The 60,948-nt window shown below is 42.2% G+C and overlaps 1 protein-coding gene across 2 annotated transcripts; it reads left to right on the forward strand.

Moving 5' to 3' along the window:
- Window positions 1-34,145: 34,145 nt before the first annotated feature.
- On the forward strand, window positions 34,146-60,674 carry OPRM1 (opioid receptor mu 1; the record flags this gene model as incomplete). 2 transcript variants are annotated; one of them, XM_082305565.1, is made up of 4 exons in its annotated part: window positions 34,146-34,483; window positions 52,099-52,451; window positions 53,345-53,865; window positions 60,642-60,674. In XM_082305565.1, the coding sequence occupies 4 exons, from the start codon at window positions 34,146-34,148 to the stop codon at window positions 60,672-60,674; spliced, it is 1,245 nt and encodes a 414-aa protein (XP_082161691.1). The 2 variants fall into 2 exon arrangements, with proteins under 2 accessions (XP_082161691.1, XP_082161690.1); XM_082305564.1 differs by lacking the exon at window positions 60,642-60,674 and adding an exon at window positions 60,128-60,166.
- Window positions 60,675-60,948: the final 274 nt, after the last annotated feature.

Consider the following 60,948-nt stretch of genomic DNA (forward strand, 5'->3'; position numbering starts at 1 on the left):
GAGGCACATTTATTCTGTTTTTGTTAATGACAGGGAAATACAATTTCAGAGCCCAGTTTATAAGCTCTTTATACCCCATCCCTTCTGCCTCACAATACTTGTGTGGCAACTTGTGCTAGACTCAAATACACTCAGCATTATTCTTTTTTCCTTAGGAATAATGCATAAATATTTCTGGCACTAAGTACTTCGCGTGTTTGTTTGCCAAGTGATTTTGACAGCTCTCCTTGATTATGAGACAATATTTTTCTTTAAACTACTCCATTTTCTAGACAGCCACCTTCAGCATAGACAGTTTCCTACAACAAAAAGCATATTTATGAAACTACATTGTTAAAAAATTAATGGTCTGTTACTGCTTTTCATCATTTAGCTGGTCCCCTGTTTTCCACAGTCAGCTCCATTGCTCAGCTGAGACATTCCAGTCACAGTCCCACCAGAGCCACAGTCTGAGGTCTAGTCAGGATCTTCAGTACCAATGAATTTATCTCCTGACAACCATTGCCTTCCCTCACTTTGATAAAGCTGCCTTTACACTGAAGATATTTTCCTGTGCCACACTGCAAGTTGAAGTGTTTTTCAGTGCTTCCTCCTGAGAAGCCAATGAATCAACAGTAGATCTGCTCTGACCCATATACCTATTTGAAGCATTTATAACCCTAAAAATATTGTTGCTCAAGTGGCAAAATTGGCATAGGGCCTGTGATCTGTTACTAGCAATTGGAATACTGATCTTACTGGGCCACTTGGCAAAAACATTAATTGATTTCTCATAGATACTACCTTGAGAGTTGGCATAAGGCTGTCTTTTGCAATAAATGTCACCTGAGGATGCTGATTTATGGCAGCTGGGGAACTAACACTACATACTTCGTAGCTCACAATGAACCAAGTGTTCGTGGGGTAAGTTATATGATGGTAAGGTAGCACATATTGGGCATAATCAGGTTGCTTAAAAGCTGGAAGAGGGCACTGTTACTAGCACAAACTCATGAGGATACAAGATAAAAGCAGAACACTCTCAGAGTTGCTTCTAGCTGTGCTAAATTCATTGTCAAATGCATTATGATCCTTTAAACTACTTAGCAAAATTTTGTCATTTATCCACTTTGAGAAAATTTGATTTGAATAAAAAGTGGGTCAACTTGAGACATGGCATAACTTAACACTTGAGCATTTGTAGTGCAGATTAAGATAAACTACATGCTAGAATCTGGTCCAAAATCCACACAGGACAGTGGGAATCCTGCAGTGGACTTCAGTGGGCTTTGGGATTCCCTTTACAAGGGAATAAGAAGTATTGAAGGTAGGAAGAAGCACTAACAAAAGATAACACTTTTTGAAAGGAATCAAGCAAAGGCTTACATTAAGTTCCTAAGCAGCAGTTTCACATGCAACTCAAAAGTAAAAACACCACCATGTCTCTCAGCTCTCTTTTCTTTCTGCTGGTGTAAATGATTTTCAGGGGGTAAGAGGCGTCTCTCCACTGCAACCCAACGATGTGAAAGCCCTTCTGGGTTCTGAGCCAACATCACACCCTGGCACGGGAATGCGGCTGGGAAGATCATTAGGAGAACCCAAGGCTGTCCTCCCAGGCCAGAGAGAACAAGGGAATAGCACAGTGGTTGCCCCGCACTGCTCACACGGCTGCAGTGCTCCCATACCCAAGCAAGCTAGTTTAAAGCAAACGCAACGAGTCCTCTCAGCTGGCACCCCACCACAGGGTATAAACACACTTTGGCTTTCCATTGCAGCTTAAAGTTCTCATATTTCCTGCCTTGAACACAGTGCTAAAACCTCTCTTTGCAAACTGGCAGAACGTATCCACAAAATAAGCTGGGGGTACAAACCCAATCTTCTCCCATCATCTCCCCCATATCCCTACCAACATTTCTTGCCTTAATATTCTCTTACAGCAAGGCCACCAAGGAGCAAGGAGATAAAACAGTATGAGATTTAAAAATTAGTATAGTGTAAATGAATTTAGATCAATAAACATTAAAATTACCCAAATGCAATCTTGTAGGCTTTGCACAATGTCACTACAAGGAAAGTCAAGATTTCTTCCAAAGGAATTCCTTTTAGTGATGAATGAAGAATAAGTGGAGGGAACATCTGAACTATTTAGTGAGCAGGATTGCAGCCTTTAAACCAGGTGAGAATCCTAGCTCACTCAAACACATGTTCTTAGGCCTTATAATGTTTAGATTCACCTATCTAATAATACATTCTCTTAATGTGTTACTTTTGGTTTAAGACTAATTAATTGCAACAGCCTGCAAATATATTTAAACATATTTCAGCTTAAACTGTTGAGATATGTTTTCAATCTGGACTCTACTTAAATGAAGTTTTTGCTTGTGGATGAATCAAAAGATCTTGAACTTATTCACAGTACTCTTATTTGGTGATGGAATTTGATGCAAACTGAGATGGGCCTTTGTAAAAAAAATTGAATAATACAAAGTAAATCTACACAAAATATCTTACCGTCCTACATTATTTTCAGCATTAACCAGCCTTTCTTGAATATTTTACTTTCTTCAATCATGCTGGTTTACGCAAGATAAAATTCATGCCTTACTACCAAGTAACCTGATGTGCATTTATTTGTTTTCTGTATGTTTATGACTTACCTGTTTCAGTTTCTTGATCTAGGGCTGTCATTGCATAAAAACTGTCCTTTTATCTAAATTCATGGAGTTTTATGTCTTGCATACACTCAAGACAGCTTGCTTTTCATTTTTGTTACTGCTAATAAACCTTACTTTCTTTGACAGTTTTATTCTGAAAACATCTTTATTTCGCCCCTGAGAAATGTAAGACAATATCTAATTTGGAGATGTGGCATATCAGGAAATCTGGATTGCAGTTTAAGTTGAACAAGAACCAGCATCTACCATGATTAGACATCTGCTAAAAGAAACAGATTTCAGCCCTATCAGAGCCACACAGCTCTTAGTCATATTTGAAAGCCACATTATGAGGGATGAAGGGCCACAAAGCAGAGGGGTAATTTCTAGGAGATTCAACCTAATATTATTTTGGCAGCACTTGAGAGGTGGTCATGTGCCATCAGGACTTGGTATGGCCCACGGAGAAGAGAAAAAGGCATGGGAAGCTTAGGCATCAAGACATCACGACAAGTTTTCTCTGGGCCAGCTAGGCAGCCATGGTCATCCGACTCTGACAGCAATTGCTTACAAGTGGGAAGGGGTGGCTCAGCAGAGCGGATATAAGGAGATCCCCAAAGCAACAGGGCAGCAACCAATAGTCCTAGCTTGAATACCTCCCTTGCCCATGCCAGGACCTTGGAAAGCCAGGCTGGCTGCTGGTGAGGGAGAGGGACAGAGCTGATGGGGAAGGAGGGAGTTGGCATCACACTCAAGCTTTTTTTCAACCCCCACTACAAGAAGCTCTGCTGTCCCAGACTTTGCATCCCTCTCCTCCCGGTCTCTCTTCTCCTCTGTGTCTGTTTTCCTCTCTATATCCCTGTCTAAGGGCAGGAGCAGCTAAGGCTGAGTCCAGGTGTGCTCCCTGCTGCTTTGCACTGCAACATCTTGCTTGCATCTAGTCTGCAAACAAATTTGCAGTTAGCTAGAGTTTTGGTCTGGATTCTCCAGAATCAAATGAAATATTATTCCTGGCAGAATACTTAGGTCCTCCTAAGAATATAGAGCAGATACAGACTTTTTCCAGGCATCAGTTCCAGTCTCCTATTAGCACCAGCTGTTATACCACACATCCCTTTCACAAACTGGTGGAGATCCAATCCTGACACTAGTTAGCGTTTCAATCCCTTTACCGCTCTTGGAAAATGTTTCCAGAGCCTTGTTCTTTGGAGCAGAAACCTCCTCCTGGTATTGAGCCAATTAATGGTTAATTCATGCCCACTAGTTTTGCTAGCTATTCACTTTAACCTAGTTATTTCCCCTTCAGCAGTTTGCCCCTTCATGCATTTTCAGACTGTATTCATACCCTCTCACAGCTTGCATTTTGCCAGTTTCAATGAGCCAACCTCTTTTAATGTCCTCTCATAAAGCGTCTTCTCTTCCCCTCCTCCTCACCCTAGCAGTCCCTCTCAGCAGGGACTTGTGAGGTCTTCTTTCCTGAACAGGGGACAGCTGATTTGAACATGGTATTCCAGAGCAATTCAACAGTGCCTTTTAAAAGGACTGAACATTTCCCATCTGTACTGCTAATACTTAATCTGAGACATTACAGAACAGCAGTTGGGGTTTGTTAATGCAGGACATTTTCAATTCATAGTCACCCCATGACCAAGCAGTATAGTTGGGTCTTTCTCTTCCTCTGTAATTTCCAACTGATGAATTCCAAGCTTGTTATAGAAACCTGCTTTATTAGTCCCTAAATTCATTACACTGTATTTTGTGTAATTAAATTGTATCTTATTTCTAGTGCTAGAACCTTCAGTGTCAACCAAAATCCTCTGTATGATATTCTGCTTCTGCTTTTTCTGTGCTAGGCCCAGCTCTGTATCTTCAGTAAATTTCAGTAGCCTTCCACTTCTCATGCGCCATTTCCCCTTACCTGAAATGTAGTTCCATAAGATATATCAATGGTAGTGATTCAGTTTGTTTTATCTGAAACTAGAGAAAGTTGGAATTAATTTTACTCTATACCTAGGTCTTCTCTTCTCTTTTAATTATTTATAGCTGCTAGAACAAAATGGTTGATTACGGAGAATTTCACCCATTCTCTCATTCTGCAGAGCTATTTAAAATACAACATTCTTCTTTTGGAGAAATAAGACAGTGGATCTGTTTGAAGACTGGAATATTAGAAATACCTATGTCTACCCTCTGCTCTATTGTAGACCTTCCACATGACCTCAGGCAAGGCATCTCATCACTGGACATTTTAGAAAAGGATAGACAAACATTTGTCAGAAGCGTACTTTGCATACTTAGTTGTGTCTTAGGGTTGGGGATGAACTAAGTACGTTCCCAAGGTTCCTTCCAGCCTCATGATTCTGTGGAGTAAATCTACTTCTCTGTGTATCCATTTCTCACTCCACACAGATCTTAGTCTATTTACCTATGGGTTTTAATGGTCAGCAACTATTGCTCACATTGTGTTGGTACAGTATCTTAAATATAGTCTTTTGTGAGGTTTTTAGACCAAAAGTTAAGAGAAAGCATTTCATCAGTTCCAACAGCATTAACGTACTTTCTAAAGTTAACATACAAACATAGCAAACATTTTTTTCATGGACTATAGTACAATACTGTATATAATACTGTATTATTTCAGAGAATCTGAAGTTCTGATTCACTTTAATCTATCACAGGTATCAGCTTATCTACAGTTACTTGGGAAGTAATTATGTTCCTCTCATAGCACCTCAATAAAAAACCTCATTGTATGGTGTAAGTTCTCGCTTTGAAAGCGATTTTATCTAGATAGTATTGGCAAGTCTGGGTCTTTTTTATTGTATGTTCTGTTATTATTGTGGAAGGTAGCTCTTGCCTTTTTATCTGATTTGCTACTGTTTGTAAATTGCTTAGTGAATATAACCTCTAGGAAAAGAATATTAATGATTAATTGGGAGCCAAGATAGAATATTAGCAAGAATGTGGCTTGGTAGCTTAGTAGTTTGAGCATTCACATTAAAGTGAGGAGTCCTGTGTTCCCACCCCTGGTTTACAGATCATTTATGTACTCTAGGCAATGGCTTCTTGACATAAATACTGAAGAGACCGTTGAAACAGGAGCCTCAAGCTATCTATCTCCCAGGTGAACATGCTAAACCTATAGCTAAAGATCAGACCTCTTTTTTACCTTCTTTCACAACTACCCTCAACTCCTTTATGAACAACACCACAACTGTAGCAGAGGAGCCTGACAATATTTTCCTAAGACAAAAGCACAGCCCTTGGAGAAGGAAAATATGAATTCCTTTTTTCAGGGGGAAACGGAAAGTGATGGCACATGATGCAGAACTCTGCATATGTGTTCTAACCAGGGAGCTTTTGCTTAGCAAGGGGACACCTGCTTGGAAAGAAAGCGATGGTCACTGCAATATCACCTGCAACCTGGGCAGCGTGCTCTGAAATTGCCCACAAGATCAAACCCCCCAACCTAGACAGGTGGAGGAACACCTTCAATGGTATCCCATATGGACTTTCTTTACTTTGCAGTAAGATGGAAATGTCACATTGTCTGATACAGTGCTTCAGCTGAGAGAAAAGCTGCTAGCAGCTCACAGGTGGCAACTGGATGCTAGTTGTTTTATTTAATATTCTCAGGTAGCTGTCAGTGGGGATAGCTGAAATGAACTTTAAGTCAGTGCCAAAGTCCAATGTTAAGTCTTAATTCAGATGTCTACATTCCTTTCACAGATCTTGCCATAACCTAACATTTCTGTAATGCATATACCTCCATAAAATATTATCTCTGAATCATGCACAGCAGCTAGCTATAGTGGTTTGGAAGTCTCTTTCTCCCATTTTCAGTATGTCACAATCACCACAGAAAACTGAATGTACAGACGTTTTATAGAAATTATACACACAATAACCTCCTTTCATTCTTTAATTTCTCCTACATTAAAGAAACCATAAATGTTGAACACTTACTTTCTGCTTGTCACAAACATCACCTTTCTCTGCACCTACCCAAGATTCAGCATCTCACTCTCTCCTTACAATTATTTTACCAAAACATTATGAAAAATGAAGCCAATGGAAAGCTGATTGATTATATTCCTAACTAGCCCTCAAAGGATCTATTAGTGGTCAATACCTACATACAGTTCAGTTAGTCAGCAGAGAGCAATTTGAACTCCAAGGGAATTACTTGCACAGAAGAAATGCAAAACTAGGCCTACTTCTTGATTCTTTTCTTCTGTTTGTTTAAACGCTGTCAGACATATGACATATACTGTTAGTTCCTTGTTTAAAATTTCATAAAGCATGGGCCATGCTATCAGTGCTTATCTTTCATGTACCAGTGAGCAGATTGCAGGTGTCACAATGTTCAGTTTAACTCTTTTCAAATTTTTGCCCATGTGGCAACTCCTTCCCTTGACACCAGAAGCAGGTCCATGCTGTTCTGAAACAAACCTTGGACTGAAATCTTTGGAAGGACTGAGCTGTCTACCTATTGAGTCTTCTTTTTCTTTTCCTTCCCATTCTTCTCTTAACTGTGTACTTTTGACTTCACAGAACAAAACCTTTAGGCATCCCATGTGATAATTAAGAATTTGAGACAAAAGCTGTCAAGATACCCTTCTTTCACCTCTGGTTTTGAACAAATTTAAACTAGAAATTATGGAAAACACTCCTCAGAATGACTGAATAGAGCAAAAAGTTATTAAACTAAAAATTATCTTAAAAATGGAAGATCATCTAATCTATGCCACTCTCCAGCTTTTTTAAAAGTCTCCAGTGCTGAAGATCCCATGATCCCCCTACGCGAGGGTTAGCTGTCCCCAAGGAAGACAGTACACCGCAGGGCCAGAGAATTGTCCCAGGCAGTGTGCGGTCCTGTCTTGCCTGTGACACAACAGTCCCCAAAGTATCAGGCAAGGCAATGGCCCATTCCATTGCCTCAGCTCCAGAGTATGCCTCAAAGACTAGGTTTACACTTTGACTACTAAACTACTCATAGGTTAGAGGTGAATTCCAAAAATGTTCCTTTCCTCTAAAAGCTGGAAGCCTACCAGGGTAAACTTCAGGCACTGAGTAATACCACAGTGTGTAGCTATCGTATTTGAGAGAAAGAAGGGCTAATGTAATTACAGCCTTCAAAGGAATCTCTTCACTACAGTCGTTTCTAGCTACTTGACAATGCATTGAACGGCATTTGAAACGTATATCCTTGGTGGTTATGTGGCTACCAAGTGAAAGCAAAAATAAATGTGAGAGGAAAAAAAATACTATTAAAAGTCAGAAGTCAGAGCCATATTTAAAGCTAACTTGTTAAGGCAGAAAATTTTGCCTATGATCAGAGGAAAGTTTCAAGGAGGTTTCTGGAGCACATGGGAAACTCAGCATGTATATGAATTCAGTGCCAGAGGAGCACCACCTTGGCAAACGACTATTCTTTTATTATCTTAATCACTAATATAAAATCATGTTAATGTATATAAAATTACTGGATACCATTCTAGCAAAATAAAATAAAATATATGTCCACTGCATCCTTTACAGTCAAGGTAGTTCTACTGACTTTCTTGCTGATGGAAATCCTTAACTCACTTCTTTTTCTTATGTCAGTTTTCCAGTCATCTAATTTTCAACTTAACTAAAGCTATGGTGACATAAACCACTTGAAACAATTACTCATATATGCTACACTGCTACTTATATCTTATTCTGTCCCTAGTGGTTGTCATGTATTATTTCCTATATTATCTGACAGCAACTGCTACAGTTAGGACTGTTGGAACGATTGGTTTAAATGCATAAATAATACAACTACCTGAAGAAACTGTGAATTTTGCTTATATTTTTAGATCCAGTCCTGACTTTAATTAACCTAAAGCACATAATTTAAATAGGAGGTGAATGCATGGATACCTCTCCGGCTGAATTGCAAATCAGGAATTCATATACTAAGGTCACAGCTTTCTTAACATTATTCATAAAGCATGTCTACAGATTCGATTTTTTCCTCCAAACATGGGAGCAATTAAAATAACACCAAAAATTAATCCATCACTGGGTTTTTGCTCATGCAGTAAACAGCACTCTTCCTGAGGAGAAATCAAATGAGGTAAGACTAACAGTCCTAAGCCAGTTTTCCTCGAGCTGTGAGGCAGGGGCAAGGAAAAAAGGAAAAGATAAAAAGGAAGTGTTCATTTTTTTCCTAAAAAAAAGAAGAGCTTGCTTTTCTGTTTTTGCACATTGTTTTCTTTGCCAAAAATATTCTTCTATAACCCCAAGGCTCTCTGGCTTTGCATGCCTTGTCCCATTAGTTTTCTGAATGGAAAAGCAGATGAGGACATGCCTAGCAAATTCATTCAGCTTTGACATGGTAAAGGACAATGCTGAGCAAAGATTAGGTGCAGCTTTAGCAAATGAACATAACTACTTCTCTGACTGCATAAATTATGAACAGGAGAAATATATTTCCACTTCAGTAACTATTTACAAAGATAGTACTACATATATGTGTAAAGCATGCTGAGGCAAACTGGATGGTTGGGGTGCTTGTTTGCATGCCAGCACTTGGGAAACTCCTCTATCCTGCAGACCTCGCTTGGTGGCAGTCCAGCCTGAGACCTAGGAATCAGCCTGAAAGGTGTGACCTTCTTCCTGCCTCTACAGACTAGTCTGAGCACTTCTAAAGCCAAAACTATGGAAGCAAATATATAATCTTTGCATCTGCAGTGCTGCCCAGTTATACACAAAGGTTTGTAATGTCATAACTGGCATTGAATCAGTGAATAGGGAAGGATTCTTCCCTGTTTCATTAATTACAAGAATGCCCTGCAGTGCTGCCCTGTGGTACTGGAAAAAACTTTTTCCAGCTGCTACAGACTTGACAAAAGATGCTGTTAGTCTCGTGCAAACCAGAGCCAAAATACAAAAGTCAAATGTTGGCATCATTCCAATGACAACTATTTAAGTTCCGATTTGACAATGGCATGACACCAGATTAATCAGAAAACCAATTAGAGGTCAGAAAGTCACTGTTAAGAATGCAGATGTAGTGGCTGGCAAACAATGGCCAAAAAAATTCAGAATATCATACAAGAAGAAATATAAATTGTTGTAGAAAATGTCTGCATACCTAATATTATAGTATTATATCTTTGAAAATCATTGAACTCCATCCTTAATCATATTGCCTCCAGCAGTCATGATGCATTAGTGGTAGAAGAGACACTGATGTTTGGAAATAATACATTAAATACAGGTGGGTGTTAATGTATTTCAGACAAGAAATGGCTAAATACAAAATGCCTACAATTCAATTCTGTTGTTATTGACAGCTGACAGTGGATTTCTGATGAATATGTAAGGATAAAGATAGGTGTAGGCTGTTCTCAAGCAGTAGAAAATAGCATTACCACATACCATACCTAGCTGTCTATGAAAAAAAAACAAGGTTACAAATGGGAGCCAGGGAAGGCTCACTGACAGTTCTTCCTGGATTATGATAGCTCATTAGTACCATATTTATAATAAAACCCCTTCCGCCTAGGGGAAAAAAAAATGAAAAAAAAGGTGGTTGAGGAATAAGAAATCTAAGCATTCATAACTGGCATTGCAACAGTGACTGGAGAGTGATTCCTTACAATTTCTTTTTGGAACATCTCAGTAGAAACTAGCAGGTACCAGCTTCAAAATTAACAAAAAGACATATTTCTCACATAATGGATTGTTAAATCACGTACTACTGAATGCCTTGGATGGTAAGAGGTTACGTAGGTTCAAAGGGGATGGGATGAATTCCAAGAAAAAAAAGTCGTGTCTTAGCAAATGCAAAGATATCCTCCCTGTCTCAGGAAGTCCCCAAGTGAAAACGTGTGGAAATCAGAAGAAAATCTGAGGAAACACTGCTACATGCTTGTCCTGCTGCTATCCTGTTCCCAACAACACCTTCTATTGATCACTATCAGAGTCAGGATTCAGGCTAACATCTTTATATTCTTACCCTGTGTGTGGTTTTGTGAACCATAAGTGGTATTCTGGCTTTCCTAAGTAAACACAGACTTGATCCTTCAAAGGTATGAGTTCTGCTGAAACATGTCAGTAGGTTAACTTCAGCATCTGCTTAACACTGAATTCAGTGGAACTACTGATACGGTTCACTTTAAATAAACCATAAGGACAGGATTCTTGTACTATGTAAGGACACCGTGTGGCAGCAATGACACAGGACTTCCTGAAGACACAACAGGAGGCCAGGGGAACGCTATATAGGATATCTTCAATGGCAATAGATGTCTGTGTTCAAGCAACTGAACTTCACTGTGTCTGGCCTGGCCACTGAGAAAGGCTACAACAGTTCAGGACTGACCCCTCTAATTCAAGTTCAGCAGGCCACATTTCACAAAGTTTTTAGGCAGATAACTGTTAATGAACACTTAAATATTCTGCTGCCCTGGGACACAGAGAAGATACTAATGGTCTAACAGACAGAGGAGAAGGAATGCTCTGGGGCCTGCTCTGGAGAAGGTCAGAAACTTGAAAACACTGTTTATTTCATTGATTAATGTAATTCCAATCCTTTGAACATAATGCGAGAAACAACAGGGACTCCAACACTGAGTGATACAATGGTGTGGAGTGAGAAGACTATGCCATGCACAGAAGCAACACAGTGAACCTTATAGAGATGGAGTGACAGAAAGAGACAAAAGATCTTAGTATCTGAACTGGAGGTTCTGGGAATGCTAAAACATTACACAGAGTGCCATGACTGCAATGCAAATTGATTTTGATTGCAACTTTTCACTTTAAAATTACAATTAGAGCAGATGAGACTAATAAATCATAGACAGCAAAAAGAAAAAAAAAAAAGAAAATGCTAGGGAAGTAAAATTTTGCTCTGTGTGAAATTATTTTTTCTGGAAATTCTTTCTTGGCAAATTTTAAAATGTCAGGTTTCATATATAATTGGAATGGAAGTAAATTCTAAAAACTGTAAACTCTGAGAGAATGAATTTCTACTTTGTGTGTCTCAGAAAGGGATTCTGGATGGGCTTGAGAAATTTATACAGGAACAGGTAATTTTAGAAGGAGACAGAAAGAGATGCAAGTAAAAGTAAATCATTGAAATTTGCACTATCAGGCAATTTAAAACTGAATTGCCTTTTAGCTGCTGGACTTGTAAATTGCATCCAAACCTTGCTTGGATATAAGGAGAAGGTATTCTAAATGAAAGTAGCATTATGGCCAGACAGAGAAGGCAGCTTGCGCTCTGCATTTGTGGAGTAGATTGGGACATACATTAGTTATATCAGAATGGGTCATTTATTTTTTGGTGCCCCCAGTTTCAGTCTGGAATATAGACGCCTGACTTCTTTTACAGTGTCCTTCCAGAGAGATATTTCAGAGGGAGGCAAAGGAGCTGATCTTTTCATCTATCTGAAGGACCACACAAAGGAAGTCGCATGCTGTATACATAATATGTCTCTGCACAGGTAGGTGTTCTTCTCTTTTCTTCTCCCTTCTTTCCCCATCCTTCTAGTCTTAATGCTAGAAATAAACCTCAAAAGTTTGGTGGGCTTTGTAGGAGTGGGCCAAAATAGAAATATAGATCCATATTTATATTAAAGAACATCACATAAAGTGAACGTTGATAATACCCATGTCTATACATCCTTAAACACTGTTCTGGGATTACAAGTGAACTCTTTTTTTAAAAGTGAATGGCTTCCAGCCTGCAGGGCACAAATCTATTTCCTAAAATGACTGGGAATGTCTGGTAATGATGCCTCATCCCCTCTGCCACACAAATACCTATTAGATGGAATGAGCAAATCCTTTAAAAAGCAGATATCAGGTTGTTCTAATAGCACATTGGGACAAAATCAGCCCTTCACTCGTATAAAAGAGCACATAAAGATAGTCTACTCATATTTTTCTATACCAACACCAAAAGCTCAAATGAACAGTTAAAAATAGTAAGATATCTATGGTGAGAAGACACATCATCTACTAATATCTGATGACAGATATGGTGATTAATATACTTCGGTTTATTTGCTAGTTTTGCTTATAGAAAACCACAAAAAAAAAACAATGAGGAAAATGCAGACCAATATGTACCAAGCGAGGAATCAGCCCTGGCACATCCCACGTGTACCTGCCAGAAGAGGCAGGTGGCACAGTGGGCACCCAACGCAGTGAGGGCACGGCTTGGGATCTGAATGCATGTTGACAGATCCAGCAGCAAGGAGCCGTCTGGTAAGGAACCAGACAGGGAATGTGCCCAGCCCCAGTTCAGGGTTCAATTCCTTTGTGCATGCACTGGTGTCTGGAAGCAGAAGCGAGGAGTAGCAAACAACTCCTTTTATCAGCAAGTTACATCAGGTCAATTGATCTTTCCCCCCCACTCCTTTCTCAGATGCACACAGACAATAAGACTCAAACCACTCCCACTCAGCTGCTGCAGCTCACCTGCATCCCCTTCCCTCTCTCCAGGGCTGTGACAACAAGCATCAGAGTCTATCCCAAAGGAAGCAGCTGATACTCTACTATACCACAAACTTAGAAGGAAAACTAAGCAGAATGAATTCAAGAGAATATAGTACCAGCTGTTTTGAAAAGGCACAAGTCCACTGGCTCCTGCAAACCTACCTAATTTACACCCAACAGAGCAAAAAAGCTGTTCCTTCCTGTCTTACAATGCCATGGAAGAAAAGAAATAGATAAACTTAAGTCAAACTTCTGCTGCCTCAGCCTGAAAAACTCATGGGTTTAGACAACCAAAATGATTTCAACTTATCCCAGGGTAATATAGGACATAACATGTTCTCATGGGTAAGTTATTTCATGGGAATTAATGAAATTGAAGTTTACATTCATTTTAATTACATTTGGGCACTTAACAGAGGCACCTGTGTTAGGGGTTCGGAGGTCCAGCATAGTCCAACATGGACACAGTCAACTGAGAGACAGAAGCTTCCTCAGAAGGGAGAAATCCCTCTCACACACAATTCAAGGTACTTCCCACTGTAGCCCTGTCCTCTCTCTCATACATCCTGCAGAGCTGAGACTCTTTCTTCAGTTCCTGGCAGGAAGAAAAGCGCATTATGGCTGGGCTGGAATAACAGCAGGTGCCATAAGAAAAGTGATATGGGAAGTTGCTGCAGTCTTATGATACTCAAGCACAAGGGAAAACTTTCCTAGCAGGACCTGGAAGGGAAGCAATAAGTTCAGTGGTTTGCTGAGCTATTTATTAGAGCCAGATCTTCAGCCGCAATTAACTCTTCTGTATTACAGCTGAAGGACTGTATGCATTTGCTTACATTTTATTTTGCACTTATGCTCTAACCCCAAATAGTATTCAATGGTACAATGCTCTCCTGGGTGCTTGTGTTTCGAGAGCTCCATCAGAAGGGCCACGTGACTGATCAAGTGGTCTATTGGAAAGCATGAATCACTGGGTGCTCTGAAACCAGCTTCACCATACTTGTATATAAAAAGCCTTTATTCATTCAAAGAGGGCAGACTGACTTCAGCCTTTCTTCTGTGCAAATGATTCATTCCAGGACTAATGAAACTTCAAGGTTTTGGCAATCCATCCTCCCACAATCTGCCATATCAAAGGGCAAACTTACAATGATGATCTGAACTCTAAATTCATGTTCTAATTACTATGTTTATTCTACTTGACCTTAGAAGTGGTGCGGGGACTGCAAAGACAGTCATGCATTGCAGGTGAAATCTTCACAGGGGCAGGATCATGGTTCCCGCCTTGTAGACTTCCTTTCCTTTGTGTTTATTTACACACTGACTTCATAGGCTCTTACGAGTTGCAGGACTGAGAATTGTTACGATTTTCATATAAATAAAGTCTTGAACAATGATTTGTCACTCTCCCTTCAATCGTGAGTGATTTCAATGAGCAAAAAGATCTCACACCTTCTAATGCTATATTTGGCCAGTACCACTGCACCAGTTCAAGTGGCCTTCTAACCAAGAAAAGAACACTTCTACCCGAGAGTAACTTGATGAAAGACATATACGCATCAAAAATTATGCATTCAATGGGTAATAACCGTTTTGTGTGCTTCCACTGTACATGTCATCTGAGGATTGCAGAATACTTCTCAAATGTTAATTGAACTTCGTAATACTCTTCTGAGATACATAAAAGATGTAATGGATGCTTCAGCTCCGCAGTAAAATGTACTAGCTTTCAAGAGAGAACCAAGAAATTATCTATCTGACAGTATATAAACATTTCAACAGGAAGTGAGAAATGACAGCATATTACTTTGAAATAAAACAAAGGGAATTCAGTAGCAGTTTATTCTAGAAGGCTAAGGCTTCCTTTTGCATTGGATCTACTGAATCGTTAATGAACATGTAAGTCAGGAATTAATTTTGCTCTCCTATTAGGACAGCAGATACTTTGGTAATACAAGTGCCCCCAAGCTCCTTCTGAAGTACTGGTACAGTAACAATTCTGCCAAAAAGTGCCGTCTGTTGCTTCTCTGCTCCACTTCCTGCAGCATTTGCTATCACTGTGTAGTAGCTATACCATCAAATATGGCTATCGTACAACCTCCCAGACTTGTGGGCCCTGACATGGCTGCAGCATGAGATGGTGTGGCCCCAGGGACCACCGGATAGGTGAGGGGCTTACTGTTGCTGTTTCTTTTCTCCTTGGCAGCCCCAGTCCATGGGACCAAGGCTCTAGTGACCTCATTTGCCATGACTCTTTGCCCTGATGCTCCACATAGTTAGTTATAGCAAAAGGAAGACCTCTTCGCCCCAGAACTTGCAGTCTAAGCAAATCAATAAACCAGACAGAATCTGTTCGTCCAGGTAATGATAACTGACAAGTCTTTCCTTAAGTTCCCGTTGCCCTGTGCAGCTCCACTGATTTCAGTAGAATTATACCTTACTTACTCCAGTAATATGAAAGCCAAATTAGTCTCATAGCTTTCCTTCTGATTAAATGATTTATGGGACATAAAGATAGTGGCAACCATAAAAGGAACAGTTTTGCTATTTGAATGTGATGCTAAGGGTAGCTGTCCTGGTTTCAGCTGGGATAGAGTTAATTTTCTTCTTAGTAGCTGGTAGAGTGCTGTGTTTTGGATTTAGGATGAGAATAATGTTGATAAGACACTGATGTTTTGGTTCTTGCTGAGTAGAGTTTACACTAGTCAAGGACTTTTTAGCTTCTTGTGCTCTGCCAGGTGCATAAGAAGCTGGGAGGGAGCATAGCTAGGACAGCTGACCCAGACTGGCCAAAGGGCTATTCCATACCATATGACATCATGCTCAGTATATAAGCTGGGGGAAGAAGAAGGAAGGGGGGGACATTGGGTGTGATGGCGTTTGTCTTCCCAAGTAACCGTTACGCGTGATGGAGCCCTGCTTTCCTGGAGATGGCTGAACACCTGCCTGCCGATGGGAAGTAGTGAATGAATTCCTTGCTTTGCTTTGCTTGTGCGTGTGGCTTTTGCTTTACCTATTAAACTGTCTTTATCTCAACCCATGAGTTTTCTCACTTTTACTCTTCCGATTCTCTCCCCCATCCCACCGGGGGGGAGTGAGCGAGCGGCTGCGTGGTGCTTAGTTGCTGGCTGGGGTTAAACCACGACAGTCCTTTTTTGGCGCCCAACGTGGGGCTCGAAGGGTTCGAGATAATGACAGATTTAATTGGAATGTGCTAGATTGAATTTATAGCTGTTACTGCTGTTTAGGTATTAATCAGCAGGCTTCTGTACTTGCCATGGGGCTTGCTTGCCTTACTGTATATTAGAGTATAGTGCTCGTTAGTGGCTGCTTTTTGCTTTTGCTACTTGCTGAACTGCTTATCATCTTACTGTGCTGTGCCTGGGAACATTTTGATAACAACAACGGCCATGCCCTGGGCTGGCAGATGGCCAGGGCATCGCTGCTGTTTCTGCACTGCTGTACTGGACAGGCTGGAACTCCAGTGTGAACTCGAGTCAAAGGGACTGTGACCTGTGGATGAGTCCATGTGGGAGCAGGATACCCCAAAGCGCCTGTGGACGTGGATAAGCCCATACCAGAGCAGGTATGTCTCGAAGAGTCTGTGGCCATGGTTATGTCTGTGCCACAGCAGGTATACTTCTTGAAGGGATTGTGGCCCAAGGATAAGTCCACGCTGGAGAGGGTACACCTCGAAGCATCTGTGGCTGTGGATAAGTCCGTGCTGCAGCAGGTACACCTTGAAGCATCAGTGGCTGTGCATGAGGTCATGCTGGAGCACCTCAAAGCGTGTGGCCATGGGTAAGGCCATGGTGAAGCAAGTTTACTTCTGAAGAGAATGTGGCTGCGGGTAAGGCCATGGTGGAGCAAGTTTACTTCTGAAGAGACTGTGGCTGCGGGCAAGGCCACGCTGGAGCAGGTATATCTCTGAAAGCATTGTGGCCCATGGAGAAGGTCATGTGGGAACAGGTGCACCTCTAAGTGACTGTGGCTGTGGATAAATCCATGCCACAGCAGGTATACCCCTGGAGAGACTGTGGCTCATAGACAAGGCTCCACTTGGAGCAGGTAAACCCCTAAGGGACTACAGTCTGTGGATAAGTCCAAGCCGAAGCAGGGGCAAGGGGAGGAGTCCATTGCAGTGTTAAACCCAATGGTCTGGTCCAAAGGGGCCAGGGGTGGAGATTGTAATGGAAATACCTTTAAATTGTTGTAACCCAGGATTTGAGTTGCATGTTATGAGAATTACTATAACAGGAACCCCTTGTTGCTAGCCAGGCTAGGAGCAAGGGGAGGAGTTCATTGCAATGTTAATCCTGGCCCAAAGTGGCCAGGGGTAGAGATTGTAATGGAAATACCTTTAAATTGTTGTAACCCATGATCTGAGTTGCATGTTATAGGAATTACCATAGCAGGAACCACCTGAACAAATGGAGGAGAAGCCTTACAAGAAGCAGTGCAAGTGCAGCAGTAACCCGACCTGAGCTGGCTTTGGTGCCCAATAACTCCACGCAACACACCACCTCTCCTGTCCTGAGTGATCACCATCACCGATGGAGCCCAGTCACGGACTAAATGAACCCAATGGACATTATGTGGACATTTGTGGATGTTTATGGACATTTTACAGACATTTTACAGGAGTGGTCCATAGAATAAGTGGGGTGGTGGTTAATGAGGATGTATTGGATAATGTGGGACCTGGGCATGATGTAAATGGTATGGAATAAGGGGTGGATACTGTCCTGGTTTCAGCTGGGATAGAGTTAATTTTCTTCTTAGTAGCTGATAGAGTGCTGTGTTTTGGATTTAGGATGAGAATAATGTTGATAAGACACTGATGTTTTGGTTCTTGCTGAGTAGAGTTTACACTAGTCAAGGACTTTTTAGCTTCTTGTGCTCTGCCAGGTGCATAAGAAGCTGGGAGGGAGCATAGCTAGGACAGCTGACCCAGACTGGCCAAAGGGCTATTCCATACCATATGACATCATGCTCAGTATATAAGCTGGGGGAAGAAGAAGGAAGGGGGGGACATTGGGTGTGATGGCGTTTGTCTTCCCAAGTAACCGTTACGCGTGATGGAGCCCTGCTTTCCTGGAGATGGCTGAACACCTGCCTGCCGATGGGAAGTAGTGAATGAATTCCTTGCTTTGCTTTGCTTGTGCGTGTGGCTTTTGCTTTACCTATTAAACTGTCTTTATCTCAACCCATGAGTTTTCTCACTTTTACTCTTCCGATTCTCTCCCCCATCCCACCGGGGGGGAGTGAGCGAGCGGCTGCGTGGTGCTTAGTTGCTGGCTGGGGTTAAACCACGACAGTAGCATACCCAAAACAGGCAAGAATACAGCTAACACAGATACTACTGTTCTATCACTTCAAGCACCTCAAATACATAAAAACATTTAAAAACAAAAAAAATTATGCAACTATGACATCCATGTTTTTAGTCATCCATCACACAACTTTCCATTGCATTCCCCATATGTGCTCCCATTTACCTCAGGCAAAAATGCACATGCTTCTTCAGTCTACTAATTCTTCCAGGCAAAGACAACATCAAAGTCACACTTCAGAGGTTACAAGAGATCTCAACTTAATAGACGACAGATATTTCATAGGAGAGAGAAATCAAAAAGAGAAAAGATTTTCTAACATAGTTGAAATTATGGAACGTTCCATAAACAATCGTTTCTACAATCCAAAGGGGGGAGAAGAAGACTTTCTTTCTTTCACTTCAAATGTCAGTGTACCCCAACAGGACACCTTCCTACCGCCAGTGGCTGTTAGCATCCAGAATCTTAGTGACAAATTAAAGGTCATCTTCTTTTATGTCATCTCCTACTTTGAATTAGCTTTTGCATTCACTAATTCATGAGAAATTACAAGTGCTTATTACAGAGACAAGTGTGAAAGCTTCACTTGAAGTTGTTTTCTTTCTACTATTGTGTTTTTTTGGAAATGAATCATCTCCTATGCTCTCTTTTTAGTAACTGCAGGCTACTTATAAATAAACAGAAAACAGAAAAGGAAGGAAGACAGAACAAAACCCAGAGAAATCAGAAACAAATGTTTCTTTCAAATCTTAGTTTTTATATTGCTTAAAAATATGTAAATAAATACAGGACATACTTACAACCTTTCATCCGGTTATAAGTAGTACTATTATCCCTCCTATACAAATATGAAAACTATGACTCAGACAAGTTGTGTAGTTTGCTGACTCTTTTATGCATTTGATAAAGAGGCTTAACAATTCACTGAGCAGAGTCTATGCACGCTTGCACGCATTCACAACACAACTACCTTATGGCATTCTGAGTGCAATAATACATCTTCATGTTCCACTGAAATCCCATGCCATGTAGCACCAAGAAAGATTACTACCTGTTCATTAAGTTGTGTCTTGTACTTTCTTCAAAGAAATAAGCTGAGCAGGTATACCTCTCCTGCAAAAATTAGTCAGGAAAACTCTGTCCTCCTGCAATGTCTCCTTTCACCAGGTTCATCATTCAAAATGGATTAGTGTGGGAACAAGGCTACAACAGTTCACCTCTTTCCTCAGCCCATGAACTGGCAAGCCACAGGTGAAAGAAGGATCATCCCAAGACAGTTCTGCTTTCTCAGGCAAGAAAAGTGGAGAAGTCTAAGTGCCTTTCTTTGGTGCATTATGTAGAGACACAATACTTGTAAGATGCTATCTTGAAAATTTGACAAAGGTATGACAAGGACGAATGCAAGTAAGCAAGCTCAGAAAGAGAAGTGTTTTCTGTCGTAAATCTACACTGAAGCTCAGGAGACTACATCAGCATTCTGCTTAAGGTAGTCTCTTTAGACAGTGTTATTATCTGGTAACAGGCATCTATAGAGGATTGAGTGGGTTGAGTTCAAATCCAAAGGTTTCTTTACAGCAAGCATTTGCAAATGTTAAAGGGAATTTGACCTCCAAAATCATCCGTTCTGCTTGGGACTTAAGTTCCCTTACCCTATATTTCAGGGAGATACCTCCCTCCAGTTTGCAATCACAGCCACGACTTCTTCTTCCACTGTTGGGTGGCTATCTCCATGTCACTTCATAAATCACTGCTGCTGCTGTGATGCTTTTTCCCTCATAGATCCTAACCAGCACCTCAAGGACAAGAACACCTGCCCAGGAGCTGGAAGGCCTGAGCTGATGTCCCTCATGAGATCAAAAGGACTTAAGCACAATTTTCAGCAGAGTGCCTAAACAGTAGATGATAGTTCAGGGGAGACAAGGAGAAAAGAGGAAGTGAAAGCTCTTTCTTTTTCAAAGCTGCTCCACTTTGCTTTGGATAACTAAGAATTTACTTAGCTGGAGCAAAGGGACAATGATAATTCCCAATTCAGCAACTACGGAGCTTTCCCTCCTGAGGTGAACCTTAGTACCACTTTCTATTGCAAAGAACACTGTAAGGATAAAATATTTAGCATCTAGTGATAAACAGCAGCCAAACAGAAGTGTGGAACTTTACATTTTGGAAAGGATTTGTGATTCAGTGGTAGCGTATCTAAACCTTTTGGTCAAACTGACCCTTTGTGGCTAAACTGATGACTTGAACTTTCATGACTTGACCATTGAGCTGCGTTGCATCTTGAGGCAATTGTTCCCACCATCAAGTGACCCAAAATGAGGTTCAGCCTCCCTCACTATTCACAGGGCTTTCTATGGCTGCATCTGACGTGTATGAGAAGCCAGAGTTTGACATTAGACTCTTTATGGAATTCAAGATTTTCCAGCATCTCTTCCTTTTTTGTTGTTTATATCTTTTCTTAGTCTTTAGCCCTGCTTCTGCCTTCTGGTCTACATCTGTTAAGTGCAAGCTTTAAAGTGTAGTGCTCAGTTACAGAAAACAGGCAGTCTTCCAGACCAGTTCTGAAAGAAGCAAGGCACGCTGCCCGCAGCAAGAGTGGACACAAATGTTTCAAGGAGTATTTTGAGTATTCATTGCCATAGCAGACAAATCAAGCAGGAAAAAACAATTACTGTCATGAGCTGGCAAGCAGAGCGTCTTCTTTTGCACTAATTGATACTTACTGGGAAGACAAAAGAGAGATTAATTCACCTTACAATATCAGTTACTGTGGAAAGGTTTGAAAAGAAAAGCCCATGGCATGCCTGTAGGTAATTGCTCCCAGTTGGGTCTGTTACTGGTGCCTTTTGCAAGAACTGTTGTGAGGACACTGCTTTCATGATTTATATGAGCTTCTAAAATTATCTCCTATGAATTACTGTAGATATCGTGGTGAAGTATGTGTCCTCTGCATGTGGAAGAATAAAGAGATAAAGGCTGTGAGGAAGTGCACTGAATTTTTATTTTGGCTCATTCGAGTGGTGTCTCAGCTCTGTCGTATACTTTCATGAGGGAGCAAGCAGGGTATTTGAAGGGCATATCAACGGCTTTCTCTTTTTATCCCCATTTAATATATTTTATTCAACTTGGTCTGAAAAAAAAAAAAGAAAATAATGGCAAAAAAAATCCCAAAATATAACATATATAATATATTTCTTTATTAAGAAACTTCACATTTCTTAGAAAATATTTTTCTAGGATTTAAGGTCCATAAGCTGAGCCAAAAAAATCATCTCTTCTCTGCTTCTCTTCATAGTAATTTACAATCTATCTAATATTTTTTATTAGCCCCTTGAAATCTTCCACCAGCTTCATACAGTATACACAATTCCTCAGTGGAGGACTCACTATTATTCTTTTAGATTTTCTGAATAGCAGAAGCTTCTTCTAGGAAGTTTATTTTTATGTTTTACATTAACAGCAAGCATATTTCTGTTGATAACAAAATAAAAAGCTGATGTGTGTGGACAAATATATAAAGATAATTTGGTATTACCACTGGTTTCTTATGTTAGAAGCTATCTGAGTGCAAAGTATCACTGTAGAGTTTAAAAATCAGTAATTATCTGAAAAACACAAGTAATATCTCCCCACAAAACACTGGAAAACATGTTCTTAACTTTTCCAGTGATGCTAAGAAAAAGAGATCATAACTCATTGATTAAGATTTCAATTTAAAATACTGTCTTTAGGACTTATTCAAAAAGACTGCTTTAGAGGTAAGATTCACACATACATAAAACTCTAAAACACCAACTTAACTCTCACAGCATTGACCACTGTGTCCTTGGCTGACCAGCTGGTCTAGCTGTCGAATCGAGAGCACAGAGTCCAGGGTTCTCAGTTCCCTGTGCACCAAACAAGCAGATTTAGGCACTTCTGAATGAAATCCACCAAGCTCTGCCTGCCAGGGGTGTGACCCCCTATGTTAGCCAGCATGATACGGCGCGGACAAAGGTGAGTCTGACATCCTGCCATTCTCAGTGCCTCAGAAATAACAAAAGGGATCACCCTCCACTTACTTGATCCTTCTCCCAACCCCTGCCAAGAAAAGGACAGTTTTGTCTTTGAATATAAAGCTGAAAGGGATTGATTTTGGACAACAGTTAGTAACTCAGAACGATGACAAACATGGGTTCAAATCCTTCCTTTACCTGTGAAAACCTCTGGAAAGCAGTCTGTTATTCCTGTAGAAATTGTCTGATCAATAGGAGAAAATTCAAGATTCAGTGGACGAAGAAGAAGAAAGCAAGCACATAAATCTATAATCTAATAATTAGATCATAGAGAAAGACCTTTTCTTCCCCCTAAAAAGAAATTTAGCTATTATCACTTAATACAAAATATATAAACAATCTTTGCAGCAGGACCAGAAACCTTCCAAAAGCCCAGAAATCTCCCAAAAGCCCATTCCCTTACCAAAATAATTTTTGCTCTCCTTTTGTGTTCATCTAAGCATAAGCAAGAAGTTTCTGAGCAACTTTAAAGGTGTCTATGGATCTCAGATTTCTCCAGGATTAAGGAACAACTGACAAGCTCATAATTTTGAACCTCAGAGCCTAAACTATGCTGACAACCCGCTGACCAAGATCCTCTTGATATTTGGTATTTTTCTCCATGACAGGATGTTATTTGAGTTCATTTAAGGCAAATTACAATTCCTAAGTAAACTGTATTGAAACTAAGGGAGCATCTAAAGGGACTGAAAACAAAAAAGAGTAACTCGCTAACCTAAACGAAGCTCACTAAAGACATTTGGAGGTCCTTCCGGAAGAACACAGACAATTAAACTCCCATTGAATGCTCATAAAAACCAACATACCCCTTTACGGGAAACATTACCAGGATGATCCATTAGGATGCTGAAAACCTAATATTTAAATCTAACTAACTCTTAAAGTATATGTCAGCTGCAAATTAACTCCCCAGAAGAAAAAGCGTACAACTCTGATTCAGGCAAGCCGCTGACACTGCACCATCATCCATCAGCTTCAGCTGCACACTGTTTTCAGCACTTTCATCTTGTCTCAGTGTATTTACCCCTTGTGAGCAAACAGCAGCAAAAAGGCAATAAAGTACGAACATCATAACATAAAGAAGCTGCAATCCTTTTTCGTCCAGCATGACTTGTGCAAACATATAACACCAGGATGTCACTATCAAAAAGAGAAAGAAAATTTGCCAAAGCCTTGCCAGTCATTAGATTTTAAGTTGTCTTCTTGAAATTTAACAAAATATTGCTATTACAAATTAAGGAGGCAACAGTTACTACCACTGGAAAAAAAAAAAAAAACCTTTGATAACCAGCAGGAACTTGCAGATTTAATTTTAACATGATGCTTTCAGCTCTTGTGGTTAAGCTGTTTTCAGTAGGGGGCTTTTTAAAGTAACTCAGCTTATATTTTTTTTTTAAGTTGCATAAACATAAGATTGGAATAACAGATACTCTAATCTTGGCCAGCACAGGGAGGAGTAATTCCCCAAGTCAGGCCCATTCTGAGAAGAGAGGCATTGAAAATTCTCTATGAAAAGATGTATGAATAACTGTGACTGAAGTCACTGCTGCTTACTGGCTGTGCTTTTTAGACTTCCCCCCCATTTTGATAAAAAGAACAACTTCACTGTTGCATGCCAAAAGACAAGGCTGAGAATCTGACTAAATCTGACTAAAACAGGTGTCAACAAAGACAAATATGCTTAGTGATACAGGGGACCTGCCCCAGGGGTAAGTTAATCAGCTGTTTAAATCAAATCCTGTCTCCTCCTCTCTCTCCATCTTTCCAGTAGCCAGGATCCAAACATTTTCAATTTTCCAAACTTAGAAGCTTACAGCTGGCTTTCCTGAGGGCTGAAGATCATGATTTGCCTTGAGAGCAAGCTGCCATATGTGCTCTACCTAAACTTCAAAAAATTGAGATTCATATCCCAATATTGAGATTATCATTAGGGAAGGCAATTATTCAGACTTGGCATCCTATTTTTCTTTCTCTAAGCTGTGAAATTTTAGAAAGGCAGGAAGGTGCAGCTCCTCTTATATTTTTATTAGCTCTCTACAGTTATGTTCCCTGCACAGCAGCAGCCAGGGGAGACCTGGAGCATACCAGACATGAGTGACTGCATGGCTCTAGGGACAATACAACCATGGGACCCCCTTTGAGGATGAAGAACTGCTAGGAAGAGATGGGATCCACCTGCAGTGGGGCAAAGGCCCACAGGCTGGCCAGCCTGTGAGGAGAGCTTTGAACTAGGAATGATGGGAAGGGAGTGGATGACCAACAATTGAGTGAGGAAGCAGTGGACTGGGGTGAAAAGCAAAGTGAGCAGGATGATGTGAACAGGAGATAATTAACAAAATAGGGCAGAAGGGGGCCCACCCCAAGGGTATGCACACAAACAAGCAAGTGCCTACATGACAGCATGGTGAGAGAAGGTCTAAAAGGTCTGGAAAACCCAGATGACTGGATGCCTCTCTGAGGCATCTAACACACATGGCATGGAGAGGACACAGGAGGAATTAGAGGTCTGTGTGCTGTTGCAAGGTTATAATCTAATTGGGATCACAGGGAAAAGGTGGTATAGCTCACATGACTGGAGAGCTGCAGTGGATGGCTGCAGGCTCTTTAGGAAGGACAGGCTGGGACAGCAAGGAGGGGAGAGAGCAGCGGGAATGCAGAGCTCTGCCTAGGGATGGATGAGGAGCCAGCTGAGAGCTTATGGGTCAGAAGTAGTGGAAAACTAATGTCTTAATTGGCCAGACGACCTGGTGACAAAGGACAAAGAAAAGACCAAGATATTCAATGCCTTCTTCCCTCAGTTTTTACAGATAAAATTGCCCTTCAGCAATCCTAGGCCTGAGCCCCTTGAGAAAGTCTGAAACAAGGAAGACTTACCCTCAGTGGAGGAGGATCAAGGTAGGGAACATTTAAACAAACTGGACATACACAAGTCCGGGCGCCCTGATGGGATGCAACAACGAGTTCTGAGGGAGCTGGCTGGTGTCACTGTGAGGTCATTCTCGATCATCTTTGGAAGATCGTGGTGATCAAGGGAGATTCTGGAGGACTGGAAGAATGCAAACATCACTCCTGTCTTCAGGAAGGGCAAGAAGGAGGATCTGTATAATGACAGGCTGATCAGCCTCAGCTCAGTCCCTGGGAAGGTCATGAAGCAAATCTTTCTGGAAACCATTGCCAGACACCTCAAGGACAAAAAGGTGATCAGGAGTAGTCAGCATAGATTGTTACAAAGGGAAAGTCATGCCTGACCAACCTGATAGCCTTCTGCAGTGAACTGACTAGCCTGGTAGATGAGAGGATAGTAGTGGATTTTGTTTATCTTCTCTCTAGCAAGGTTTTCAACACTGTCTCCTGTAACACCCTCACAAACTAATGAAGTATGGACTAGATAAGCAGACAGTGAGGTGGACTGAAAACTGGCTGAGTGGCTGTTCTCAAAGGGTTGTGACTAGCAACACAAAGTCCAGCTGGACACCAGTCAGTCATCAGTAGTGCACCCCGGGGGTCAATACTGGGGCCAGTGCCGGTTAACCTCTTCATTAATGGCCTGGACAATGGGGCAGAGTGCACTCTCAAGAAGTTTGCAGATGACATAAAACTGGGAGGTGTGACTGATACACCAGAGGGTTGTGTTGCCATTTGGAGGGAGCTCAACAGGCCGGAGAAATGAGCCAACTAGAATCTCATGAAGTTTATCAAAGGGAAATGCCAAGTCCTGCCCGTGGGGAGGAATAACCCCTTGCACCAGTACAGGCTGGGGGCTAAGGGGCTGGAAAGCACCTTGGCAGAGCAGGCTCTGGAGGTCCTGGCAAACAGCAAGTTGACCATGAGCCTGGAGCATGTCCTCACAGCAAAGAAGGCCAACAGCCTTCTGGACTGCATTAGGAAAAGCACTGCCAGCAGGTTAAGGGAGGTGATCCTTGCCCTTTGCTCAGCATGGGTGAGGCACATCTGGGTCCAGTTCTGTGCTCCTCAGTACCAGAGAGACATGGACATGGACATGCTGGAGATAGTCAAGCAAAGGGCCACAAAGATGATTAAGGGACTGGAGCATCTGACATATGCAGAACGGCTGAGAGAGGTGGGACTGTTCAGACTGGAGAAGAGAAGGCTCAGGAGGATCTTATGAATGTGTACAAGTACCTGATGGGGCAGTGTAAACAGGATGAAGCCAGCAATGGGCACAAACTGAAATACAGGAAATTCCATTTAAACATAAGAAAAAACTTCATTGCTCTGTGGGTGGTTGAACATTGGAAGAGGTTGCCCAGAGAGGCTGTGGAGTCTTCAACCTTGGAGTTATTCAAAACCTGATAGGACAGCCCTGAGCAACCTGCTGTAGATGACCCTGCCTCCTCACGTCAGCCATTCTGTGATACCTGTCATCTAGGACACTGGCACCATCCTGAGCATTTGCACAAGTACTGAAAGACAAGTTAGCTTTTTTCTTTGCAATAGACCCCCATCTTCTCCCTTGTAAGGCAGCTGAAGAACAGAATTGATGAAGACACGGAGAACCAGGTGAACATGCACACTATGACTGGTGATACATTCAGGTCTGAACCACTGGTGCAACAAGGTTCATGATGTGTGAGAATGGCCCTATAAACACACAATGTGGAGATGAAACTGTGCCTGGACAGCTGCTGTTGAGCAAGACATGCATTATCTTTGACATCTTTAATTTTTATATGTAAGAATAATTAGGAATAAAACTATCAATATATTTAAAACTTATTTCAAATTAAGAGTATTCATATGGGAACATGAATGATGGCAATCATATCAGTAGAGGTACAGTGGACAGATTTCCCCATGGTAGATCAAATCACTTATCACTTCTTGCTTATCACTTCTTGTAAGTGCTCCAGAGGAAATGAGAAACAAGGAAAGATTTGAAAGGGAACAGGACATGAGTTTGAAGGATGGAATAAATAATTCAGTCCTAAAAAAGATCCATAAAGAATGCCCAGGAAAAGGTTTCAGAAATGTAAGCAGGTAGAGGCAATGAAACGTTACGTTTGATAAACATGTCAGGCAACAAGATCCCAGAGTTGGGTTTATGGAAAGAATCATAAACTCACACTTCGCACAGGAGCAAATTGAGACTATTGCATCATTTGAAAATGAGTACATCTTGTCAGATTTTAAATTCTATAGCTTTTAACTATTTCTAAAATTAACCAAAACAAAGGTTGGAAAATTCTCAAAAACATAATCAACCTTTTCTTCTCCTTTTAATTCTGAAATTAATTTATTTCTCAAAATAAAACCACATGGAGAAATCAAAAAGCTAGGCATCACCATGCCCACTCTGTAGTGACTTCACTAGTGTTCTTCCACTCCAATAAATCAAATTCATCTCTTTATTCTGCAACATTGTATTATTTAATTTCATTAAACAAATAATGGGTGTGAATTGCTTAGTGTCACATAATGCTCTATTTTCAGTGCTACCAAAATGGCATTAAACTGTGATTTAGAAGTGATATTTGTTACAGGACAATTTATGATTGCTCCTCAGAGTCTTCTGTTTATTTCAAAATGCCTTGTGGAACCTATGAGGCCCATAATAAGTACTTTACTAGTGCAGTCTGAGGATTTCCTAAAAGTATATATATTTTTTTTAAAATTGCCTATTTGAATCTCCTCCCTTCAGCAAAAGCCAATTGTATTGCCACAGAAACATTTTTCCCTACACTACCATCTGCAGCTGGGCAGAGGAGTCAGTCTCTCTGCAGACAGTATTTCTCCAGCAGGTGCATCCTTTGCATATGTCTAATGCTGTCTTTCTGGCATATCAGAGGAATCGGTATGTAGTAGTGAGATTGCCAAAGATGATTCTTAAGTCATGTGAGATGTGCCTGCACACATGCAAGGAGCACAGAGAGAAAGCAGTAGGTGAGGAAACCTAAATAATGCTCTGCCCTGGCTACTCCAGGGGCCACCACAGGAGCCATTAACCCATCAAGGACCCATCTTCCCACACAGGAAGGAGCACCAGGGCACAAGGGCAGGTGCGGGAACCCCAATAATGCCATCAGAGAAACGAGATCCACCCCTAGACTGTCCCCGAGCTGTCACAGGGGAGCCTCAGCCCCAAGGGCTGGGCATGACACCCAGCACCATGGGTCAGCCAGAGAGGGGAAAAGGATGAGGCCATTGATGCCATTTGTGCTTCTGTGAGTGCTGAGTATGTGTTTGTGCTGGTTTGTGTGGCCAGTCGTGTGTATATGGCTATGTATGGGTTCTATACAGGTGTTTGCGTGAATGACTATTGGGAATATAAGCCCAGCCTCGCGACTGGTTGGACCTGAGGGCACAGAGCTGCAGCAGCCTCCTCTCTGTTGAGCTACTGGATTTGGAAAGCCTAACCAATGACCATGAATTAAACTTGCAGAGTCAAAATATTCAAGAGACAGAAAATGTAAGATTGTATGAACTTAAGTGTTCCTCTTACTATAGTGTTTAATTATATCACATACTAACTTCCTCTAGACCTTTATGTCATTCAGTACGGTGGTAGTTTTTCAGAACACCTTTCATTCTTCTTATTCAATATGTAGCTCCAACTCAGCAAATGCAAAATTATTAGTTTCTTCAAGGATAGTTCTGTTAATACAGTCCTTAACAAACACTAATGAATCTGCCTAGTAGCCTTGCCAGATTAGGGAGTCCGAGTCTATATCTCCAAACCATGATGTCCTTCAGACTTGTTATACAAGCACAAAAGCTATTGCTCATAACTACATTTATTAAACTTTGACAATACACTTTATTTTTCACAAGTGCAGAAGAACTCAGAGATCCTGGAACCTAAGGTACTTATTTTCAACTAATGGATTTAGTATTTGCCACCCTACAGATTACCCTTACCTGCAGAGTCACTGTCACAACTTAGCAAGGAGACACAGGTGACCTGGGTCACTAATACAGAAGTAATGCAAATGACTGAGACTGCTTCTTCAATGTGAAAAAAGAAAAAGCGGAACACAGAAACTTCTACTTTCCACAAAGATAATTGACTGGAGACCAGCCTCGTACATGAGTTATTAATACATCATTATTACCCATATGTTAGAAAACGAGGCAAAAAAGTTAGCATCAGGTTTGTTAAAGCATTCAATTAATTTTAGGGACCCAAGTTGTAGCAAGCACATCACATATTCCTAGTACCCCAGAATTCACAGCAGCCCTCCAGGCCATTCGGGCTGTTGGCACTGGTGTCCCTCACTTCCAAAAATCAGTCCTCACATGGCTACTTTAGAGCACAAACTAGTCAACTCTAAACATACCTTTTTAAAAGATGTGCACACAGATTTTATGCTAGAAGTCAGGACAATTCTCATTTCCCCAATTCAGCACCTGGGTCCCTCACAGCTAAACACCTGTAAGAGTGAAGGAAAAGCCCTGCTATGTCAGACCAGTGATCTACCTCACATCTAACCTCTCTGACATTGGCTTGTACTAGACACCTAAACTGAGTTGGTTTTGTCTTTGACTCCATTAGTGCCCGTCCATCTCCCTTTTAGTAAGGCACACCACAGTCCTACCCAAGCCTCTCAGGTCCTGGATCTTTCCTTCACTACTACCTCCCTCCTACCAACTGCTCCATACCCTGGCCTCTGCATTTCTTCTCATTAGCTACCACCGTTGACACTAACCTCTTCTTCGGCTGGCTAGCTCTTGGGGTCCTGCTGCCAAAATCCACACAACTATTTTCATTGTCTATGAAGATTAGGAGCAGAATTTTCAAAAGAGCATAGGCCAATGCTAAACATTTTCACAAATCCTGAAGTTAAATCAAAAAAGTGTTAAAATCCACGACTCTAGATTATGTGTATTTGTCACCATCTGAATTCTGTAGCCTAAGTCTAAGTTCCAGGGTTATGTAGCATCATTATATAAAAATCATACTTAAAATCCCTAGACATTGAACAATGGAGGTTTTATTTACTTCAGGGAAGAAAGACAAGTTTTGGATAAAACATTGCACTGAAACTAAAAAGACAGAGACATGCTGATCTCAATTAGTGTGATTCGGCGTAAATGACTTGAAGAAACAAGACAGAAATTATTTGAGCTACATTAGATAAAATATCAGCCAATGGGACCACAGTCGGACCTTCTGGCCAGTGAAGTATTAATATTAATTAACAGACTTGCCTGTAAATTCTTAAATAGCATTTTCCATGCCACACATTCCTTACATTGCATGGTGAGTTAGGCTCTGCCCAAACCACAGCCAAACCTGAGACCAGGTCATACAGCCTGCTAGTATCATATACATGATTTAAAATAGCCTTCACAATGCTGCTACCAAAACATTATTGCTATATCACCTTGAGGATGTCCTTGAGGAGAGAAAGGAGGATGTGTCTTTGGAGGACTTCAGAACCAGTCGAAGGCTATGATGCAAATGGCTCTGGGATTACTCAGATAGTGCCCTCCTTCCCCTCTCTTCCATAACTTCTCCTGCTCCTCACTCTGATTGAGATACATGGATGTAGCACAGGCTCTTAGGTAACACACTGTGAGGAGAGGGAATACTTCCACCAGCAAGGCTGAAGGAGAGCACAGCCTGCTTCCAGACCCCTTCTTGCCCTGCTCCTAGAAGAAACAGGTCACACCACCATGCTACTAGTATACAGGCCATCTTTACAAAGTGCCAAGCCACAACAACCCATCTCTCAGTTCTGTTTCTTAACTAGACTGTAAGCAAGGCACATGGTTTCCATTTAGTTTAGGACTCATGGAGAGACTGTGGAAGTGAATGTGCTACATGAAACTCTGGGTTTGCTAGAGAGAGCGAGAGATAAAACTGCATCAGCGTGACCTCACCAACCAGTACTCCTAGGACAGTCTTTGACAAATTATTTTCGTCCTAAGCTTCTCTGCAAGTCTTGAGTCTTTCTCAAGTCTTCAGTCCATCCATTTCTAGTTACAGCCCTGGAAACTTTCTTATTGCTAGTGCTTTGGCAGAAAAGAGACAAGCAAAAACCTGATTTGAGATGGAGGTTGTGATTCTGACCCCAACCTGATGTTGAGGCATCCATTTAAAATGTACATGTCTCAAAGCTATGTATTTCCCTTTTCCACATGCACTACACTACTACCCACAACAAGGAATTACTGGTCTGCAACTTCACAAACACCTTTTCAGCAGAATATTGACTACACAGTCCTTCATTATCAGAAATTATTTAAAGAAAGGGTCTCTTGCATTATTACACTTAAAATGTCCTTCACCATCTGAAAGCATTATTGTAAAGATTTATTTCATATTGCCTATGTCCTTGAGAAATAACATTTGTAACAATTTTGCAAAGAGGTGCATTTAACTATCATTCTGCTACCTTGAAATTTTGCTTAATGAGGCTTATCTTAAACAGGCTCAACTCCCAAGGCTTTTTGCCAGTCCTCTCTGCAGCCAGAGATTTCATCTGCACCTGCCAAAAGGTTGATTTAATCGGACATAATAATTCTTCTGCCTTCAATAATAAAGACTGGTATATAATACTAGATTTACCTGGGCATCAATTTTTAAGGCTTTTTTAAGACAGTCATCTTTAATACACCAAAGGCCCTTCTGACAGTGAGCATGATACAAATCTGGCTATGACACAAGACACCAGAGCGGATCTCCTAGCAGCCTTGATTTTTGTTCCCCATCTTCCCCATCCCTTCCACAGCCAGGCACAGGTGTATTCAAAAGGCTAAACACTAATTGTGTCCAGGCTTACACTAAACTCTTCTGATGGCTTTGGTGGAACACAGGGTGAGCACAGAGAGAGGCTCCCACACGCTATGCACCTACCCAGAGATAAAAGTCTTTGAGAATGGCCCACTTTTAAAGCCTTGTTCCTCCTGCTCTGTGAATGACTAAACATGCTATATTTCAGAAGGGGATAAAGAGGCAGTGACTTTGACCATGTGAAATCTCTGAGTTCTTGCTTTCATTTTCCCTTGTACACAATTTTTTCCAGCGACAATGTAACTCCTATTCTAAAGCTCTTTTCCTGAATATGATGCTAAATGGCTCTCTCCTGTCAATAAAGGATGCTGAAAATACTCTCTCTGGCCATGAAGTAATACATGCTATCCACAAAAAGTGCCCATTAACAGCTTACTTGATCTTCTTCCTCCATTCCACTATATGCCCAATGAGACTTGCCAGTACATAACTTGAAAACACGAATACCAATTACCCAGATCTATGTCCCTCACAAAGTCCAGTGACACCCCTTTCCCTCTTCTTCCTCCCCACTGCTAATGATCAGAGATACTTTGGAAGAGTGTGTGGTCTACCTCTGCTACTGTTCCCTGCCATAATCGGCACTGGCTCCCATTGCTGTTGGCACAGAAACACAGCAGCTCCTCAAATGAAATTGTCTGGGGTTTTGCATCTTTCCATCAGGGAAACTTGCTGCTTCTTCTCTACTTCTGCCGGTAGCACTCTTGAAGTAGCGGGAGGTGCTCTGCACATAGTGAGCAGATACACTAAGCGTGTGTCCATGATGAGGCAGCAGGAGCAATCACTGCCACTCTGTCTCCTTCCTGCTCACTAGGAGGTAATTTTTCTGCCTTACCAAGGATCTCCTCTGATTTCATTGATGAGACAGTAAGAGAGCTAGGTCCTAGTAATTAATGACCAGCCATCCAGCAGGCAGTCCTGGAGATGCTTCTCTGAGCTCATCTGGAACAAACTGATCATGGAAATGTACTGATGCAAATAAGCGGTGTGCAAGTCAAGCACCTGGTGCAATGCATGTATGTACAGTGCAGAGAACGGTTTTGACATCTTCCTTATCTGTGCTATTGCATCCCATAACAATCACACCAATGTCTAGGGGAGAGCATCCCTGGAGCTCTGGAACAGAAAGTCCTCTGAAAATCCTGAGGATCCGTGACATCCGAGTCATTTCCAAAGCACAATTCTGTTCACAGTCACCCCTCCCAGCGTGGTGCCGTACAGTTCACCACATTTTATTACTAGGCTCAGCTGTCTCTTCCCCCAGTTCTCTAATCATAGAAGGCATCGTTTTGTCAAGATCCCTGACTCATTACGTTAATCAGCCGCGCACTGATCTGCTCCCTGCCCCGCTCCTTAGCCCGGGAAGTCAGCCTCTCCCGGTGCTTGCTCTCTGGTGTTTGCCATCGATGCCCGCGGCGCTCGGGAAGGGAACACTGAGCGCTGTGCTTTCAAGTGCCACCAGCAGGGAAGGGGAAACCTGCCGGCGCGCCCCCCGCTCCCCCCAGCCTTCCAGCGGCGCGACGGGGCGGGCGGGCCCCGCGCTGCTCCAGGTGCGCCCCGGCGGGGGCTCCGCTCGCGGCGGGAGGCAGCCGCGCCGGGCGGCCTGCGCTGCCCCGCCGGCCCGGGCGGGAGCGGAGGGGGAAGCCCCGCCTCGCCACCGCCCCCTGCCGCTCCTGCCGCCGCAGGCCCCTCCTCCCCCGCCCGCCCCGCCCGCCGCACACATGTGCCCGCAGCCGGCGGCGGGGCGCGCCGTCGGGGCGGGCGGGCGCCGCCGCCTCCCCGGCACCGCGCATCGCGCCAGGAGCGCACCGCAGCAGCACCGCGCCGTGCCCCGCCGCGCCGGGCGTCCCTCGGGCGCGGGGAGCCGCTGGCCGCGCTGACGCCGCCGCGCGCCATGGCCGTCGCCTACCTGCTGGGCAACGGCTCCGCGCCGCTCCTCGCCGGCGCCCTGGAGGTCCCCTTCGCCGCCAACGCCTCCGCCGCCTGCCGCCCCGCCGCGCCGCCCTGCGCGGCCGCGCCGCCGGGGGCCTGGGGCAACGCCTCGGCGGCGGCGGGCTGGAACCGCTCCGAGCCCTGCGGCGGCGCCAACGGCAGCGCGGGCGGCGGCGGGCCCTGCGCGCCCGCGGGCGGCGGCCCCTCCGTGGTGACGGCCATCGCCATCATGGCCCTCTACTCCGTGGTCTGCGTCGTGGGGCTCTTCGGCAACTTCTTGGTCATGTATGTCATCGTCAGGTGAGTGCCGCCACGCCCTGCCCCGCCCGGCCCGGCCCGGCCCGGCCCGGCCCTGCCCCGCAGCCCCCGGCCGCTGCCCTCGGGGCGGACGCCCCGCCGCGGGGAGCCGGGCTGCGGGCCGGCGTCCCGACGGGGGGTGCTGCGGCCCCTCTCCGGCAGGCAGCGCGCAAAGGGCCGCACTGGGGGTGCGGAGGGGCTCCTGCCCCCGCGGGGAAGGGAAGGAGGCTTTTGAGAAAGCGCCGGAGCGGGTGATTGGGGGAGAGAAACTTGCGGTGGGGCCGTGAGGACCGGCCGGGCTGGGCGGTCCGTCAGAAACCGCTGCGGGTCCCGGGATGCTCTACGGACCCTCCGTGCTGCAGCACCTCTGCCAGCTGCTCTGGCCAACGAGGCCTGAATCCCGCACCTGGCCGCTGAGGAGGGAGGATTTAAAGGGACTTTAGCCGCTGCCGGTGAGCGGGTGCGGGCACGGGGTCGCACACGGACAGCCGGCACACATCCACGCGTCTTTCCCCCTCCTCTTCCAAACGCACAAGCCAAATGTAAATGGCATCGCGGCTAAACGCTTCTCTCTGCCCGGGCTTACAGATCCTTCGCCTCAAGTCTTGATATATATGTTTATATTCATATACGTTTATATCTGTATATATACATACATGCGTATACACGTGTATAAATACGCCAGGATCGCGGCTGCTGTCCGTAATCCCGGCTGTGCTGCAGCACTTCGCAACTTTCTCGCCCGCAAGCCCAGCCGGGCTTTTGCAGGTCACTCACAAGTGTCTCTTTCACGCACGAGAAATCCCATGCCCGTAAATCGGCGGAAAGTGTGTGAGAGCGAGATTAAAGGGGCTCCGTTCCCCGCCTGGGAGCGGGGCGGGCGCCTTCCGTGGGGGAACACTGCCACCTCCCGGGAGCGGCGGGGCGGGACGGGAGCGCGGCGGCGGGACGCGACAGGACGGGGCTGACCGAGCTCCTCTTCCTTCGTGGGTGCTCGTCGTTTCCAAATGGAGCATCCGCGGAGCCCTGGGGAGCCCAACGGGCGGTGCTGCGGGGGTGCCCCTGGGGCGCGCTGCCTCCCTCCCGGGGCAGCCCCAGCGCTTCCAGTGTCCCCAGGTCTAGAAAGCGTCCCTTCTCCCTTTGAACGCTCTGCTTCCCAAGGAGTCGGGCTAGCAGCCGTCGGGCATGGGTGCCGTGGCCGCAGGAGGCTGGCAGGCAGGAGCGGAGGTTGGCGCCCAGTATCGCTTGCAGGCCAGCGGCACCGGGGTGGCTTCATGGTGGGTGCAGCGCTGACAGTGCTAGTGGTAAAAAAATGAGGGTGAGGATAGTGGTCAAAGTAGGGTGCTGTGGCATGGAGGGGGATGATTCCTTCGGGATGTGTTGGGGATGTCACTGCAAAGCCTGTGCAGCTCATAGACCTAATGGGAACGCAAGTAATACACATCAATGGTTCAAACTATAGTAGTTCAGAAACCTAGTGGTTTTAACTATACTTTAGAGTCTGCATTTTAAATGCACAAAGCTGGGGAGATTCTCTTCTGCCCTGTGGTTTTGGTCAGTCTGAGACTCAAGCTATCTATGTGAAGATACAGCTGCAGAAAGGCTTCTGAACAGGAGTGTGACTGCAGGCGGCTGAGCAGTGTTGAATGCATTCCTCTGGGAGAAAAAGCAGATGCACAATGTAACAGAGCCAGGATAGCTGTCGGCAGAGAAATATGCCACAGGTTGTCCCTGGAATTATATATTTATACTGGGCATAACCCATACTAGGTTCATATTTCTTACATTCATTAATTGAATTACACTTGCACCACAAAGCCAAATTGAATGAGGCGCTTGCATTTAGATTTCTATCTAAAGAGAGCATCTTTCCCTGAGATTACAGCTTAAAAACAAAAGCCAGAAGCAATAGGAGAAAACAAAAATATATTTTCATTTTACAGACGAAAACACAAATAAATTAAATGGCTTCTCCAAAACCATCCGGGAATTCCATGGCAAAGGCAGGACTGAACCCAGGTCTCCTGTGCAAGAACAGCTTTTGTTATGACAGAGTTCCTTCCCAGTTAATATCATGCAGCTGTTTACCAGTTTGGGATGAAAACGAGTTGACGTGTTCATTGTTGAATAGGATCTGTGGTTTAAGAAACGTAAAAATGCATTTCCTTTCTGTGCTTTTCTATAGGTTTAGTATATCTGGACAGCAATAGGGAACTTTCTGATTTTTTTTTTTTTTGTTGGAAGCTTTACTAACATGACAGTATTCCCAATCATGTAATATGCATACGTGAAATGGTGAGCATATGTGCCCACATTCATGTATCCTTAGATCCAGCTACAGAGAGGAGGCAAACCTTTCACTGGATTGAATTTGGCATCATATAAAGCTCCCCTTCTTTATCTACCTTTCACACCACACCTGCTCAGGAAGAACAAATCCTTGATGTTCATATTAATTTTGAGAAGAATTGAGACTACTAGAAATAAGGTTTTAAAGTGATATTGGTACCTAGTTTGCCTTGAAAATACCAGGAGTTAGGAGATAGGTGCTTAGATATTTGAAACTCTGTCCTTACTGACCTTTCAGAGTCCAGCCCCAGTGAAAGCAACAGTGACTTCATGTTCAGTGTGCTGCATGCTAATATCTCATGCTCAGCTTCTTTAGAAATACTTTTTTAATAATTATTATGTTATTCTTATAAACATTGTTTTCCTTGCAACTTTTCCGCATGAAGCAGATCCATGGGTTTGGAGCCAGAGCTGTGCGAGTGCTTGCCTTATGCGGAACTGTCACTACCAGTCTGCAATGCCACCCTGTTATCCCACCTGGGACAAACAGGGGGCAGAAAGCGGACATGTCCAACAAAGAGTTAGGAATGTATTGTCATTATCGATACAAAAATCAGGCTCTTCATGCAAAGCAGGTCCATGGATTTCCAATTTGTATACATGTTGCGTTATAATCAATGCATTCCCATCCACCCTCCTCATTCTCCCAAATGGTTCCTGTTCAGCTGAATACTTTCACCCTTGAATTAATATTTACATGTTATATCCATAGTGTGTGAGGCTGAACCCCATGTTACTGACACTGAGCTGTTTCCTTTGTCAAGTACAAAAAAACACCTTCTGAGTGACAGCAGTAATAGTCAGGTTTTACTGCCAGCCATGAATTTCCTGTGATCTGAAAAAAATCTGTAGATAAATTTTATTATCTGTTTTCCTCATGTGCTTTGTATAAGTGTAAATTACTAATATGAACACAGTGTTGTTATGGCTATGTCAACAGCAAGTGCTGCAGAGTACAACAAGACAGTGTACAATTAGTACCATGTGGTATTGAATTAATTCGCACGGTAATCTATAGGCTTTTCCAGCTTTCTCATCAAGTCAGTGGGATATTAGTCATGCATTAGAGTGGGAAGAAGAATATGCCCTGTGATTAAGGCAATATGCTAGAGAGCTGTAATAGATCATAGATGAAAATCTTTAGCATTGCTGGTCTGAAAGAGAGGAATAGCTCTCGGAGGCCCCAGGCCTCCACAGTGCCAAGTGCCCTGAGAGGACTGTCATTCCACCAACAGCCGCTAAAGTCACTCAAGGCAAGAGTCATTCTTTAATGGCTTTGCTATTAATTTTGTCACGTATCATAAACAAAGGGGCCTCAGGTTCTCCGTGATGCTTCGCAGGAGGGAGGAAATGTCTTGTTTCATTAGAGTAAATGATTACTCCGCTTAAAAAAAAAAAAAAAATTAAACCAGGAAAGAACTCCTCTCTGAAATGAAGACATTTCTTCCTACGTTTCTCAAAACAGCCTCTTAATAGTGTTTTGAAAAAAAGAGCTATGACTGAAACATCATCTAATCTGGAAAGACTGCAGTACTGAAAGCTCTGGTTACTTCAGCTCAGCTCACTCACACTTCAGGAAAACTGTTTTACTGAGTAGAACGGAATTTGGGGTGAAATTTGAATTGTAGAAAGAATTGATATCACCAGAAGAATAAATATTCTCACACATGTGCCCAGAAAGGGAAAAGTGAGGGGTTTGGAAAGAGGTCATAACATATGAAGCGGAGAGAGTCTGTTTAGAGAAATAAACTGAAAGTGATTGCAAGCTTGAAAGTGGCTGAAGTGAAGCAAGTTCTTCTAAAAAACAAGGGTTCTTCTTTGCAAGGTGACATGGAGTTACGGATGCAGTGTGAAAGAAGGCCTACAGCATCTCTTATAGCAGCATAGATCAGTGAACTTAGAAACGAAGAAATGCGTAAAATTCATTCTTTTCTTTCCCGTCCACAGCCGCATGAACTTCTCTGCATTTGAATGGCATTGCATGTGTGAATGTGTGTCCTGCCTGCTGCACTGTCTGCAAAGAAAAGGTTCCACCCCGGTGCTAAGAGCTGTTAACTAAAGCCACAGCAGCCTTAACCAGTCATGTCAATTCTGAATTGATACCGTGCACCAGCACAAGTCAGAGAAGATCTGGGGACAGAACTGAGGGAGTCAGGTTGGGCAGGAACAGCGCAGAAGCTGAATTAAATGAGAAGCCTAGTGAGGAGGTGACCCTCAGCATCCTGCATTACAGAAAGGCAGGTGTCCCTGTTTTTATACACTGTTTGTGATAGAAGTTTACCAACCTCTGCTAGTGGGTAAATGTTTGACTAGCAAGAGGCTCCCCTCCTTTCCCCAAGATCAAGGGAAGCAGATAGATAAAATGGCATGTATACCTTTGTATTCTCTTTTTTTTTTAAATTGCATTGATACAGACACGGTCAAAATCTTGCCAAAAATACATTAGCCTGCAACCTGGGGATAACCCCCATCTCCCTGAGGGAGCAGAGGCGACTGCGGAATGAGTGATGGCTCTGCAGCCCCACACTCGTCTGCAGACCCTGTGCCACCCTGTGCCCCGGTCTCGCCCGCCCGCCGGACAGCACACCTGCCCCAGGAGGGCAGACCCCCCTGCTCTGCTAGCGGCTACCACTGGGCACTTCTGGGCAGAAAACATCCCCCCTCACTCGATTTCTCTTGAAAAAGCTGTTTTGACCCCACTGTATTTTTCCTGGAGTATCATTTTGGTAATAGCTCCCATGAAAAATAATGTTAAACACTTCCTGATTATTTTTTTTAGTTTCCTGATAAAAATAAGTCAAAATGTAGCAACTTTTCACGGCTTCAGTAAAATTAGAAAATACTGTAAGCACATATTGTTTGTATTATGTAATTATTAGCAAGCTAATGACTAATGAGCTAATTAGCTAACATAATCCTGAAGTACTGCTTTATTTCATTTTAATTTGCAGTATTTTTTCAAATCATCAGGCATAGCTTTTGCTGAACGCTGTTGATAAGCTTTTATAGTTTTTCTAGATCAAAAGGCAACGTATTTATAAAAATCTCAAACATAACATGATGTTAGCCCAAATGTCTCAAAATCATAGTCTAGTTTACTAACCTCTTTTCCAACCATAGCCAGTAGCTGGTGTTTAGTCAAAAAGTGGAAGAAATAGGGGCATCACTGTGTGAGAATCTTTTTAACAGTCTGTCAGACTGCAGAGAGACTTCCCGAGCTGCAGTTTCCATGAGCATGTATTCAGTAGCTTTTTGTGGACATTTCTAACATGCAGCAGTCCCAAAAAAATCAGAATCAAAAATAAGGTTGGAAGTAAAAAGTCACAAATATTACCACTTCTAAACAAAGCTGCTTTGAAATAATATTCTCTAAAGTAAAATTCCAGAATTCCGAAACATTTTTAAAGATTCTAAGTTGGTTATTTTTAAGCTTAGGTGTTCTAAGATGGATGTTGTAGAGATCCTGATTAATGGGCATTTTTAAAAAATTATTTATTTTCATTGTGATTCAAAGTGAAAACAAGTTTTCAGTCCTTGATGATTCTCTGCAAAATACAAATCCACTCATTATAACTATATTTTTTAAAAACCTGAAAGCAACTGTTTTCCGAATTACTGTGGTTAGGCTGATCTCAAAGAAAGTTCTTTTTGTAACCATCTGTGCCTTCTTTGGTTTATAACATGAAGTTTGGGATTATGGTATTGTAAGGGGGGATGCTATCATTATCTTTCAAAGCCCCTGCTCCCTTTTGGAAGTTCGCTTTTATGGTGTTCGCTAGCAAGGAGTTCCACAGCTTAGCTCAGCTGTGTTAAGAAGCATTCTCATTCACCCGTTTAATGTTAAACACTTGTAAATTTTATTTATTTTTCCCTTTGAATTTACATGATGAAAAAAGGTAGGGATGACAGACCATAGCTAATCAAATAACTGTGAAAGACATGAAATAGCATATTTTTTCCACCTTCTTACTGAGAAGTGTTCAATTATCAGCTATAAGATCTTGTATCTCAGATCAGGAATAAAACTTCAAAACAAAAATGTTTGTGTAAAACGGAGCATCTCCTCCTCGTTGTGCTGTATGGGGCAATCCCAGCTGAGAGAAGTCTCTTTCTTAAGGGGGAACAGGGAGCAGCAGTGAGGGTATCTTTTCCTGTTTTCCCCTTGCACAGTGCTAACCTCCAGCCCTGGGATGTGCTGCCTCTATAGAAAAATCATCCAAGAAGCCAGTTACCCAAATCCTTCTCATAAGGTGATGGTCTCAGTACCTCCCTCAGAGCCCCAGTTTCAGACGCCATCTCATCCTTGTCACATGGAGACTAAATCCATGATTCCCCGTACTTTTGATCCAGTCTTCTCAATCGTGCTCCTTCTTTCTGTCACGCCTTCCTCTGCCATCGCCTGCTTTCCCCTTTCCCCCCGTCACAGGCAAGTCTTCCTTCGCATTTATTCTCTCTCTACTCCCTGTGTCTCACCTCTGTTGCTCCTTACCAGATCACACTCGACAGCTTCACTAGAAGATCCCAGTCTCTTCTATGCGAGAGACCATTTGTTGTATACTTAGCATTACTTTGATCTGTAACGGTCTATGCCATTGCCTTGAACCCCGTGCTCGAGGGACTGGGGGGATTACCACTGCTGTTTCCCATCACACCTTTGAGGATCTCACATCTACTAGCAGTAAAACTGTCTTCAAAGGCTTCCCTGCCAGCTTCCCTGGTGAACAGGGTATGTTTGATGTACAGTCCTCACCTGAGGTGGTCAGTTTACAAATCAGGAGGAGGGAACAAGCACCTGGAAACTAGAGAAAATAGCTGTTAACTTGTCCCCCCTAGAAAAATGTCACCACAGTTATCATAGATGTAGTCAGTGGTTTTACTCTCAATCACGCTTCCCTGAAGGCAGAGGGGAGAAAGTTAAGTTGAAGAAACTGACAGTTTTCCTTTCCACATCTTCCTAGCAAAGAAAAAGCTTCAGCAGTAAGCACCCACTGCTGGATAATGGCAATATGTTGGAGTTAGCCTTTTTAGCTGATCTGATCTGAATCTGAATTCTCTCAGTGCCAGAGGGCACACAAGGCGCGAACATCGTTCTTCCACTTCGATCGGTCTGCGGCTGTGTGCCGTGCCGTCAACCTCCACCATCCGACGCCAGGTTGTTTTTGGATGACCCCACTTTCTTCTTCCCTCTGGAGTCCACCCAAGGGCCACAGCACAGTCTTCTGTCAGTTTTTCCTCAGGACATGACCAATCCAGTTCCATCTCCTCCTCCTCACTTCGTTATTGATTTTCTCCATCCCTGCCATTTCTGATGCTCGTCGTTTCTGCAACTTTTTATTTTTTTTCCGGGAGGAGGTAGTTGGCCTCCTGCCCAACCCCCATGACTTGGAGGGCCAGTGGTTTTTCTGTCAGGGTGGCCTTCCCTTAGGCTGCGTTGGTTCGCGGCACCTTCTTCAATTTTATCCGGTGCACCCTCCAGAGAGGGATCCCCTATCCACCACCCAGGGGCCGCGCCTTCTAGCCGTGCAGCCCCAGCCAAAGGAGCCTTTTTAGCACCATTGATTTATTTCAGACACATGTATTACACAATAACTGTGAAAGCAGCAACCTTTACTGGGGACCCATATATGCCTCAGCACCAGGCAAACAAAGACTCAGCTAAAGGTGGTTTAACAAACAGGCCAGATTAAGTCCCAGAACAATTGGCAGATAATTTTTCCCCCATTTAACTAGGCTGGAAGAGAAGGAAGTGTACCAGCAGATGACTGTTTGGGCATTGGACCATACATATTACTGTCGTTTGTTTTTTATCATTAAGTAGCTTTTTATGGTGTCTGGGAAAAGAAAAATAAATGAGGGTAATAGGAGTTATAAGACATTGCAGCATCTTAAATGTTGTGTGTGTCGTGGTTTAACCCCAGTCAGCAGATGAGGACCACACAGCTGCTCGCTCACCCTGCCCCCCGCCCAGGAGTGTTCCGCGCGGTGGCATGGGGCATGGGATATGTTCCCAGCCATCCAGTGGTTGCTTCCACCACTGTAAGCACATGGCGCTTGCCTTGGCGGGTTTGTGGGAGTGTGATATAATCAATCTGCCAGGCCTCTCCATATTTATATTTCAGCCATCGTCCTCCAACCAGAGAGGCTTTAACCGCTTGGCTTGCTTGATTGCAGTGCATGTTTCACATTCATGGATAACCTGTGCAATCGTGTCCATGGTCAAGTCCACCCCTCAGTCACGAGCCCATCTATATGTTGCATCTCTTCCTTGATGGCCTGAGGTGTCATGGGCACACTGAGCTAGAAATAATCCACCCTTATGTTGCCAGTCCAGATCCACCTGAGACACTTCAATCTTAGCAGCCTGATCCACCTGCCGGTTGTTTTCATGTTCTTCAGTGGCCTGACTCTTGGGTATAGGAGCATCTATGTGACGTACTTTTACAACCAGGTTCTCTACCCAGACAGCGATATCTTGCCATAATGCGGCAGCGCAGAGGGGTTTAACTCTGCGCTGCCAGTTGCTTTCTGTCCATTGCTGCAAACACCCCCACAAGGCATTTGCCACCATCCATGAGTCAGTATAGAGACAGAGCACTGGCCACTTTTCTCATTCAGCAATATCTAAAGCCAGCTGGATGGCCTTCATGTCTGCAAACTGACTCTATTCACCTCCTTCAGCAGTTTCTGCGACTTGTCACATAGGACTCCATACAACAGTCTTCCACTTCCGATGCTTTCCCACAATACAACAGGACCCATCAGTGAACAGGGCATATTGCTTCTCCTTTTCTGGCAGTTTATTATACAGTGTGGTCTCTTCAGCACGTGTCACTTCCTCCTCTTGCAATATTCTGAAATCTTTGCCTTCTGGGCAGTCCATGATCACTTCCAAGATTCCTGGGAGACTGGAGTTTCCTATTCGAGCCTGTTGTGTGATCAGTGCGTCCCACTTACTCACATAGCATCAGTTGCATGATGAGTAGAGGGGACCCTCCCTTTGAACATCTAGCCCAGCACTGGGAGTAGAGGTGCCAGGAGGAGCTGTGCTTCGGTACCAACCACTTCCAAAGCGGCTCAAACCCTTTCATATGCTGCCAATATCTCTTTTTCAGTTGGAGTATAGCGGGCCTCAGATCCTCTATATCCCGGACTCCAAAACCCTAAGGGTCAAACTCAAGTTTCCCCTGGTGCTTTCTGCCAGGGGCTACAGGTAGGGCCATTCTCCCGAGCTGCAGTGTAGAGCACATTTCTTATATCTTGTCCTGCCCAGACTGGCCCAAGGGCTAGTGCGTGAACTACCTCCTGTTTAATTTGTTCAAAGGCTTGTCATTGCTCAGGGCCCGATTTGAAATTGTTCTTCTTCCAGATCACTTGATAAAGATGGCTTACAATCAAACTGTAATTTGGACTATGCATTCTCCAGAAACCCACAACGCCAAAGAAGGCTTGTTTCTTTTTTCTAAGTGGTGGAGACATGGCAGTTATTTTGTTGATCACATCCATTGGGATCTGACAACATCCATCTTGCCGTTTTATTCCTAAAATCTGGATCTCCTGTGCAGGTCCCTTGACCTTACTTTGTTTTATGGCAAAACCGGCTTTCAGCAGGATTTGGACTATTTTCTTCCCTTTCTCAGAAACCTCTTCTGCTGTGTTGCCCCACACAATGATGCCATCAAAGTATTGCAGGTGTTCTAGAGCCTCACTCTGTTCCAGTGCAGGAAGAAGAGGAACCCTCCCGCTGAGTTCTTCCTCACAGGCCAGCAGGGAATTTTTCCTCTTCCTCCTCCTGTTCTTGTGGTGGCCCTGCTTCAGAGTAGTCTGCCTCCTTGCTGGCGGGGCAGTATGCTTCTTCCTCCTGCTCCCTCTTACGACATGCTTCTTCATCCCTTACTAAACGAGCTGACTTTCACTTCCAAGATTTCTTCTTCTGTACAGGGGCAACTGGTACCGGCACAGGTTGGTTCTCTGGTTCAGCTGCAGTGCCTGTCACCAGGGTTTGAGTAGCCACAGTGCCCGTTTTGGGGGTTGGAGTAACCACAGTGCCTGTCACGGGGGTTAGAGAAGCCACAGTATTCTTAGATAGTTGTTTAACCCTAAGCAAGACCTGACACACATTCAGGAGACACAGCAATAGGAACATGTTGGTTTGAACATCCCAAGGATATTCAAAATTGTCAAGAGCTATTGTAATTAGCCTGGAGGAGAAGGGGAAGATGGAGGAAGGTGTCTCCCCCATACGTTGGCTCTCTGAGGAGAAAAAGTAAAAAGTGTAATTATTAATAGTTGGTATGAATATATCTATAAAAACCTGTTCTTGGCTGGTTCTCCTCTCCTTTTTGGGAAAAAAAAAAAAAAGAATGCATCACATCAGCTTTATTTTGTACAGATTTCTGCCAAGATATTTTGCATAGACATGTAATTAAAAAAGGCATGAAAATAATAAGAGAGAAATAATAAAATAGTTACCTGCTATGACTACTGTGGAGTTTCTGTGTTCTGCCCAAAGTAATCTCCTTGCTCGTTAATCCTCAGTCAGACATCAAGGGAAAGGACCAGCCTTCCTCCCCAAAATAGCTATTTTTCCCAAAGAAAGAATCTTGTTCTGTTTTCTCTGGGGATTGACTAAACTCACTGATTCAAACTAAATAGCAGAAAGAGGACCTCTATATGATGCCTTTCAGTAGCAAAAAAGCAGGAAGAGCCATAAAGAAAGCAACAAGTGAATTTTAGTCCAAAACCCAAAACAGTATTGTAATGAATTGAAAACAGGATGAGTCAGATGCCCTCCCAACTCTCTTGGTTCCATATCATTCCCCAAAAGACTGGCACCAGAGTCTGAAGAAAGCTGACTCTGCCTAAAAGACTTTCGTTTAGCTCTGCCTCTCCCAAAGCTGAGGTCTGAGAGAAGTTGCTAATTGGTTCTGAGTACAGGAGAAACAGCCCTGAGCTGGTGCTCCTGCATGAGAAGTGGTGTGCTCTGCTTACTACTCCTGCCTGGGTCCTGTAAGCAACTACTCGTGGATCTGCACATGGCTTGATGCTGCCCTGATGCAAGGAAAGGACAAAGATGCTAGCAAGATAACCCGAGGGAAGTAAACTCTGCTGAAATCCTGGCTTAATTTCATTTGTGCTATGGAGGAGAATAAAGTGAAAAAGGAACTTGGCAGTGGGAAAACAAAGTATTAGGGAGAAAAGAGGTAGCAGCTGAAGCAACTACAGTCCAGCAGTTATCTGCCCTATGTTCAGATCCACATTCAGCACATACATTCAAATTCCTTTAGAAAATGCACATCCCCTGGCTGGTGTGTGAGGAAGGGAGTGGAAGGCTGCTCCAGCATAATGTATGCGAAGGCCTTGCTGTGTTCCCAACCGAGTATGTCAAGGCCTTGCTATTTTAGATCTAGTACGCTTCCTTACTATGTCATGCTTTGAGATCTGAAGTGATGCTTGATATTCATATGTTTTTTCATCTCTCTAATTAAACCACCATCACCAGTCACAGCAGTGACCGGGTAGCACCGTGTTGGGAGTCAGGATGCAAGGCTTTAATAGGAGGAAACAACCCCTGCCTCTGTCTTTCTTAAAGGCAATAAAATCTTGTTCCCTTCCCCAGTTCAGCTTTTACCCCCAAACTCAGGATCAGTGCAAGAAGTAAGTGAATATGCTGCAAATTGCACAATTTCATTGTAACTAAGTGTGAACATTTCCTGCTATAATGATGTACCTGCTGGAGAGGGGGTTTTTATTTGTTGTTTGTTTGTTTTCCCTCAGTGCTTATTATTTTTAAATTGCATCCTTGTAGGTGATCTCTTCAGAAGAACATAAATCAAAAGGATGAGTAGATTGTTAACCACAGTATAGCATCTCCAATCTGGGTGGCCTGACCACCTAATGACATGTAAGGGTTGTGCACAAATTTATGGTGCTTGTACCCAGAGCTTGAATTTAATGGCTTAAGGTGTAAGCATTCTGAAGTACCCATGAATAGAAAAATCAAAGACTAAATCTTCAAGCTGATTAAATCATATGCTCCCAGACAGGTAGATTAGGCTCATCCAGAATATATATGACTTCAAAACTTTAATAGGTAACAGTCTGCCACAGCACATGTTGCAACTGTGGCTGAGATACAGTACGGGTCTTTCACTCTATTGAGACTCACTACCATGCAAAGAAAGAAAAAGGACAGTAAGATAGGATGGCCATCAGTTAAGTCAAGTCTATCATTTGAGACCCTTTAGCTCAAAGGTAATTTCCAGAATATGGCCTAGCTGAGAGACTTCATTTCAGTGTCAAACATACTAATTGGATTGGCAGACTGAAGAAATTTTTGAGGGTTTTTCCAGACTGTCCTGAATATGACATGACCTTTGTCAAAGCTTTAAGGGCTCAACAAAAACTGAAAGTACCTGATATCTCGGGAAAGCATGCAAAAAATCCCTCTTTCCTACTGCTTTTGAGTTGCATATACAAGATGCACCAGAACAGCCACGGAAATAAATATTCATTTAAATTGGTTCAACTAGGCATACTTCACATGTTTTAATCTTCCCACCCAAGGAGACCTGAACTAATCTAATGAATGCACATAATGATTCTTCATTTGTTTAACAAGTCATTTATGCAAGAAGAACATGAATTTGAAACACTAACCTAATCTCCTTCAGCATCAACGAGAGTTATGTCAGGTTGTCTGTATGCAAGACCTAATTGCTGGCTGTTGTTTCTTTCAGCAGCCAAACCATTTTCATGAACGACTGCTTTCTGCAATGAATCTCCTGTAATTAAGACAGTTTTTATATATTTTGCATTGAACTTAAACACAGATCAGTTGAAGCAGTCTTTGTCTCCAAATTAGCATTCTGTGGACAAAAACTTGCATGCCTTTGTGTTGCTGAAAGTAGTTATTACCAATCTGTCGTTGGCCAGCTCATTTCCTAAGTGCAAAAGACCATTTCTGCTTTTCTCCTCACTGTTGTTATTCGGATAGGAACAGTTTTCAAATTAATTTGTAATGGTATGTATTACTATATTCATTGGGCTAAATGCGGACCCCCTCTCTGGCTTCTTTGCACCAGCCTAGTGGTACAAGGATGCTATAAAACTGATGTGGTACAGAAGGGCTGAAGAGTCTGGAGGATTATATTTCAACAATCCACATGGATGTAAATGGTTTGTCCACGGAGTGGTAGGGACAAGACTCAGGTGGCAGTATACCAACTGTGTCTATTAGGCTTAGCTAAAGTGCAATGCGAACTAAAAATGTCATTATTTTTTAAGAAAAGATATGGTCTTCATGTTATTTGTTCTTTACTTTTAAGCCAGGGAGGCTTAAAAGAAAAGATTCTTCAAAAATTTTTGGAGGTGATAAGGTGGAGACTAAACCATTGGAGTGGGCAGGCCAGAAACAGAGCTGTGGCGCGGGTCTTGCAGAAAGAGAGAGAGGCACAGGCATGCTCACATCTCTCTTGTCGCATGACTGTGAGGTGGGAGGGAAGGTGCTCATGGCTCCTGCTCAAGATGCTGTTACACTTTGTGCAATGGAGCTGGGGTCTCTCTAGGTTGGTTTGGTGAACCTTTTATTTGGTTTGCAAACTACAAGTGGCCCATGGGCTGCCAGTTGAAGAGGTCATTTCATGGCTTTCTATTTATCCTTGAATGCTAGAAACTTAGTGACTGTCTGAGTAGGATTCTCATTATTTTCTCTGTTGCTTTTTCTTATTCCAAGCAAATCTCAGTTGAGTGGACCTCTACAGCTCAGATCCTCAAACTTCAAGTATATTTTAAAGCTTTGCTGGATTGAAGATAAAGCCAAGGCTGAGTTTTCCCTACAGAATTAGATAGGCATAAAGTATATTCTTACTGTTGTAAATCTGATCTATCATCTGCTACTACCAACAAAAAAATGCTTCATAAGCATAGATATTTTATGATACAAAACCTGCACTGAGGAGACAGAAAGGACATACTAGTGGGTGTCAGTATTATAATGAGCATAATTAATTTGAATATGTATCAAGAGCAGTATCGAGCTAAATATTCACCAAAAAAACTGAATCATCATGTTGCTCTATTAGTCTTTCATTGCAGAGTTGTAAAAATAAAAGTAATGTTACCCAAAGCCAACTTCTGTCTTCACTTGCAACCTTGCTCATGGTCATGCAAAATTTAATATACTTAGTGTTTTAGGTGCTGAAATGTCAGTATAATCTAAATACCAGCATTCAGATTTTCATGGGTTTGCATTTAAGACTCTTTCTTTACATATCTGTTCATTTTTAAATTCTATAGTGGCCCTGAATGAAAGTGTGAAAACAGTATTTGTTAAAAGATTGCATTTATAAACACAGTACTTTTGGTATTATAAGTCATACAGATATCCTGTGACTTTAATTACACATAAAATCCAGTCTGTCTGAAGTATAGAAATGTCATCACACACACGTCTATGTCAGGATGATGGAAATGTTCATGCTGCTTGTTCAAATAGGTAGATTGATGCCTTAGCAGAAGATATAATAACAACTAAGATCAAGGCTTTGAAGAGCTCCATTTTGAGGGACTTACTTTTCATGCTGTTAAAATTCCTCTTATCAATCGCTTCAGTATTTATTTGTTCATACCAAAAAAGTAATCCTGGGGACACTGATAATCTACTTATTTGGAAAAATACATGTTTAACAAAATGTACCTTTCAGAAATAAGCCCTTTATAAAATCTTGAAATATTCAGTACAGAGAAACACCCAAATCCCAAGAATTCACTGAAAAGAATATTGTGAATTTCAGTAGGCTTTTGTTGATTAGGAAATTGTGGAGGTAAATACTTTCTATCACCACAAAAGCTCTGCTTCCTGTCTTTGTAACAGTGTGATTAGAAATATAAAGATTACAGAGTACATCAAGCAAAATCCTTCATTAATAGCCTATAGAGCCCATTAAACAAAATAAGTCCAAGGACTTCTAAGCTTAAACTGACAAAGAAAGCAAGATAGCAAAACTGAAAAATGTGTAGCATTTAAGTGGGATAAGGCCCATGCCAGTCCCAGGGAATGCTAACCCAAGAGTCACTTGCATATTGGTTGATGTATTTATTTGTTTGTTGTATCAAGCATTCCCTTTAAATCATAAGAATGGCTTTAATGACTGATAAAAAAAAATGTCATTATCATCTGATGATGTGGTCTCTAGACAGAACTTCACCAGAATCGTGTGTGATGGCAGCAGCACTGAGCAGCATACCTAAGTGTGCTTTCTTGTCCAGCCATAAAGATAGGGCAGTCACCTCAGGGCTGAGCAGGGATCAGCAGCCTGGGTGAGGGTGCAGGATCCTCATCACCTTTCCGTGTCTGGGCGGAATTGAGAGCTACTGCCCCTCCGCTGCTGTTGCTGCCTGAGCGGATCAGACTGGAGCAAGCTGGATATGTCTGCTCACAATGCAATCTTAGTCTGCATCTCTCCCACACTGCAATCCTGTACATTTTTTCTAAATAATTCCCGGCAGAGAGAGGCAAGGATGCTTGCAGCATCTACCTCTTCCTAAGTTAGTATTGGATAAATGGAGTGCTCCTGTAAGAAAAGTTTTTAGCATACTTTCAGAATATAGGTTTTATTTAAAACTTGGAAGTATCATACTCAGATCATACTTTCTCAAGACAGCAGTCAAGAAAGAGCTTGGATCTGCTTGAAAATCTTTTTTTAAAAAACACCCTAAATTGAAATTAAGGTTGTTAGTGGCTCCTCATCCACAGTGCTAGAAAATGAGAGAACAGAGGCAGTACAAACTTCTTCAGATGTTCATCATAAAAGCTATCTAGATGCATTTAACAAGAAGTCTGCATTTCTCCAGACCCTACCAAAAAAGTTCCAAACGTGTTCCCTGCATAGCCCTGTCATCATTTTTTTTTGCAGCTGACTCATGTTCTGAAGAGATCGAAGTCAGCAAAAAAACCATGAAATACTGTATTTTACACTTTGTCTTCCCCAGCAGGTTGCCTGAAAGTTCTTTTCAAATGGGCTGTTCCTCTTGCAAATCACTCTATAAATTGTAAAATGTTTGATCAAACACTGTACTTGTTACTTCGCAGAAACAGAAGAAAATTTTATCAAAAGAGCAAGCCACCTGACCCTCTGAAAGCTGGGCAGCCACAGTGCCCAGCAACCTTGGCAGCAGTCAGGACAGCAGGGCAGCACGGCCAGGAACATTACTTAGAGTGAAACATTCATTGTACCACTGCAAAAGTATAGCAGCCTCATAAAAAGTGGATCTCAAGTGCTGCTCAACTGACACAATGGACTTGAAACAGTGAAGGGCTCTTCAAAAATTTGATGAAACTAAGGAGGAATTTGGACTCTACCTTCAGCAACACAAATGCAAATTAAAACATAAAAAGTTCCCCCTGCCCAGCTGTGATCGAAGTGTGACATATTCAAAATTCAGGAAGTGTTTTTTGGGTTGTTAGCAGCACAGACCTAGGAAGAAGGGGGTGCAATGGAGGTTGAAGACCCTCCTGCCAAAATAGGCACTGTGGAGCAGAACAAGCATTTCTACCTCAAGCAACAGGGCTGCAGCATCCACCTGGGGTGGTGGTTCTGTTGATACATTCAATGCATATTGTTAATCAAAACTGTCTTCTCTTTTTATTGAAAGAACATCTGTCCAACTTATATTGGACATTGAGATTAGTAAAGCAATGTAGTAATTATCATTACAAATTATTTTAGAATTCTATAATCCTAAGCAAATGAGAAAGTGTAAAAGCCTGAATTTTTAGACACAGTGGATTTGGTAATTATACTAATCTTTTAGGTACTTATTGCCTAAGGAATTATATAATTACTACTCCACAACCTACAAATGAGTTCTCTATTTCTACAGACCACGGTTCTGATACTTGACATGACATCAGCAGATACTGAAAATCTGTCCATTTAGTACAGTGTCTGATACGTACAAATACAATTTTTTTCAGCTTCTCAGTTCTTTAGCATCTATAATATTGTTTCTTCTACATGTATCCTTCCTCTCTGCACAAGTTAAATTAATCTTTTCTTTCTTACACCCTTTAGCTAATGCCTCACTGAACTGCAAATATTACTGTAGATAAATCATAGCAAGGTCATTTGGTTAAAAGCAGAAAAGATGATCTTTGACAGTATCTAGCACATTATTTCACTGAAGTTTCTTAGAGATGGTGGACTGGACTCAATTTTCTTTAACGTTGTCAGTTGTGGTCATTCACATGCTTTGCTGATTTTTTTTTCTAGGTACACGAAAATGAAGACTGCCACCAATATCTATATTTTCAATCTTGCATTGGCAGATGCCCTAGCAACAAGTACTCTGCCATTCCAGAGTGTGAATTATTTGATGGGAACATGGCCATTTGGTACCATCCTTTGTAAGATTGTTATATCCATAGACTACTACAATATGTTCACCAGTATCTTTACACTTTGCACCATGAGTGTGGATCGCTATGTAGCTGTTTGCCACCCAGTTAAGGCCCTTGATTTCCGTACCCCCAGAAATGCCAAAATTGTCAATGTCTGCAACTGGATTCTTTCATCTGCCATTGGCCTGCCAGTTATGTTCATGGCAACTACTAAATACAGGCATGGTAAGTCTGGCTTTCATTCCTAAATTGAGTATTTCAATGTTTAAACTCCTTTCTGCGTTGTTTCACTTTATTGTAGAGGCGTCAAATTAACTTCCGACCTCCAACCTGTATAAAGCAGGTGTCAGTGCAAATGGACCCCTTCAGCAATTTTGCATCTGGCTGTAGTTGACTAGACACAGCACTGCACATGATCTGTCTTTTACAGCAGGCAGCTCCAGCTCCTTCTGTGGGTCCATGAGAGTCTCACTACCCCACACACTTACTGTAGTGTTTGGAAAAGCATCTGTGCCTGCCTGCCTTCTGCTGTCCTTTACCCAGGATATCCCCACTGAAGTAGGCAGTCATAGATATGTTGCGCTTAGTCTGGCAGGACGTGACACAGAGCAGAGAGCACATTCTGGATCACTGGTGCTCAAAGACCTTCCATGAAGTGACAGCATCTCAACATAAATCCAGACCCTCCATTGTGCAGTTACCAAGTATCATGTCATTCTCTTCCCCATTGCCCTGCAGTGCCCAAACTCTCAGTAGATACGGTGGTTAAACCATCTTTCTTTTCACCAGGTTTTATACTGAAAGTGAAAATGAGTCAAAGTTTAAGCATCTATGACAATTCAGTTCTTTTTCTTGTCCAATATACATGCAATTCCAAGCAATAAAATGCAAAAGAGAACACGTGACTTCTGTTTTGTTTTTCTAACTCACATTTCATACATGTTTTGCAGCACTGTGTGCTAGCAATATTTGTGCTGATGACAGGTCACAGATTGCTTCATTTTACCTGTTTACTTAGTAAATGATCATATATTTGCCTATGATATTTAACAAAAAAGGTTTAAAGAAAAGCAAATGAAAAACTGACCTGCTTGTTCTTCTCTGCTGTTTTTCTCCAGGCTCTATTGACTGCACACTTACATTCTCCCACCCTGCGTGGTACTGGGAGAACCTCCTGAAAATCTGTGTATTCATCTTTGCCTTCATCATGCCAGTCCTGATCATTACCGTGTGCTATGGGCTGATGATTTTACGCCTGAAGAGCGTTCGCATGTTATCTGGCTCCAAAGAGAAGGACAGGAACCTGCGGAGAATCACAAGGATGGTTCTTGTAGTGGTGGCGGTGTTTATTGTCTGCTGGACTCCCATCCACATTTATGTCATCGTTAAAGCCCTGGTCAACATCCCAGAAACTACTTTCCAAACTGTCTCCTGGCACTTCTGTATTGCTCTAGGGTATACAAATAGCTGCCTTAATCCAGTCCTTTATGCATTTCTAGATGAGAATTTCAAAAGGTGTTTCAGAGAGTTCTGCATCCCCACTTCCTCAACCATTGAGCAGCAAAACTCCACCCGAGTCCGACAAAACACTCGTGACCATGCTTCCACTGCCAACACTGTGGACAGGACTAACCATCAGGTATGACTAGCAGTGGAGATGTCATCTCTGGATCCAGGCCTCCCGCTTGGAGATGACATGTATTCTGAAGTTACAGTTTACACTGATATGTAGCTATTTGAAGGTCTAAACACCTTCAGGGTTATATTTGAAACTGGTGTATGCATACACAGAGACCCTAGTCCTGCATGGTGCTAGTTGTTCTCTCCTCTAGTGGATGCTCAGAAGCTGAGGGCTTTCAAAGGTACCTTGCATGACTGGGTCCAGCGTGCATGCATATACAAAGCACATAAAACAGTGTTTTCCTTTGCAGGATGTTTACAACAGGTGACTGCTTTAGAACTGGTTGGAGATTAATCACAGATTTCTCTATTCATACTCCTTGTCTACTGACAAAGACAGGAGTGGGATAGAATATAGATCTCTCTTCTTCTCCCGTTACAACAGTGAATAAAAAAGAGAAGAAATTGTGCTTGTACACTTTTGACTGATGTACAAAGAATGCCTACCTGGCCTTTTTTGCCCTGGAAAACATGCAAGAAGTAGACAAAGGCTTGTCTACATGCAGTGCTTGTATCAGATAATTATCTGTGTTGGCTAAGGTGGGTTTTGAGATATATATGTGTGTGTGTGTATATATATATATATATAAAAAAATATATATATACACACACATGATAAGGAGTATTGTGCCATTTTGCCATTTAAGGTATACTGAGGATATACCTCTTCCATGTAGAAAAAGCCTTTGAGAAGTAGAGATTTTATGGCACAGCAAATACCAAGAGAAATAGATTTTTTTTTTTTAATTCAGGCTATTTTTGCTTAGATTTTGCAAAGAAGCTCTTTTGTTACATGTTCAACATCCATGTTACTGTGATTAGTCCTGAGAATTTCCAATCCCCATCCCTCAGTGAACATCAAGCAAAACATGAAAGCAAATCTTAACATTCATGAAAGTAACTCAAGAAAAAGTTTGAGTCATCTCTGTAATTCATTAAAAAGAACAGAAGGCACAAGCCTAGTTCATTCCTTGCCATATCACCTTTCAGTAATATACTTAAGTTGCTCCTGCACCGGTTTCTCACTGCTGCCACTTCAGCCACAAGCTGGCTGCCTCCTTGAGGTGCAGAAGTCAATGTCTTCTTGCAAAAGCAGTTGCATACCTGCCACTCAGCTGCTGCCAGAAAGCCCAAATCAGAATATTTCCATCTCCAAACAGACAAAATAGTAATTGCACCAGAAAAGAGGAGGGAGCAGGCTAAAGGGAGAAGGGCTAAAGGGAGAAGCTTTATTAAGCATCTGCAGTTGGTGGTGTTGTCCACCAGCACCTGATTCATACATGCCAAACTGTGGCCTGTGAAATCAGTTAGCACCTGCTCAGTCTTATGCACACTTTGGTGGTGGAGCAGAACTGCCAAACTTGGCATAGGCGCATACATATATGTATGTATATACGTGTAGTCCTTACTAGGTGTAGCAAAAATTTATTAGACAGATTCAGCTGTTAATAATGCCTTTGTAACCCTCAGTGGAATCAATTTTGTGCATGTGTCTCACAACAGGATTGTATCTATATCTGGTACAATTCCAACTTTTTACAGTGCAGTGTGTATGCACACATTTTCTACATTTAGTTATATACCTTTATATTATTTTTAGGAAAGCTGTAGCCTTCTAAACTTCTACCCTTAGCAAAGATTAGTGTGGTACTGCCCAGAGGCTGAGTGAAATAAAGTCTATTTCCCTGGGCACTGAGCAAACACAGAATAGATGATCCTTCCCACACAGCTATTTCTTTTAACCTACACCAACAAGGGAGAGAGCCAGCTGAGGCAGGGATGGACCAAGCAAGTGAAGTGAGCTTTATAGTGGCAATAAGGAGAAAGCTAGTCTCATAGTTGGGTTTCTTGTTGGTTGGTGGGTGTTTTTTTTTTCCATTCAGGGAATAGTGATGAAATCAGTTAAGAAGAGATAAAGCACATGTAAAGAGAAGGGAAGGGAAAGATGCTGAAGGGAAAGGGAGGTGAGAGGAAGCGTGCAGAGGAGAAAGGGGAACATCAGGAATGAGGTCCAAGTGAGGCAGTCAGGAAGGAGCTGAAGTAAAAAGCCAATATGCATGGAACAAAAGAGGTTTATGCAGAGCTGTAAGGAACTGTTTAATTACCCAGCTTTGACTAGTTTGGTAGCTCTTCCTAGCAACTAGCCATCAGTTTTCCCCAAGGCTGGGGAGAAGACACCACTTGGAAGTTTATATCCTCATGGACGGGTGGATAGGTCTCTTTGCATGGTCTGGTATTTGAAAGAATTTGAAGTGGCCATAAATGGGCCCAATTTCACTTCCCTCACCACCATTCCTGCTAGTCCTTGCTTTGGCAACTGCTGCCACTGGTTTATTTCTGCCAGATGTGCTCACTGGATGCTGACCTGAGCCTTCTCACTGCTGCACTACCTGGAGTACAGCACACCAGCTATGGGGTGCAGTATTTCCCACTCTCCACAACGTCTACAGAATACATTCACACCAAGCCATGTTCAAACCTGAATATTAAACTCAATTTATTTTTTTTCTCCAGCAAACATTTCTGTAAGAGACAACATTTTTGTTATATCTGCTGCTATCAGAATGACAAACAAGGTTGTAGGACTAATCTAGACTAAAAAGGTTCTCTGGGATAGTACTTACAAGTGTAACATCTAATAGTTTTTTTTATTGTTATTATTTTTTAAACAGAGAAAGCCCTAGGGTGAATGCAGCTTTTGCTCTCAGAAAAGAAAAAAGAAAGGAAAAAATAAAGAAAAAAAAAAACCAAACAAACCACTGTCTGCTCAGACAGTGAGCTTCTGTAAATTCTATTGACAGGGCATTCTTTTCACAGGTAAGTGCTTTCTGTACAAGAAAGTCTAGCTAGTATATCTGTATTGATCTAAGTATACTGACAAGCGCTTTCTTGTATAGACAAGGCCTTGGAAAGCATTTAGTATGAATTCTAATTACAAGGCTGTATGGTACTCAGCACACTTCACATCATTTTCGAAGAAACGGGTGTTCTACAAGTTGCTTTTTTGTCAAGTGAGAATTCTTTACTCCTGCTAAAGTTAATGAGAACTACAAGCACTCAATCGCTCAACAGCTTAGGGCCTCACACTCTTAGAGCACTTAAAAATAAGCATTCGCTGACGGAAGGAACAACTGTTTTCTATCAGTGCAAAAGCAGTAACAGGAAACATCATAGATATTTATATTATTCTGAGTTAAGATACTGGCCTTTGGCCTACTTTGTGGCTCTTTGGCATTACCAAAAATATCTATATTAAGAGTGTGATTATTGATTTATCAACATTTACAAAAAGTGGAAGAGCAGAAGTTCAAAACTCCTCCAGAAATGCAGCTTTTTTCAAATGCACGGAGTAGAACCCGATCCTTAACACTGATGGTGTGAACATTTAAAGAACTGGTACATGCTCAGTGGAGCAACACAGTTCTGAGGGAGAAAAGACAGTGACTAATCAGGCATGCAAAAACTGGAAGAGTTGTAAGACTGAGATGTTTCATGTCTGTGGGGGATGTATCTTGTGTTACACTTAACTAACTCCTGCAGTAAAATGCATACGTTACATTTGTTCCAAAGTGAGCTTAAAGGCTCAGCTAACTTTAATTTTCAGGGAGGCATATGCAACCTTATAAGTGCATTTGCGTGAAGAGTTAAAACAAGAGTAGGCGTGATGGAATCCTGGAAAAATTGCTTGCAAAGCAAAACTGCTTACTTTGAACTTTTCTCTGTATGACCCAATATTGGTAGGGAATGGTAATAAAGGACGAAATACTAGCTTTTGCAAATGACTGAGGTTTTTTGATGTCATTGACATTAACCTGATTCATAAGAAAGACCTTGACAAGTACTTTGAAATAGCTTTTACTTCAGATGCACAAAGACTCTCTGCATTAATTTATCTCTGAGACTAAAAAAAGTTTGTATATTTTTTAAAATTTAAAATTAATAATTCTTTTTTTCCTGAAAACTGTGTTTTCCAAATACCTTTTATTTTTGTTAATATCTGTTAATAACCAAAAAAATCCTAAATACTTAGGAAAATAGATTCTTAACAATTATAGAAATCTGAGAAATTTAATTTGTTTCAGTGAATTAGTTTCTTTATGACCCATTTAAGTTTTTATAGCAGCCTCACCTGAATGTATCCAAGCAACTAAGCGAATTATCTATAGGCACATTTTCAGGACTATTTAGTCATCCTATGTAACTATTTTTTGTATTTTTAGCTTCTGATCCTTTCTCCTTAACCACCAAAGTGTCTAAATGCCATAACAGAAGCTGCAAATCCTCCTCATATGCTGAAAATGAGGTCTCAGATATGTTCAGTAACTAGAAGCTCCGGTATTTGTGCTCAGCCCTGAAAGCTTTGCCCTTATTGCATGGATTTGCAGCCACATGTAGAAATAAAAAGGATATTGAATTAAAGAAAACCTATTTTTAAGTTGAAACAAGGAAAAATTGAAAGCTAGTTTCACTTTGGTTAAATAAACAAAGAAAGTACTTTCTTACCTTTTAATTTACCCAGTGCTACATGACAGATTGCAAACAAATACGGGGAATGCTGGTGAGTCCTATGCAAAAACATGACAAAAGCTGGGCAGATTCTATAACTCCAAACTTTGGCAGATTCACATCTACCTGTATTAATAGAGAACGGCCTTTCTGTGTATTTTTAGAAAATGGACCCATCTCCTTTATAAATAATACTGTATTTCAATAATAATTATAAAGTGTTGATTTCTTATAAAGCCCATTTCTGGCAAGACAGTGACATCTGTGAAAAGCTTGTCTAAATTCAATAGATCCTTAAAACTGGGCTTTCTTTTGTAGCTGATTTGCACTGACATGGGCCCTTTGTGAATCTTCTAGCTAGCAGAGAAAACAATGTGTTTGTCAGACTATTTCATGAAAGGAAACAAGAATAAACTATAGTATGAGGACCAGAACTAATTAGATGGCTTCTAAGGTTGCCTGTGTTTGTGACATTCCTTAAACTGTGAATTAGAATAAACGGGGAACAAAACATTTCAATTTTTTCCTTAATAAATTAGAAAAAGATCATTGGTAAAAAAATACAAAAGAAATGCTTCATTTTATCTAATCCATAAAGATAAGTGAATATGGACTTCAAAATTCATTTCTGGATCTAGACTTCTTCAAAAAACAGGGACATTCTTCACATTTAGGATCAGGTCAGTTTCTGGCCAAAAGGAGCTGAGGAGAAATATTCCCAATACAGAATAAAGAAAATCTCTATAAATATAGCAAGTTAAATTGAACAATCATTTGAGTTATGTTGTGAACTTGGAGAAATTTATCTCCAAATCAGAAGTCCTAACAGCCTCTACTCTGCTGAACGTGCTTGGAAAGCGATCCAGTTAGAAAATTCGCTTTCCTTGTCCCTGCCCCAAGATCCTTACCCATGTCCCATTACTTTTACAGGAGCACATTCCCTCTCTTGTCTCAATCAGGCTTCATCTGTGACTCCACTTTCCATACCGTAAACCCTTTATTCGCAGTGTCTCCCACCCTGTTTTCAACAGGTTCTAGTGCTGCAGGACATTTGCCGGGCAGTAAAAAGGGTTGCAGACTTTCAGGACATGCTGTGCAGTAAGCACATTTTCTCGATGGAAACATCTACAGTGCTATTGTGTCTGTATGTAAACAGGACTTAACATGAGTACTCTGGACACACAGGGCTGAGAAGTTGTTGGGTTGGTTTGCTGATGTAAGTCCATCTCACAGAGAATTTAAACTAGACTTTAACTGCAAATCCAGAAGTTAGCCAGTGTACGATGTGAGCACAGAATGTATCATCTGAAATACTAACTCCCCTGCATTTGCTACAGAAAGAATACAGGGAGGCAGCGAAATCCTTCCATACCCATGAAATTCGTAGAGAGTTCCCTTCTAGAAAGAGAACAACTGGCTTGATATGAAATGTATTCTAATTCTAATTTCAGATCTTCTGATGTTTCTTTGTCTTTGAAAGTCAGACTTGAAACTCTTCTGTGATCATTTCCTCTGCCTTTGTTGCTTCATGGCAAAGGCATAGTCTTGCCTTACTCTCTGAGCCACCTGTTTAGCTTTATACACAGGACACTAGCTGCAAATGAGAAGTAAATTCCTCTTAGAAAAAAAAAACACAATGCAAACACACACAAAAACTTGTGGGTGGGAAGAAATCAAGTAATTGTTCATTGTATTTGCAATTTCTTTCCTTTCAGTTGGAACTTCAAGAAGCTGAAACTACTCCACTGCCGTGACAGGGTCTCCTGCCGCATAGCTCTCAAGGCAATTGCACACCAGTGCCACAGTGTGTCTGGGCAGTATACTATGGGAATGTGTAGGATACACTTTCCCTCAAAAAAATACCACAGAGGAAAGTGCCTGCTTTTCCAGTCTGTCAAAAATTGCTTCTGCAGCACTTCTACATTGCGCATAACAGAAGCATGAAACTTAACAGCAAGCAGAGCCAAGAGATACGGGGGCTTGCCAGGCTCCAGTGTTCAAAACAGTCATGTTTACCAGGAATACATACGTTAGTCTAAAACAAAGCTACTGTACCTGTAGCGATCTGACATGCTCTTGACAAGGTGTTAAACAGGTTGGAAACAAAAATTCGAAGGCTAGACGACTATAGTTTGAAAAATGAAGGTGAGCTTTTAATGGTGGGAAATAATGGGAAATGAAGTTGTAATACTGTTGGGTACTCGATTTACTCTTAAAATTTACTTGTAGAGATGTTTTCTGTGCAGGTTATTTGTGTGCTGAAGTCTCACAAGATCATCTAGAACAACACATTTGCAGTTCAAGAGGTCTTCTCTTACAAGAATTGCATGTTCCACAATTTCAAAGGGAAAATATTTCTTTCAGTGCTCACTTAACAAAAAACAAAACTCCAAGCTTCACCTTCTGCTTCTGTTTCTCACCTAAAAAACAGACTTTAAAATCAAAACAATGAGCTATCACTTCTTCTAAAAGAGATGAGTAAATAAAAGTATTCCATGTTGTTATTGATTGCCAAATGATCCCCAAAACAGCATAG

Source organism: Platalea leucorodia, assembly GCF_965183815.1.
Source record: "Platalea leucorodia genome assembly, chromosome: 3".
NCBI lineage: Eukaryota > Metazoa > Chordata > Aves > Pelecaniformes > Threskiornithidae > Platalea > Platalea leucorodia.